The sequence below is a fragment of the Puma concolor genome, chromosome E1, assembly GCF_028749965.1.
Source record: "Puma concolor isolate L17-30 chromosome E1, mPumCon1.1.hap2, whole genome shotgun sequence".
Lineage (NCBI taxonomy): Eukaryota > Metazoa > Chordata > Mammalia > Carnivora > Felidae > Puma > Puma concolor.
The window spans coordinates 32,237,925-32,310,013 of NC_141680.1; the positions used below are offsets into that span (position 1 = coordinate 32,237,925).

At 41.5% G+C, this 72,089-nt stretch overlaps 1 protein-coding gene across 3 annotated transcripts; it reads right to left on the reverse strand.

Moving 5' to 3' along the window:
- Positions 1–23,799: 23,799 nt before the first annotated feature.
- PCTP (phosphatidylcholine transfer protein) lies at positions 23,800–51,032 on the reverse strand. Of its 3 annotated transcripts, XM_086686909.1 has the most exons (7): positions 50,752–50,890; positions 44,559–44,680; positions 33,110–33,227; positions 30,467–30,546; positions 27,135–27,306; positions 26,195–26,262; positions 23,800–25,060 (listed from the first exon to the last, which is right to left on the reverse strand). In XM_086686909.1, the coding sequence occupies exons 3-7, from the start codon at positions 33,150–33,152 to the stop codon at positions 24,995–24,997; spliced, it is 429 nt and encodes a 142-aa protein (XP_086543035.1). In that variant the 5' UTR covers positions 33,153–33,227; positions 44,559–44,680; positions 50,752–50,890; the 3' UTR covers positions 23,800–24,994. The 3 variants fall into 3 exon arrangements, with proteins under 3 accessions (XP_086543035.1, XP_086543034.1, XP_025771668.1); XM_086686908.1 differs by lacking the exon at positions 44,559–44,680 and having other exon boundaries at positions 33,110–33,224; positions 50,752–51,032; XM_025915883.2 differs by lacking the exon at positions 44,559–44,680 and having other exon boundaries at positions 50,752–51,027.
- Between the last annotated feature and the right edge of the window lie 21,057 nt (positions 51,033–72,089).

Consider the following 72,089-nt stretch of genomic DNA (forward strand, 5'->3'; position numbering starts at 1 on the left):
CATTAGTATAGTATAGTATTAGTATAGACTAATGATTTAACACCTCTGAACACCACCTTCCTTCTTTGTAACATGGGGGAAATAGTGTCTACTTCATATGTTATTGTGAGGATGAGATGAAATGGTGCTTGTAAGGTATTCCCATGGTGCCTACCCCATAGTGAGGATGCAATAAATGTTAGTAGTGATGTTTACTACTAGCATCATCTTTAAATTTTTTTTTTTCAACGTTTATTTATTTTTGGGACAGAGAGAGACAGAGCATGAACGGGGGAGGGGCAGAGAGAGAGGGAGACACAGAATCGGAAACAGGCTCCAGGCTCTGAGCCATCAGCCCAGAGCCCGACGCGGGGCTCGAACTCACGGACCGCGAGATCATGACCTGGCTGAAGTCGGACGCTTAACCGACTGCGCCACCCAGGCGCCCCAACATCATCTTTATCATATTGCTCTATTCTTCACCTTATCCACCTCAAAGTGAGCTAGAAGTACCTTGATGCAGCAGCAAGAGCACAGAAACGGGAGATCCACAGAAAACGGATCTCTTCCTTTCTACTAGCTGAATAATGATCTTTGACAAGTCACTTTGCACATCTGAATCTACGTACACACCTATAAAATACTGACAGTGACATAGCTCACAGGGCTACTGGGAAGATCTAATGTAATAAGATACAGGAAAACACTTGATTCATACTAGTGCCCTGCAAATAATGGTTGAATCAGGACTTAGGTTTAGGTCACTTACCCAGCTTGTCCCTTTTTAGCTTAGGTTTGCAACTAAAGAAGGCATTCTCCTCCATGCCACTTCCAGCAAAGAGCAGGACAGAGAGCCAAAGCATTAGCGAACTTTTGGCAGGCACTGGACAAGGAGTGTGATCACAAGACCACCGTGCAGAACTTTGACAACCAAATGTGCAAATTATGCTATTCAAGCTGGAATATCACCCAAGTGTGTTTTGGAACCACAGTGACCACATCCCAGCTGGACTGGGGAAGTGAAGCTGTCCAGCCAAGGGTTTTATTATTTTTATTTAAAAGTGTGAATCATCAGAAAACCAACCCTCTCCAGCCAGGTGCTGTATTCAGATTCCACATAACATCTACTTCTTTGGCAGTGGAGCGAGGCAAAAGTGCTTATGAAAATTGTTCTGGGGAGATTTCAGAGGTCAACATCTCAGTGGTTTAACCAAGAACCAATCGAAATATCATTGAAACTCTCTAGGACTCAGTTTCCTCACATGTAAAATAAGATAATAACAGGAAATACTGTGTAGGTTGTTGTCAGGACTAAATAATATGTGTGGAAAAGTGCTTACAAGAAAGCATGGGACACAGTTTAAGTGCTGGACGTGTGTTTGCTATAATGATAATAATTATCGGACTAAGGCATTTGGGACTTTTCAAAAGGCATCACATTCTCACCTCTGCTGTCATAAGTTTATATTCTTTTTGGAGAAAAGACTTTGTATATGACAAATGAAATGATAATACAGAGTTATCTGAATACATGACAAACTGAACAAGATCTCTATTGTCTGGGTGGCTGTGAATAATTCTATGCTGGAGAAAATATTAAAGCCGAGCCTTGCAGGAAATTTAGGAATCAAAGTCAGGGATAGGAGGACAAGGGCATTACATGAAGGGCAAATAGCTTGGTAAAAACTGTCCAGCCTTCCCTTATGTCTTCAAAGAACTCTGGCAGCTTGGCTATAACTCCTCCCACAAAAAAGGAAAGATCCACAGTTTCCAGAATTTGCTTAAATTTCTTGATTTCACCTGTGTAGGCATCAAACCTTGTTTTCATTCTCCTGACGTCCTAGCCACTAACTGTCATGGCCTAGCCACTGGTTTTAACCTGGTGTTGCCCATTAGGCAACTTATGGTTTCATAAGTTAAGTTTTTGACTCCAATTTCCCTCCTGACTATGGTTGCCTCCGGCAGACTTTTGGGGAATCATTTCTGCAGGGGGATCCATGTCTCTGGAATCCTGTTTCCAAATACTACATCCACAGGGAGCCCCTCTCATGAGCAGATTGTGGGTAAGCTGTCATAGGCCCTGTCATGTTTCAGGGACAACAGGGAGATCAAACTCACTCCTACAATAGAGGCAGTAGGGGTAATAAAAGCTTGTTAGAGTCACACTCAATGAAGGAATTTCTATAAACACAGACCATTCAGTGGGACTGCCTCCCTCACTCCTCCCCACCTCTCTACCCCTGAGTTGTGACAATGGTTGGGAAAACCAGGGCTCCGGATTTCACAGATGGGTGGATTCTTACTTATTCCCAGAGATCTTCCCTAATGACTCTCATGTAATTTCTACTATTGGTTTGCATGCTCATTCCAGCACTTAATTACAATGACTTTGCTTTCTGTTTAGGGTAATGCCATCTATTTGCCAGCTGGAAGGTATATTTCTAGGTAGTAACAGCTTCATTGTTTTTATGTTTCTAAACTCTGCACTAGGTGTATACAAGGAACACACACACACACACACACACACACACACACAAATAAGAACAGCAACAAAAGCAAAAACACTCTGAGGTGCTCTGATTTTGAAAAACAAATGAAGTCAGAGGCTGTAGGTTCTAGCTCTGGCTCCACCACCTACTAGCTAAGATATCTGGGTGTATTACACAATCTTCTAAACCTCCTCCCATAACTACAGTAGAGATTATGAGACTAGTTTTGCTAACCCTAAAGAGAATCCCAGTGCCAACAGATAACTGATATAAAATCATACCTACAGGACCTTTTCAAATGAAGGAAAAATAAGACTGAACTCAATCTCAATTTATAAAAAGTTTGTTTTTGTTTGTTTAAGGTAAAAGAAAAAGGGCTTTTATGGGAGGAGGTGGAAACATGAAAAGGCTAGCCACTGTTTTGAGTACTAAAAGAAAGAATTCTGTTATTTTCTTCACATCAGAATTCTATTTTCTTATTTGGAGAAAGAGTGGGCAAAAAAGGTAGAGTATTATGTTGTAGTTTTTCAACCCAAGCTTGGAGGAGACTAGTGATGTAGCAGTCGGAGTTGGCTGGGTTTCTGCTTGTTTTGCATCGCCTAGATGTTTCTTGGACACCACTACCTCACCAGGTATCAAAGGGAAATATGTTGGAGCAGTTGCCTGATATTAGATTGGCTGAAGTCCATTACTTTTAGCTGACCTCTTGGAAACTATACATTAAATGTGCAAGGGGAAAACGTACATTCCTTTGTTCTGAGGAAGTGTGAGCTTTGGCTCCTTCTGAGACTGACCTACCAGGGTTCTTTGTTTTTCCCTTCTCTTCAGACATCAACCTTTAGGACATTTTATTCCCTGTTAGTGATAGTAGGGTTAAAGTCCAGTGCAATGCTGATGAACGCTTTGGACAGACATAAAGATTGCAATTTGCTGGCTCACATGAGAAATTTGGAATAATGTGCTGATATCCAAAGTCTGTGAGCCTTGGGTTCACATGACTCTTTTTGTCACTTGCACTCCTCATAATTAGGATAGTGCATAAGGAGTCAAGTGGCCAGTGCAGAAAAATGAACCACAATTTAGTGAGTGCTTGCTTCCTGCCAGACCTTTCTAGGCCTTTTAGGTTAAGGGATTTGATTTTTGCAACAACTTCTGAGCCACATATTGTTACCTCCTTTTTATGGATGAGTAAACTCATGTTAAATGGTTTACTTAAAACCACATGGCTAATAAGTGGCAGGGAGTGCTTCTCAGAGGAAGTGAGGTTAATCCAAGTTCCCTAAAGGTGAGATGCATCACCTAAGGAGTAGGAACAGCATTCTATGTATCAGATTTGGCAATACATGGGTGAAAGAACTTGGACCAGGAGACAAAAGACTTAAATTCCTTAATGTGTTCTAGTATTTATTGGCTGTATAACCTTGGACAAATCACAATCTAGGTTTTAGTTCTCTACCTCATAAGATTATTGGAAAGATTAAATGATGGAATACATGTAAAGAAACTATCACAAGACCTAGAATATAAGGAAATGCTAATGAACTGTAGTTACCATCATCATCATCAAAACCATTACTCTTACCAATACTATAATTACCACTATCACTAATATCTACTTTATTTACTCTTAGTATTTTAGAAGGATGTAAGAGAGTGCTTATTAAACTACCTTGGACCAAAAACAAATTAGAAGCAATTTTTTAAAAATTAATGTTTATTTATTTTTGAGAGAAAGACAAGAGACAGAGTGCGAGAAAGAGAGGGGGACACAGAATCTGAAGCAGGCTCCAGGCCCTGAGCTATCAGCACAGAGCCTGACACAGGGCTCAAACCCATGAACCACGGGATCATGACCTGAGCCAAAGTCGGCCACTTAACTGACTGAGCCACCCAGGAGCCCCGAGAAGCAATTTTAAAGTGTTGGAATTTATTTTAAATCTGAAGAAATCGAAAAAATATAATTTGCAAATATAATAAAGTAAATGCAAGGTAATTGTTGTGCACTTCAAAATTGTCCTGATTCTAGTCTTAGCCAGAGTCTTAACTCCTGACAATGCTGAAGATTTAAAATGAAAAGCAAAAACCTTTCACCCATCTCTCCAGGCCATGATGTTTGCATTTATAAAGGTCAGCTATATATTTATTGCTCAATCGTTGGCTTCATGTGGAAGCTTTAACAAGGTCAGTCAAACCTCACAGGGTATGCCATCAAAAAGGAGGGGGCATCGGTCGATGATTTACTGTCTTATAAAGACAGGGTTTTCTTAAACCTAGGAATAGGGAGCAAAATAATAATGATCCAAGGATTCTTTTTGTGGCCAGAGGAGATGGTAGGGGGAGAAGAAAGTCCATCTTCAAAAAAAGTTGTACATTTGGTTCTTTTTTTATTTATTTATTTGATTTTCACTATTTTTTTAAATATGAAATTTATTGCCAAATTGGTTTCCATACAACACCCAGTGCTCATCCCAACAGGTGTCCTCCTCAATGCCCATCACCCACTTTCCCTTCCCTCCCACCCACCCCCCCCCCCCCCCCATCAACCCTCAGTTTATTCTCAGTTTTTAAGTCTCTTACGGTTTGGCTCCCTCCCTCTCTAACTTTTTTTTCCCTTCCCTTCCCCCATTGTCTTCTGTTAAGTTTCTCAGGATACATAAGTCAGTCTTGCCAAGCCCCATGTGAGAAAGGAATAGAAGCTAAGACACCCAGAATTCTGACAACTAGTTTCTGCCAGTAGAAATCTAGTTGTATTAGTTCTATAAACACTTCTGAGAGTGCAGGCCATTAGTGAACAATTAGCAGCTGCTGTTAAACTTGGTGGTTTCTAAGTAGCAGTCATGGTGGTGATGTTGACAATAAAAAGAAAACACCATAACACATCAGCATGATTTTATTGCCTTAGGATTACACTATCATTCAGAGCTCATTTTTGTAGACTCCATCATGGACTAATTCCTTCATCAAAGGAAAATTCTGGAAATCAAGAAGAGACTGCCACCATCAAAATCACTGTCCCCCTCATAACTATATTTCCACATGTTCTGATATACTTTGTTTTCCTGTAGATGTATATAAATTTCATAGAGTTGATAAACAAATTGAAAGCCATTTGTCATCTCTTCTCTACCCTTCTCTACCAGATGGTATAGAGATAGTATAAATTGTGCCACCAGAGATATATTGCTAAGGGAAATGTGATGACGTCACTTCTGTGGTTAAAAATCTGTGGAAGTCTCTTCTTGCTCACAAAATAAAGCAACAGCTCACTGGTTGAGTGTATAAGGCCTTTCACAATCCAACTCTAATGGAAAAGTTCATACTTATTTCCCATTATTGACACAAATACTCTAATCTCTCATGGCAACACATCTTCCCTATTCCTGCATTCTGAAGATCTCTCATGTTTCCTTTGTTCATGCCATTATTTCTTTCTAAAATTCCCTCCCCCATTTACTATCTACTTGTATAATTCCTACTTACTCTTATCCTTTCCTAAACTTCTCTGAGCAGAATTAGTTGCTCCTTCCTCAGGATCTCCAAAACCCTTTTTTTAAAACCTTTAACAAAGCATATAGCATTTTTCATTAATATGCTTTTAATTGTTTACCCATATGTCTGAGAGAATCATTCCAGGTAATAACTGTGTCCTCACTCAATGCATAAGGCTTAGCAGGTGCTTAATTAATATATGTTAAAAGAATAAATACAGGAGGAAACCTTCCTTTCTTTTTGGAACATTTGCTTATTTCCCTTTAGTCATTAATTCAAAAATACATTTTTAAAAACATCTACTATGTGTTAGTCATTGAGCAACATCCATGACAGAAATCTGCAATTTCTGCCAAAGCATCACATTGTATCTAAAGCAACAGGAACCAAGTGAGAACCACTTTAAGTAGCTTTTATGCAAACATTTTAATCTGTCATGCTCCCTTCCATGGGTGAAGGAACTGTAAACGAAGTATTTGGCTCTCTGAGAGTTATGGCACAATTCTTGGCTCACTTTGATAAATATTGATCTTGTATAAATTACTCAGGAGAGGCAGTCGATGGTTCTCTGAGCAACACACACAACCCCCACTCTCCTTTATACAAAGACATAAATCATTTATGAATAGAGCCCCACATGCTCTATGAATAAGTCCCTTGGATTCCAAGATGACTGATACTCAAGTATTTTTCTCATTTGAGTGCAGACCTAAATTTAAGCAAGCAGTCAGCCTACATGAAGTTACAATGCCCTTTTGTTCACTGTAAGGTGAGAGATGCATAATAGGCTTTCAAGGGTAAACATCGTATGTTTTAAAATAAACACCATTAAATGCAACTGCACATTTGTGCCTTTATAAAGCTGATTGTGACGGGATAGCTCTTTAGAAACATCTCATGTCTTGTTCATTCAATTTTAAGTTTCAGTCACTGGTGGAAAGCAGAGGGTTAGTGCACGTATGTGTGTGGAATTGTGGAGAATTCGTTTCTTTTGACTACAGTTGAATCAAGCCTTTGGTTTCATCTGGAAAGTTGTGAATAGCACAATAAGGGGTCTGTGTGTGGTGAGGAGTCATGAAAGTAAAGAACCAAAGGGCAGCAAACATTGGTTTTCAGAGATTCTTGTGGTAAGATTAATAATGACAGTGCTTAACCTCTAGGGACTTCATCACTGAAGGGACAGGAGGGAGGATAAAGAGATGTACTGACAAATAGCTTCTGGGCGCTGTGCAGGAGCTGGAATTTGTCATCAGAGCTCACACAAAGGGTCAAAATGCTGAAACATCTGGGGAACAACAAAGGAATGTGACTTACGTTTTTTGGCACCTTTATCTGTGTGACTTTCTCCACCTTGAATGTTTTTTGCCCTCCAATTACAGCTTTGGCACATTCTGTGCATTTTTTGTCAGTTTCTTTCACAATTAAAACTTTTTTTTAACATTTATTTATTTTTGAGAGACAGGGAGAGACAGAGCATGAGGAGGGGAGGGGCAGAGACAGAGGGAGACAACGGAACCCAAAGCAGGCTCCAGGCTCTGAGCTATCAGCACAGAGCCCGATGCATGGCTTGAACCCACAAACCATGAGATCGTGACCTGAGCTGAAGTCAGACGCTTAACCGACTGAGCCACCCAGATACCCCTCTTTCACAATTTAAATTGCATATAACCCATGACACAAGGGGTCCCATTTCTTAGGAACGGATAGACAGAAAATCTTTAACAAGGACTCAGAAGAATTACTGCAGTTTTTTACAAAGGAGAAAATGGAAAACCACCTACATAAATGCCCACAATAGGAGACTGGTTAAACACACTCTGAAACATTCCTATGAAAGGATGAAATGCAGCAGTTAACAATGCAGCCCGTAAATACAAATACAACACATACCAAGTTGTCCAAGTTGTACTGAAGTCTTAAAAAAAAAAAAAAAGGAGGATGCATAACAGTATTTACAGTATGATTCCTTTTAAACAAATAAAACCACCACAGTGCATATATACACAAATATGGTTTATGATATGTCTTGGGAATATAATTAGAATAAGGAAAGATGAGCTTTCATATCTTACATTAAACACATCTGTATTACCTGAATTCATTAAAATGCTTAAGGGTCATTGTTTGATTTTGGTAATTAAAAACAAATCTTATTTTTCTTTCAGATCCAAATTCAAATATCATCTTATCTTAGGAGTGAATTGTCCCATTTCTGCAATGCAGCAGAATTTTGTACAATCTTATAACACTTGCTGCAACGTTATGGAGACAGCACTTAATCTGATATCAGAACGCTAGAGTTCAGATCCAATTCTGCTACTTTCTAGTGGTAGTGTAACCCTGGGAAATGATGTAACTTCTCAGCCTAAATTTTCTTTTCTGCCAAATGAGAGAAATAATATTATGTCCACAGGACCCTTAGGAGTTGCACAATGAGGGGCATTAATACATTGTTCATTCATATTGTATTAATATACAGTGATAGACATCGTACGCTTATTTTGTGCATCTTATGTCAATTTCCGTAAGAAGAGGGACTACTATTAATTCACGTCATAGATATAGGATGAGAAACTACTGTGTGTCAAGCACTACTAAAACTCTTGGGATACAACAAGGGACAAGAAAGACGGTATCTCCTCCTACACGAAATTTAGTTAAGTGAAGAAATCACACAAATAATCAATCACCAAGCAGTATTGTAAGTGTTACAATAGGAGAATCAAGAAATTCTTTCTGTAGGAAGTAATATTTTCAACTGAGCTGCAGAGGATGAATAAGCTTTAGCAGTCAGAGAGGGTGGACAGGATTTGAAGAGTGTGACTAGTAGAGAAAGTAGAGAATTGAGAATATTAAACATGTCCAGAACGCTGCCACTTAAAGGGTGAGGAGAGAGAAATACATATAAGATGTGGTCTCATGCCTCCCTAACAACATGCCTCCTTGTCTTCCTTGAGTGCTGCTCAATCTCCAGAATAATCAGTGGGGGGTTCACAATATCTTAGAATTTAGAATTTAAATATCTTCCAAGAAACTAACTCAGCAGCTGCTGGAGTATAAAGGATCTGAGCCTCAAAGAACTAGCATCATCTTAGTACTTATCCAGAGACCCAGCAGGCTCCTCCAGGAGACAGGAATCCATTCAACCTCCTTCGGAGTTAGGCCACAAGATCGAAGGAATATTCTAAACTAAGTAATCTGGGAGATGGAGGGGATGGAAGGTGAAAGAGATGGGGAGGTGTATGTTTGTTTATTTGGAGTGGGAGATATGTCAGGGACTGGTTAGATATATCGACTCAATCATACCCTTGGTGCAATTAAGGGCACAGAGTCAGAGACAGGGGATGTATAAACATCCAAATCCCAAGTGCCTAAAAATCAAGAAGCTTCTGACTTTGAGAAATCTGGCATTAAGACAACACTTGAAATAAAAAATGGTATACTGTATGTAACATAATACAAAAGCAAAGAATCCTAGCATTTCAGTGTTCAAACAGGCTTCTGAAGTAACACGGCTATCTCTCTTGTTCCATGGAAATAAACTGAGACCCAGGGATGATGAATTCTAGTGTTTCATCATCCATGCAAGCACCCATGAGTGATCTCTAACAAGTACCTACGTGGTGCTCCCAGTCCTATGTGCTGGAAATTCAAAGACGGAAGAGTTGCTTTTCTCTGCTTACCATCTAGTAGTAAGCTCTTTAAGATATTTTGAGAAATGACATGATACAGTGGAAACATCAAGAGTAAAAGACACAGTATTGAACTTGTTCTCAAAGGAAGCATGGGGCTTTTGCAGGTTCGAAGGGGGAAGATACTGCAGACAGAGCAATCAGGACACACAGACAATAGCATAAACATACTAAATCAAGACAGGAATTGACAACAAAGCATATACAACATAGCAGCAATTTCAGACCACCTGGTCAGGATATGAACAGCATTTCCTTAACATCAATCCCATACCTGAAAAGGAAACTTGAAGGTGATGGATGAATTCGTATCTTTTGATACCATATTTGCTAACCCAAAGCATCCAGTAATACATTAGGGATTTCAGTTTCTAGGAATTTTATTTTTCAAAGGGTAAAACAAGAAAAGCAGCATGCATGGGGATTAATTAATTCACATTTGTTAAGGAAGGAAATAATGGTATGTACAAAGTAGACGAGTGGAGGGAGTGGTAGAAGTGGGCAGGATGCATTTTAAATATGCTAAGTGAGCATGTACACAATTTGATTTAGTTTTCACAAGAACTTGGGGTATGAATATGATTACCCCCACTTTAGGGATGAGAAAAATCAAGGCTTAGAGACATTAAATGACTTATGGGGGCACAAAGCCACTAAGTGCTGGAGTCCTACCTACTCCGTCTCCAATGCAAGTGTTATTTCTATTACGTGATAATTTCTCCCGAGAACCCTGGGGGAAGGAGGCTGCAGTATCCTGAATTACATAAAAAGGAAAACAACGTAAAGATATTTTAAAAAGGATATGTACACTCCCATGGCTGAGCACCATTAAAAAATATATAGCTTATGAAGCACAAATTTTCCTCCAACATTTTATTATGAAAATTTTAAAATATACAGAAAAGTTGAAAGGATTGTATAGTGAACACCCATCAACCCACAACCAAGATTCTACGGTTTTTGCTTTATCAAGATTGGTCTTTTTTTTTTTTTTAAGGTAAAATTCAGACTATGTAAACACTAGCAATTATAAGTATAATAACAAGTCTACAAATGAGTATAAAAATGTAAATAGTCTACCATAAGTTCTGTAAGGTCAAGAGCCATGTTTGTTCATTTATCTCTGTATAACCAATGCCCAGCTTGGCTCTCGGCACAGAGTTGCCCCTTGATAAATCTTTACTGAGTGAATGAATAACATAATCTCAGCGAGTAAAAATGGGCTTCAGCTTCAAATGGGCTTCAGCTAAAGAAGCTAGTATAGTATGCTCTCTGATAAATGAATAATAGAGGAGAAAACGTTATATAGATGGAAGAAGCCACAATTCATTGGGGATCAGTATATCAAAGGAGCATCAGTTTGGTGAAGGCAAGAATAAACTGAAGCTAGTTTTTCTGCATTTCCTGAAATTTCACTACAACAGGATGTGGAGGCTAAAACTAACATGATAAAACTCAAGAGAGGTGAGTAGGAAGTCTTTCGTTTAGGTGAAATGATCAATTACACAAGTAGAGGATGGGGCAACTGTTGCTTGACAGAGTTTATATATTTAAAATTTGCAAGGAAGGTGGAAAGGGATTTGATTATTCTGAGCCAACAGTATAAATATGTGGTTAAAAAACGATCTGCCACACAGCATGAACGGGTCAGGGGGTGGGGGAGCACGGATTACAAGATAATCCCACTGTATTCTGAGTATCCCTCTCAACATTGGGAGTTATTAAATAAAATAATGTGTCTATAGGAATAGAGGAGGTGGTTTTTTTGGTGAGAAGGGTTCAGAAAATTCTTGTAGATTAGAATCATCAAAGGAACTGCGGATGTAACATGCAGCATTAATGTCCATTGTTAACACTGCTGTATGTTATGGAGGGGGGTTGTTGCAGGAGTGGATCCTGGTAGTTCTCACCCCAAGGAGAAACTTTTTTTCTCTTCTATGTATTGTATCTATGCAGGATGATGGCTGTTGGCTGAACCTTGTAGTAATCATTTTGCAATCTATGTAAATCAAACCATCACACTGCACACCTTAAACTTGTATGGTGATATACGCCTATTGTTTCTCAAAAAACTGGGAGAAAAAGGATTTGAGATGTCTAGACCAAGGAGGGAGAAAATGGTGATACTCTTCAAGTATCTGAAGGAATGATAAAAAAGGAAGGAGAGATAATGGTTTCAGATGGCAGCTAAGCCATCTGAAAAACATATACTTATATATTTATGCATATAATATACACATAGTCATATATTTTTTAAATATGCAAAATATATACACATAAATACATGCATCAGAATTAAAACAAAAAGATTCAAACATAAGAACTATTACACTCATGACCCAGAAGTAAAGAGAAAATAGAGATAAAATTGCAGAGAAACGTGGAGATCAGAGCTCACAGGAAGAAAGCAGTTGTCAAAGATGAGGACAACAGGATTATCCACATTCAGAGATGGTCTCCCTCTGGTATTTTCCATGAAAGGAGGAGGACAGCCAGGCTGATTAGCCACCATCTACCCCACCCCCACTCCCTACACACACATACCCCAGAAATGGAGGAATCTGCCTTGAGATAAGAAAGGTGAATGTGAGGGCTTAAGACAGACAGATAGGACAGCTCCTAGGTGTTGCTGCTTCAGGAGACCATCCCTGGGGACCATGGGCCCTACCACTTCCACTGGAAACTGGGTGGAGAGAGGGTCATAGCTATAGCTCACACACTGCCTCTCAAGCAAGCAGAAAGCTGAATTTGCAATATCAACCTCATAAAATGAATAAAAACCAAATATCTAAGAAAAGTTTAGAGCAGAAATAAATAAAACGTATACCCGAAGACACAGAGTTAATGAAGCAATTATAACAGGGCTTGGGAAAGACTAGATACGTTCTTTATTATTTCTGAGAGCAAAGCTAAGGCCAGTAGATGAAAGTAGCATAAAGTCAGACTTCAGCGCAGTGTAAAATAAGTACTTTTCAAAAAATTGTGTTCATCCAACAATGAACTTCAATAGAGCACATACAGCTCTAGCCTTGACTCCAACCTATATGGCATTTTTATCAAATGCTTAGAGGCATAGAAAGATGCATTATCAAAACAGAGTAACTTAGCTTTAAAAAAAAAAAAAGGTTAGCCAACAGACTAAAATTAACTGGCCCAGATCCCAGAGAACAGGAATAAATAACCTATAATCACTGGGCCTGGCATACAGTAGCCTACAATAAGCATTTGTCAAATAAACTTAAGCACTATCAGGGCAAATATACGTCCACCTTCTTCAGACATGAATAAGTGCTCATATTTAGATACAGTGGGTGTTGACTAAACTTTCATTCTAGTATAAAAGCCAGCTAATAAATAAATACATAATATAAGTAGTCATAACTTCCATGAATAAAAATACAGTAAGGGTAAGGGGATAGAGAATAACGTGTGATTAATTTTGTTTGGTTTGTTTTGTTTTGCAGGCGAGAGACTACTTTAAGGAAGGAGACATCTGAGCAGAGACCTACATAAAGTGAGGCAGTGTGTTAGTTACAAATTAACCCAGAACCTACTGGCTTAACACAAAACCTTTACTATCTCAGTGTTTCAAAGTGCCTGCAGCGGGGCATGGTTTAGCTGGTTCCAGTGTCTCTGGCTCAGCATCTCCTACAAGGCTGCAACCAAGACATCCTCTGGAAATGCAGTCACAGGAAAGCCCAACAGGGAAGGATCTGCCTCCAGTCTCACTCAGAAGGTTGTTGGCAGGATTCTGTTCCTCCCAGGCTGTTGGACTAAGTGTCTCAGTTCTGAGTGGCTGTTGGCTGAGAGCCTGTTTTCAGTTCTTTGTCATACCAGCATCTCTATAGGGCAGCTCACAAATGGCAACTTGCTTCATCAGAACAAGTAGGCAAGAGCCAGAGAGAATAAGCAAGAATGAAGTCAGTCTTTTATAACCTAATCTCTATGGGTCACAGTCTTATAACCTAATTCCTATGTGACATCCCATCACTGTTGCTACTCTTTAAAGAAAGTCTTCTATTCTATTCTATTCTATTCTATTCTATTCTATTCTATTCTATTCTATTCTAATTTTTTAGAAGCAAGTCTTTAGGTCCAGGTCACATACGGTATGTGTGGTGGGGGCAGGGGGGGAGGGGCAGTGAGGATTACACAAGGGTGTGAATATCAGGAGGTAGGGATCATTGGCAGCCATATCAGAAAGCTTCCCCATTGGCAGAGCACTATATACAGATCTGGGGGAATAGCATTCTAGATGTTGGGAACAGCAATGCAAAGACCAAGGCAAGTTTGAGGTACAGAGAGAAGTTTGAAGTACAGACACATAAGAAAAGGAGGTGGAGTTTGAAAAGTAGGCAGGGGCCAGATCCTAGGTCACATGGAACTGTTCAGGTCTTCTTAGTTCGGTTTTGATTATGAGCTATGAAGAAAATTCCTTGGAGGGATTGAACAAAAGAAGTTAAACCAAACTTTCTTTTATGTAATTATAGTGATAGTAAATGGTACATTCTATTCATTTATTTCTTTGAGTTTATTCTTAATGACCTTTCTAGGGGGGAGCTGGCAACTCCATGTCAATTGTTCTCTATATTAAAAAATTATTTTATTTTATTCATTCCTACCACCCTGAATGTGACAAGCTAGTGATCTATAAGATGATTCAGAATCATAGATTTTTTTTAGCAACTGAGCTCCACTATGTTGCATTTGGGAAAGGAGGGCTCGTTAATTTGTGGTTATTATTTATTATTATTCACTGCAATCAACAGAGCTTGTCCCACCCACATCAGCCTCAAGCAAAAGTCAGGGAAAACAAGGAGCTGATGAGCAGCCATACAGTGAGCATGCTCGTGGTTGTGTCTGTGGAGCCCCTGGGGAAGTTCACCCCCTAGCCCATGGATATTCAGGGAATGGAGGGTCTACTTCCTCTCAGAGAATAAACACACATAAATTGCTGATTCCTTCTCCCTAGTTATCTGGGTCACTTAATCCCAGCACAGGTCTGCCAGCTGAGCTCTTCCCTGGCCAAGCTGCTCTGCTTTGAAATTCTTCCCCAGGCTACCTCGCCCAATGATGTCAGCCGGGGTGAGCGCCTGCCAGCCCTCCCCTCTCACAAGATGATGTGCAAGGGGAAATGCACACTGTCTGTGCTCAGGAAACATCTGGTTGATCCGCCAGTCCTCAAGCGGGTCTCTGGCCGTTTTATAAGTTAGTGGAACAGAATAGGATGGGAAGACATGAGCTTCAGTGATTACCCAACCTTGACAGCAAGTTACACACTGAAATGAGATGTGAGGAAGAGGCCTCCCTGGCAGGCCCTCTCCAGGGACCCAGCACCGTCGCCACACAGTCACATTTCCTAGCTTGTAATGGAAAACAAACACTGTTTACAAGAGCTTAAAGTAGCTCAAATGGGAACATGAGCCAAGCAGTAGAATGGAGGGTGAACTTCTACATGGAAGCTTTCAGCAGTCCAGTAATTATTCAGTACCAGGCCTGAAATACAGGCTCCTGATGAGAACCATTATTCACTTTCCCTTGGAAAATGAAACACCACACTCATGACCACTTAAAAACAGATCCAGTCCCTCATAAGCTGTTTGACGTAAAACAAAAGTTGCTGTATGTCCTTCACTGAGCTCTAAGTGCCGTTTTTGTCCTGCTTGGTATCCACTGGCTTCTTCTCAGTTTCTGAACCGCTAGAGAGAAACTGGGTAAAATAGATAGAAGAAAATGGATTTGGTGTGCTGCCCCCACCCAACCTCCATACCTGTCCCTGGGGGAATACAGGTTTCCTGAATGTTCAGGATTCTGGCCTGCAAATGAAAAGTTCCTTCTCTTCTTCTGCTTTGCCGCCTGCCTCTCTCCCCTCCCCCAGTTAAACCAATAATACCTTTCCAGTGTGTGGACTTCCAGATAGTTGGCAGAAGTCCTTCAAGGGTGTTGGATCAAAATGGGTAGCAAAGAAGAATTTAAAATTTTTTTTTAAGTAATTAAACAAAAAAATTAAAAACACACACACACAAAATAACTGAAAAATAAAACAATTCTAGCTTTAAAAAATTTCCAAAAATTCATTTGTTCTCAAAGTCCACTCTTTGGTAAGAAGTAAGCGGAGCACAGGATTAGCTGTAAATCTGGGGGGAGTCCATCTCTCTGGCATAGCAGTCAAACTGAGATCATAGGGCTTCAGGGTTGTTGCTACCCCATGGATTCACTCATTCCTTCAGCAGATATTTTTTGTGTTCTATGTATTGAGAATATAGTTGGGAACAAGACGAGGTACCATGCTCTCTCGGAGTCTTTGTAGGTGAACAAGGATGAAATAATTTAATGTACTCAAAGTGCTAAGCCTCTGCTTGACGTTTCATAAGTGGTCAATAAATGTTGGCTGTTATTAGCTATTACCCCCAATTGCCCATAGCTATCTGTCTCTCACTCTCCAGCCTCTGCTATGCCTCAGGCTATTCTTTTAGTCTGTGAAGAAAATCCTCCCCAAATTTTGCCAAATTTCTGTCCAAATTCAATACTTATCATAAAAAAGTACGTCACATGATTATGTAGGCTGAAATGTCCCAAAAAGATTTGGGAAACTAATTTTAAGTAAACATATAAAACATAATCATTGTAGGAAAGCTCATTTATAAACTTCTATCTTACTTAAATCTACTTAATTTACTTATTCTTAACCATTACATTCAGATTATTTGTGAAAATTTCATGAGATATTAAACAGTTAATCATTTAAGTTATCTTTCTTGCTGAAAAATTCTGTAACAGAAGTTGATATGAATTTAACATGAGCTTATTTGACTTTTAGTAAACTGAGGTCAAATAAAAGTACTACATTTAATACTGATGACTCTAAAATTCCGGTTTTAATTAAACCAATAAATTTAAACTAGCTTTTATTTACTGAGGACTATCCTAGATCATGTGAACTTGCAAAATATTTGGGCTAGTTTCTATATTTCTCAGACGATATTTATATAATACGTATTTGTCTTTAAGCCAATTAAATAGAACTCTTTTCAAATTAATTTTGGCAGGTTAAAAACAGAACTACCCTACAATCCAGCAATTCTACTACTAGGTATTTACCCAAAGGGATACATGCACCCCAATGTTTACAGCAGCATTATCTACAATAGCCAAATAGTGGAAACAGCCCAAGTGTCCACTGACTGATAAATAAACAAAGAAGATGTGATACACACACACAAACACACACACACACACACACACACACACACTCACACACATACACACAATGGAATATTACTCACCCATTAAAAAAGAATGAAGTCTTGCCATTTGCAATGCCATGGATGAGGCCACAGAGTATTATGCTAAGTGAGGTTAGTCAGAGAAAGACATACATTATGATTTCACTCTTATGTGGAATTTAAGAAACAAAACAAATGAGCAGAAGGCAGAAAATGAGAGAGAGGCAAACAAGAAGCAGACTCAACTATAGAGAATAAACTGATGGTTACCAGAGGGGAGGTGGGTAGAAGGCTGGGTTAAACAGGTGATGGGGATTAAGGCATGCACTTGTGTCCAGCACTGCATGATGTATGGAAGTGTTAAATCACTATATTGTACACCTGAAACTAATATTACACTGTATGTTAACTAACTGGAATTTAAATTAAAACTTTAAAAAAAAACTAATTTAGGCAATACCAGTCAGAAGTACAAACCCCCTCCCCATGTACCTATAACATAAATACACAACTGTACATAAATATACAAACAGCTCAAACAGATCTTACAGCTTTCATTTTAAAATTGTAGCCATGAGACAGGTATGATAATGTAAAAGTTTATAAAAGGACACTAGTTTATCAAAGGGCAGTTGGATCGAAATTGTGTTTTTGGAAGATGGAATAAGTTCCCCCTGCTCAGATAGCTTTTTATTAATGTTTGTGGAAGAGACTTTTTAAGACTTTTCACAGAACTAGTTTTCAAAATAGCCTTTTTTTTTTCCTCCCCTGATAAGAAGTCCCTTGGTTCCTTTTCCCTTGGAAAAGACTATGTAAAATACGTATATCTCAACAGGCACAGAAAAAATGCAAGTTCCATCAAAAATGACTCTTGTTCCCCAAGTCCAGATCTTTTACAAAATCTGCAAGCCTTTCTAATGATTAGAAGAGATTTGGGGACTGGAAAAATGGATAAGTGGACTCTGAACTGTTTCCAGAACCACATTTCTGGGCTTATATTCGATTTGTAAGATAAGCATAATTGCCTTTAATTTCTCAAAGAACTGAGCTGCAACCAGAATGATATGGAGACTGTCCCACCCATCCAACTACATTATCCTCAATTTGTTTCTTTACATTAGGGAGACCTTCAACTAAGATGGAAATCAGGAGATTCCTATGTTTAGATTCAGAGCCATGTGTCTTTGGAATGCTTTAGTAAATCCTTAGACAAGGGTGCAAGATGTTTTTCTTCTTTCTGGGTCCATAGTATCATTAAGCTTAGGGGTAAGGCCTAAAACAAATTTCTTTTCAGGCTCTAAATATCAGCTTCCACTTTGGCCAACGACTGACCACAGAACTACTTTAAAAAGAAGAAAAGTGAGGGGCGCCTGGGTGGTGCAGTCGGTTGGGCGTCCGACTTCAGCCAGGTCACGATCTTGCGGTCCGTGAGTTCGAGCCCCGCGTCGGGCTCTGGGCTGATGGCTCAGAGCCTGGAGCCTGTTTCCGATTCTGTGTCTCCCTCTCTCTCTGCCCCTCCCCCGTTCATGCTCTGTCTCTCTCTGTCCCAAAAATAAATAAACGTTGAAAAAAAAATTAAAAAAAAAAAAAAAAGAAGAAAAGTGAGAAAAAAAATCCTTTTGCATACCTTGTCAAATTTCAGTCTTGGACAAGCAATAAATTTTCCCATCATGAAGGAACAACCCCATAGGGACCACAGGCACAGATACTATGCTCCAAGACCCACAGCCACCCCCAGAGATAACCTAAAGAAAGACCATTCTCCTAAGAATTGGCAACAGTGGGTAGGATCCCAGCCACAAATGGAGAGCATCCCACATTTCTGTACAGCTATATTATCAGGGTCCCCAACCTGTTGCCAAGCCATATTCTCAGGACCCAAAATGAGACAAACAAGGAGACAATAGCTGTCCCTGGAGGGAAGGGTTTGACAACCAATGAGTATACAAAAGCGCGTTCACCAGTCACAATGCAAAGACCTCACTCTTAACAAATGTTTTTTGCCTGCCAATCTGAATTTAGAAGGGTAGGGACAACATGAAACTTTGCCTTTTTCTCTCAGCCAGGCCCCACAGACAGAGATGGAAACGGCAAAGCTTATTTTGGTTAAGAATTCTTACCTTTCACAGGCTTCTGCCAGTTTCCTCAGGATCCCATCCGCAGGCCCTGGAGTGTGTGGCGTGTCCCAGAGGGTCACACTCTGGCCACCTGAAACTTTAGAGGAGGAAAAACAGTTTTCCCCGTACCCCTATGGTGAGTGCTTGGCTCTAGGGCACCTCCTGAATGGATGAGCTTTATGTAGAAGTTCTCCACTGCGGCCACAGTAATTCAAGATTACCTTTGGTAAGGCTAACCTGCTTGCTCAGGCTTAAAACATTTCATCCACCTGAGGCCACACACTGGCCCCGCTCCGCCCCCACCCGGTTCGGTTTCTAAGACGGACCAAGTCCGCCTCCCCCGGTCCGCCCCCACCCGGCCCAGTTTCTAAGTGGGACCCGATCTGCCCTCACCCGGTTCAGTTTCTAAGCGGGACCAAGTCCGCCTCCGCCCCGTCTGCCCCCAGCCAGTCAGGTTTCTAAGCAGGACCCAGCCCGGTTTCTAAGTGGGACCCGATTTGCCCCCACCCGGTCCGCTTTCTAAGCGGGACCGAGTCCTCCTCCGCCCGGTCCGCCCCCACCCGGTCCCGTTTCTAAGCAGGACCCAGTTTCTGAGCGGGATCCAGTCCACGGGCACCCGGTCCGGTTTCGAAGCAGGCCCCTCTACGCCGCCCCCCCCCCCCCCCCCCCGCGGTCCGGTTTCCAAGCAGGACCCAGTCCGCGCACACCCGGTCCCGTTTCTAAGTGGGACCCAGTTCAGCCCCAGAGCCTTCCGGTTTCTAAGACGGAAGTAGGCCCCTCCGACCTGGTCCGCGTGCTAAGCGTGGCCCAGTCTCCTCACAGCCAGCCACCCAGGGTTCTATGTTGGACCCAGCCGGCCCCTAGTCTGTTTTAGTTTCTAAGTCATACCCATGCCCACCCTGTTCCTCGTCCAGTTTCTAAATTGGGACCAATCTGACTCAGCCGGTGTCCGGACTCAGTCCGGAGAGAGAAATGCTCGAGTCAAATCTGAAACACCTCCCTTGAGAGCTGCAGAGCTAGCATCCAACAGGGACGTACAGCCTCCAGAGGCAGCGGGAAAGCAGAGGCTCAGAGGGTTCAGCAGGTAGGTGCTGGTGGCTCCTTGCCCCTGGGGGCTCCTGGGGGTCTCCTTTTGTTTCCTCTTCTGACCAGAGTTGGTAAAAGATCGACTGAGGCATGGTAGAACTTTTAAGAGTGTATGTGAACAAAACTCGATTCAAATCGGGCAGCATCCAGTCTAACAGATTGAAAGGAGCTCCGAGGAGCTGTACAAAATAAAAGGAAGAAGGGAGTGAGAACGCGAGAATTATGCTTGCTAGACGACAGAGCAGCGCGGTTATTGCAAGGTCACTTTCCTTTAGGGGATGGCACGGGTTTGTCAGGCAGATTACCTAACTAGGATTGATCAGGTGATTCCTGATTGACGGGTCTAAGACTCCATTTGTGGGTGAGCCATAACTGTAATTAAGTTAAATCTTCATTGGGGGAGTGGGGCTTGGTGTAAGCAATTCGATTTTGGACCTGTTGTCTTAACCGCAGTTTGCCACGAAGTCCTAAAATACTACATGTTTTCCTTCCATGTGCTGGTGATCCCATTGTCATCATCATAAACTGTGCACCTATTTCAGTCCTCTCCAGACTGCTGTGTCCCCAGTGGAAGAATCTGTTCCACCTTTATGAACTCCTCTGCCTAGCATCCAACCTGGCTTATCGTGTTAATGCCACTTAGTTGTTCCGTTTTTCTGTCTTATGAAGTGGAGTACATATAATGTGTATCCACACAGACACATACAAAAACATACAAGTAGATTAGCAATATAAATAATTTTTCTGAAGCCCTCCTGTCTTGTTAGCTCTAAACTCTGAGAACCTACACAAACAGTGTTTGTCTTCTCACGAGGAAGAGGAGTGTAGAAAAAGAAACTTTGGAGAAAGCAGACCTGCTTACCTTTTTTATGCCTTTCTGTTTGCTCTCCCACCTCCGGATCCTGACAGTTCTGCTCGTGTGGGCTGTGTGATGCACCCATTGGAGGGTGTGGGGTACACCAGCATGGACCATGAGGTTCTCTGCCTCTCTTTTTCTGGTTAGACTTCAGAGGCTGATGCTCCACTTCGGAAACTAGATTTGGGTGTGAGCCACTGTGCCTTCTACCTGACAGTGGAGAGGATTCCAAGTGACAAGGCTTAAAGCACCTTGGAGAGTACCCCGTTGACAGTGTTGGACGGACTGTTCCATGTAGTGAAGAAGGAACCATGGAGGGGGGAGGGAATGAGCAGCTGTTAAGAATGATTAAACTTGGGGTGCCTGCGTGGCTCGGTCGGTTGAGCATCCAACTTCGGCTCAGGTCGTGATCTCCCGAATCATGAGTTTGAGCCCCACAACGGGCTTTCTGCTGTCAGCAAAGAGCCCACTTCCGATTCTGTGTCTCCTTCTCTCTCTGTCCTTGCCCTGCTCACGCACTCTCTCTCTCTCTCTCTCTCTCTCTCTCTCTCTCAAAAATAAGTAAACGTTTAAAAAAAAAAAGAATTATTAAACTCATCAGGTCACTGCTGATTTTAGGTCAGCCTAAAATACTTCAAAGCTTATTGGTGTTCTGGGTATAGAGTCCAAAATCCTTGCCATGGCTGTCACGATCACCCACGATGTAACTGCCTGCTTCTTCAGCCACACGTGAGATGCCTCTCCTTCCTTCCCATTGCCCCAGCCATACTGGCCTTGGTATTTCCTCAGATGTGATTGGCTCTCCTACCAGAGCAGCTTTATGTAAATGGTTCCTTCCTCGCAGATCAGTTTTCTTCTCCAGCCTACAGGCAGCCCACTACAGCATGTTCTTCTCTGACCCCTCAAACTCGGTTAGTGCCCCCAGTTTTACAACCTCTGGCACTTTCTCAAAACTCTTTTCCTTTACTTGCCCTTTCTCAGAACTCATCAGTCTTTCAGCAGCTTGTCCACGGTGTCTTCTTCACTAGACCACGAGCTCCGTGAGGGTAGACACCAAGCCTGTCTCATCCATCCCAGGATCTGCCATGTCGGTCCCCTTGCCAGGTGGACACCAGACTCAAGAAATAGCTGTTCAGTGAATGCATGTCTCAAAGCTTTTAAGTTTTAAGGATAATTCTCCGAGCCAACTGCGTGATGATACTGGAAACATAAGAACTGAACGGGCTCTTCCTGCTCTGTGTCTCCCAAATCCAGCTGGGAAGCAGGAGGTTTGAAGGACAAGCATTATAGATGGGGACTCTGGGTGAAGAACCTCAGCCAGGGAGCCAGGCCAGGACTGTCATTGTGAAATAGGAACATGTTCATGGGAGGTGACCCTTTGCTGGAACCCATCAATTCCAATGGGTCCAGTGGTCGATAGCTTTGGATTGTTATGCAATGTGACTAATTCACCTGTGGAAAAAATTTAGCTCCAACAGTAGTGCTATTTTTTGTTTTTCATTAAAATCCTGATATCCTGACTAATCCCAACTGGACTGTGTCCAGACTGTACCATTTCTGTAACATTAGAAAATAACCTGTAACCACACCAGCAAAGCCACCCCTTAAAGGACCAATGGGAACCGGAGGAGTCTAGAGCCCCCTCACCACACGCACACACACAAAAAATGACTAGGGAAATAATTTGGCCTGAATTGTTGTTTAATGTAATCGAATTAGATCTCCATATCCGAATAGGCTTGGCCTTCTGAGTGTGTGTCATTTAGTCTCTCTAAATCAGTCACTCACTTGAGTGCCTACTATCTAGAACCCTAGGGGCCGGTAATCAAAGTGAAGTAACTGTTTCTATCCAGAGATCTTATTGTCCATTTGGAGAGACAGAATGGAAAAGAGTAAGTGAACCAAAGTGCTAGAGGAATGACAATATATAACTTTCAGATTCCAAGCAATGCATCCAGCGTTCATAGAGAGGCATACCCTGAGGAATCGGGAGCAACCTCAAGAGCACCAGTCCTACATTTTCTGCACCTCTGGCATTTACTATTGGCTCATGGGTTCTCAGTTTTTCACAGGACCTCGTTTCAATGCCGTGTAGGACTGTCTTCTCCAAATTAGCACACATAAATGCCAAAGAGCCAAAACTCTACTAATTATCCCAAACTTTGTGACTGTTTTTTGGTACTACTTTACCTATAAACTCCATATTCGTGTTCTCAGAGTTCTTAACAAATTATTAAACACTGTTTAAAGATGGTTTGCATGACACCATTTCATGTCGATTCTCTGCTCAAAGACTATAATCGTTGTGCCTGTGTTTCAGTGACTCTATACTTAAAATTTCAACTTGGCCCTCTGTTACAAGAGACTTTTAGATTTCACTTATCTAAAATTAAATTCCAGTTATATTACTGATAATAATTTTTTTTATGGTAAACTTATGAAGCATTCACTTATTTGTATAAGCCTATCCGTATGTCCAAAATGACTGGGGAACAGACAGGCATATGGTTGAGAGAGTCATAAGATGGTGTGGGATCTACTGGAAAGAAATGCTGTCTTTTTTTGGCTCACCAAGAGCCTGAGAAGATGTAGGCCTACCCTTTGCTGTCAGCAGCAATCATGCCACCAGACAAAGCCCAACGTCAAAGATAACCTGAAGACAAATGTAGCCAAATTCTAATGTCAGTCTTATCAACCCTAACCTGAGTCCATCCTACACCTGGCCTTGCATGTAAGTGCACCTAAAATTCTTTTTTATGCTCAAGTTCATTACTCAGGTTGGATGTGTCTTGCAAACAAACGAGGCCCAACTGGTTCATTCTCACAAAAGGAGCAAGGTACGAAGAAAACTACAAACAGGACAAATTTATGTCACGTTGTATTTATTGGTATTCAATCTGTTTTCTTCCCAGAGAGAAAACATATAGTCTGAGGTATCACATTTTAATAAATCCTTTGCTTCTGGCTTTACATCCTAAATGTCTATGACCCCTAATCAGGGTTCAGTGCCATCACACACAGTGGTTACAATTTTTCCCTGAGATCATTAAGGCTATGCCTTGAGCCACAGAATATCTTGCTCTACCAAAATTCAGGAGAAAACAGGAAACTGGACGTCTTTTAGCGGTAGAAGAGGCAGACATCTTAGGTAGAATTCCTGAGAAAAAAGTTGTAGAGTCATCCAATCCACTAATTAATATTTCCCTGGTTGTGAACTCTTATCCCTTCAGAATCTCCAAACATTCTAGAAGGGAAATTCATTTTATTGCCTATAAAGACACTTTGTCACAGCTGTGCGCACAGTATTTTGACTTTTGCAAACTGCCAGAGAGCCATCATGATGCCTCAGTTTCTGATAAAATGCAGAGCTAGTGAGGTATGGTCAGCCTCTCTCCAGTGGCTTGTGGGAAGGAGAATCCCAGACATAGATGATAAGAAAACATGGCTATCACATTAAGTGTGTAATCAGGCCTGCCATGTGTTTCAACATGGTTTGAAATCAAAACAGCTCAGGATCTTCTACAAGTACAAATGGTGGAAAGACTTACTGGATCATCACCTCAGACCCCAGCCAAATCAACACACCAAAGCATCAGGCAAATGGACATCAGCACGTGTCTTCCAGTCTGATGCACCAAGAGTCCAGTCTGAAGGGGATGGCATCCCAGCAGCCCCTCCTGGGTTGCAAGAAGTCACATTCTGGGAAGGAGCCAGCTTGCCAGGATTGGTTGCCCTTGCATTTGTTGTTCCTCCACCCACCCATCCCCCTAAGATGGCACAATGGAATGATTGTGTCCCCTATTGAGGACTTCCCTTTTTAAAAATAAACAAGCAAAAGTTTCCCTAATCTGACCCACATTCATTAGTGGAAGAAGGCAGCCAGTCCCGGGGTGGGGAGAGTGGGAAAGGAAGCCAGGCATCAGGCAAACACACTTGGGGACGATGTGTGGGACAGTGTGCAGGCCTCCGAAGATAGAATAGTGAAAGAAAAGCTGAGCATCAGTGGGCTTGTGGCACTTGCAGAGACATCGTTCCATGGACACACCATTCGTTCCCTTTCTTAGGTTTTCTTGAGGTAATTCTGACAGGCTTTTGCCATGTCCTTCAAGAAGTTAGGGACGCCATTCTGCAAAGGAAAGAACACTTGTCACTTCTGTGTCTTCACAGACATTACTCCTGATTCTTTGGGATGTGGCAAAGGTAAACAAAGATGCCTTGAGAATAATAAATATGACAGTAGGTCCCCTGTCCAATTTCAACAGAACGTCACTACAGATAATGACAGAAGACCCAAGGCACAGGCGAGACTAGACAACAGGGGACACTGTTGTATGCCTTGGCTTTCACTAGTAAAAAGCTAAGATGTTTCTGACACACCATTTTTTGGAGAGAAAAAACATAGGAAATGGGATTGGGTTGGGTTGTGGGATTCTTCCACAGAAATCAGAGAAAGGACTTCTTTTACAGAATTAGAAAATGGTGAGGCTGTGGGGGCAAAGGGTTAGGCTATTTTATTATTTAGTCAGTGCCGAACTTCGTACAAGATTTTCCCCAGACACTGCTTTATTTACTACTACTCTACAGGGTCGGTAGTATCCATCTCCATTTTTAAAAGGGAAGAAATTGATGGCTTCCCTAGATTACACAGACAGAAGCAGGACCAGGATTCAAAATCACATGTATTTGACTCAAAGCCTGTGCGCTTTTCACTCTCCAGGGAATGTGCTGAGCCCTCCCACCAGGAAGTAGGGTCTCCAAAGCAGGCTGAATGATTCTCATCAAGCCAGGTCCCTAGGCAGTCTGCAGTGATCCAGTACCACAGCAGTTCCCTCTCCTTACAGGGAAACAAAACACAACACAACATCAGTAACAAAACTGGGGGCTTCCAGGCTTGGACACATCTGGTTGTCTCTGGAGCCAGGTTAGCCTTCCAGACTCCTCCATAAGGAGGGCAGGGTCTAAAGGCCCCATTTTCTCTATAATGAGCAGGCTATTGTCAGGAGGATCCAGACAGTGATCCCAGCAGGGTGTTGCCGGCAGGGAGGGTCTGACATTCCAGCTAAGGATTCTTTGTCTTTTGTCCCAGCCTCCACATCCTGGGTGTTGGCAACCTCAGTCCTAACTGTAGTCACTCAACCAAGCTGCTTCATAAAAGAGCCTCATTAGGCCTGAGATAGGATGTCTCTTCAGCCTGACAGCCCCTTGGACTAAGTCAACATTTGTCAAAGACACTTCCCCCTCCTGCCTCCTGGGATCTCACCTTGGCGACCCAGTTAATGAGCCAGGACGGAATCTGGCCACCAGGGTTATCGAAGTAATACATGAAAACTAGAGGAGAAAGAAAAGACAATTCAGGAGGAGGAAAAATGTTACAAAGACAAAAACAAACCCTGCCAACCTTCCCCTTTTAGATTCAGAAAGAAGGGAGGGAGCACAGGATTCAGGAGGACTTCTCTTCCCTGTCTCCCAGAATATTTATATGTAAACATTTTTAAATCACAGTCACAGGCACATTTTGCTGCTACTCATTAAACACCTGGCAATGTTCTATACACCTGGATATAGTATCTCATTTAATTACTTCTCTCTTTATTACCTTCATGGTACAATTGGGTCGGTAAGAACAAACCCGAGCTTATAAATGATAACATGGAGGCTCAGAGAAGTTAGGTGGTATGTCCAAGGTGACATCTGAAAAGCGTCAGAACTAAGCTTCAGATTTTGCCTCACATGCAAGGCCACACTTGTTCCAGTACTGTAGGCGGCTGCGTATGCCTACTTTGCTCACAGCTTTTCTCCACGTGGGCTGGAACTCCAGAGAGGCAAGTCCTGAGTCTCTGGGTTTCTGCTGGGCAGGAGCTGCGTCCTCAGAGACAGTGCTGCCAGCCTTCTTGCCCACGCTCAGGCCCAATGTATGTATCCCGAGGACCAATCTAAAGTGAGAGTTTCTAAACCTTCTGGCTCTAATTTCATCCGGACAGTGCAAGAGTCAGTAAAGAATGGGCTGAGTCAGATCTAAATGTCCCCCACGCACTCAAGTTTCTGGGGGAGAATGGAGTCTCTCTCCAGGTGTTGTCTTCTACACGTGCCCATCCTCTGAACTCGGGGAATAAGCACCATGAATTTTACGTGCCTCACAATCAGCATGGCCTTGATACAGGTGGCCCTGGTCAGTGCACCAACATGCACCCCGGCCTTACCTTTGCTTCCCTTCTTGCCATCACTCTCGATTGCGAGGCTCTGCTTGTACTGATTTACCCGGATCACACCAGGCCTCTCGGCAAACTGCGGCACAGAAGTGCTCTGGGCCAGGACCACATGGATCTTCCGCCCTTCCACGTCCAGCTCTTGCCGCTGCCGGATGTAGATGTACTGTAGTGCCAGTCAAGGCATGATATCAATGCCAGCCTTACAGATGGGCAGAAGGAAACCCCACAAGCCAGAGGCAAAGGGAGAGGACTCTGTTCCTCTCACCTGGCATTTGTTCCCTTATACTGTTACTTCACTTCTTGCCCTGTCTCTCTACCTGCACTGTAAGATGGTGTCCCATACTGTCTGATGTTCTCATCTGACAGCATGCCTTACCTACCTGTGAACGAGTCCTTGATGCTTTTAATTATATAGAGAAACCCCTCCTCCTTTCTCTAAGAAGGCACTGTGAGGTATCAGAGGTTTGATCACTCATCAGTGGTGTGATTCTGCATTAGTTACTCCCTGTTTCTGAGGCTAAGTTTCCCTCTGTAGGGAAAGGGGGTTACACTGCTCAGCAGGCATGCTTGGTGGGGGCACTGGAGAAACCAGGGCAGAACAGGCACCCCATAAACTTTGTCCTTCCCTCCTCCAAAGCTCTAGTTGCTGACTTCTATGCACAGAGGATGGCCAAGCAATGTTACTTACACCTGCTGGTCATAGGAAGAAACCTAAGCACCTGAATGTTTAGTAGGTAGATGTCCTCTCTGGGTCAACATTGATTCACCAAAAATAACAAAGCCATTTCATCTCAATAAACACTTGTAGAACACTCACTATGTCTATGGCACTATTCTAGAGAAGATAATTTAATCCTAAGAAGCAGTGAGAGTTACCATTTATTCAGACATTACTATGTGCTTTACATGTAGCACCAGTTTTGATCCTGAAATGGTCCCTGTGAGTTCGGTGTAAGTATCCCCATCCTACTGATGATAAAACTGAGGCTCAGAAAAGTAAAGAAACTTGCCAAAGACCCATAGCTCAACTGGAACCTGAATGCAAGCCCAGATCTGGCCCCCAAACGTAGTTAGACTTTCATAGCTAGACAGGCCTCAATAGAATTTTAGGTTTTGCACTAGAAGGAATTCAAAGACTAAACAATTAAAAAAAAAAAATCACCCTAAGTGTAACACAATTATACTTACTATAACAGCAACAACCATAGCCCCATGCCACCTCAGAGTCTCTGCGGCACCCACAGTGGTCCCAGCCCTCACTCAGCCTGCAGGATGGGATGTTGCCCCCGCTCTCTGTGGACTGACGAGTAAAGTTCTTAAATGTCTTGGGGGAGAAATGAATTTGCTTTGGCTCTGGCTTTCCTCCCCCAGGCCTCTTTCCTCACAGCCAAGATTGTCCTACTCTCTCCCAAAACTTGCTCAGCTCATGTGACAGATATCACCTGACACTCCATTGAGGAAAAATCAGCTGATCTATTAAGACTTGGCAAAGGTCTTCAAAGGGTTGGGAGGTTGCTGGGCCTTCCATAGAGCCTATGAAGAGAGAACCACCAGGTCACTGAGGTCCAGAGAAGCGAAGGGACTTTTCCAAAATCACACAACAAATCAGGGAATAAGCTCACATTCAGTCTGGGATCTCTGGCTCAAAATGAATGTTCTTTTCCACTGCGCTATTCTCTGTTCTCAAAAATTTAACCCTTAGTGGAGAGACATATGTGCATATGAGAAACTCACTGTGGGACTGTGGGGCCTGGAAAGCCAATTAAATAGAACTTCAAGTAGCCCCAAGTGTCCACTCCTAAGACCTACCCAGCAGTGTCACAGTGAGGTCAGAGAGATGGACTCATGCCCTGGTCAAGGTCACCATCTCTGGAAAGAGCTGCACCTGGGACCAGAACCTGCCTCTGCCACCCACTAGTTGTGTAAACCACAGCAAAGTTCTGACTTCTCTTTGCATCAGTTCCCTTGACTACAACATGAGGATGATGGAACTCACTTTGCACAGTTGTTGGTAGGATCAGAGGTAACCACATAAAACCTAAGAAGTAATCCACGATCTGTTGAAATATGTACCATGTGTGTACCAACTACCTAGCAGTATGCGGGCAAGACATAAACCCTTAAGGGGCGCCTGGGTGGCTCAGTCGGCTAAGCGTCCGACCTCAGCTCAGGTCACGATCTCGCAGTTCGTGGGTTCGAGCCCCGCGTCGGGCTCTGTGCTGACAGCTCAGAGCCTGGAGCCTGTTTCGGATTCTGTGTCTCTCTCTCTGACCCTCCCCCATTCATGCTCTATCTCTCTCTGTCTCAAAAATAAACAAACATTAAAAAAAAAAAAAAAAAAAAAAGAAATAAACCCCTAAGGATTTTATAATCTGGTTGGAGCCAAGGTAAACACATACACTTAGACGCAAACACACACACACACACACACACACACACACACACACACACAATTTCTATAAAACACACCCGCATGCTCCTTCTCTTTCTTGTGAATAATTATTTAAGAACATACAAACTTGTATAATGTCAGAGCTAGAAATTCAGTGGCTCTCCAAACTTTTTTTAATCCGCAAGACCCTTTGCTGAAAGGATCTTCTATGGAAATTCAGTGTGTAAAACACTTGACTGCTGTGATTGAAGAGGACAGTGAAGGAGTGGAAACCTCACCCCTCAGTCATCCTGCCCCCACCCTGCCTGTCCTTGAAATTCCATCCCCCATAGGAGGCTTGTCCTGAGAGGGCCTCCTAGAACCTTGTACTGTTAGCTAAAACTCCCCACGTTCCATTCAACTGCTTTAATGATAAATGAGGAAACTGGGGAAGAAACATATCCCCAGTACCCAGAGCCAGCAGTCAAGGAGGGATCGCTGTGGGGTCACTCAAACTGGAGAGGAGATGGGGAGGGCTGGAAAAGTGAGGGTGTGAGTTGCAGTCCCCACTCTGTATGTATGCCTCTGTCACTTTACCTCCCTGGGTGCTCACTTCCACCTCTAGATTGAGGGAATTTGTAAACACTAGAAGAACTTCTCTCCAGGTCCCCATTTCTGGAGCCAACAAATTCAAGCCTTAGAAAACTTTTCAGGAAAGTCTAAGCTGCCCTCCAGTGACCACAATCATAGACGCTCCACATGGTCAGGCCCAGAAATCACACTCTGAGGTCTCCAAAAGCCACACAAGAAGCAACAGCTTCAGCAGATGTTTCTGCAAGAATCAAAGGACAACGCTGTCCACATTGCCATGGGCATGACACCACTGGGCAATAGCCAAGGGGCACAGAAACACTTAGGAAGTCAAGTAGTGATGTGCCTTGAGAAAGGATACGTCTCGGTTGGACATGGGAAAAGGGTACTTCACTTCCCAGTAGACCACGGTTTCTCCATTGCATTCCTTTTCATAGAGTTCTAAGGAGAACAAAAGAAGTTAATGTATCTGGAAGCTTTCTGGGCTTCATTTAACAAGAAGCCTAGGTATGATGATCTCTGAGGGTAATGATAAACCACTAACTCATAAGGCACAGAATTCTAGGAGAAATAAGATTCATTAATGCTAAAAGCTTGTTGCCCAAGAGCAGAGTCTAGTAGACATTAAAACACAGTAAAAATAAAATAACAAAACGTGTCCATTGTATAGCACATGCAAGATTCTCAAATACAATGCAATGGAACAAAATCAGGCACCCAAAAATAAACGTTCAGGTTTTAAAATCAGGGCAACCAGCAGATGTCACTAGAGTACCAGTAGTTTTGCTTTTGATTTCTCTCTAGATTTCTTGACCTATTACAGCTAGCCCTGAACTGAGTCACCCAGTCTAGTGCGTTCAACTGGGAAATGAAGGTTCTAGCCAGGGCAGTGTCCTTCCTAAACAGCTAGGAAGTGGCATAGCTGTGGCTAACCCTAAGTGTCTTGCTTCTCTCCCCTGTTTCTTTACACACTACCATGACTGCAATGACCAGATTCCCTTAATATTTCATCGTTCTATAGTGTGCAAATAGCAGCTAACTTGGCTGGAGAGAGCAAAAGAATTCAATGGCATGTACACCCTCTGACCTCAAGCTGTGCAGTATGCCTTCATACTAAGCATTTATTTAAAGAAGGAGGCAAGCCAAGGCTGCTGAAGTAACCATGACAGACCCTTAAGGAGATGCTGATGGGGGAAAAGTATTCTTTAATTCAGCTTTGGTAGGAAAATCTATTAGAAGACCATGGATTAAAGAGCTTGCCCATTGGTGCCACAAGAGACTAAAGACAGCCCTTGAGAGGAAGGGAAGAAGTAGACATCTGTGACCTTTGCATACTCAGCATCACCTCCCCCTTCTTGAACCAGTGATCTCCATTCTCCTTCACCCTTCCCCTCCTTGACTATGCGGTTTAAGCAGGGCTGACTCAGCATTAATTTCAGGGCTGGGAAAATGAGCAAGATGTGGCCACAGTGATTCATTCAGGGATGGTGCATCTGGCCAGGGTCTTACCTTGTGGTTTAGTAAAGGCCCTCAGGTAGCTCACAGAATATCTAGAAGGACCAGAGCTGGGCTTAGAACCTCAGGATTGTTCCAGAGAAGCCAAACTACTGCTGCTACCGGACTAGACACCATAGTGTGAATGGCTGATGCCAAGTACCAAACATCAGAGGCTCTGCAACTGTTTCTCCCAGTGTCAGACACCTTAGCCCTGACCATCACCAGAAAATTGATTTTGCATGCTGCAGTTCTCTCTCACATTGAAGCTGCATGTGTGTCTTACTGGCAACATCTATATTACACCCCTGAGGAGACTGGGACAGAGAACATCTGGCTTCTCCCTTGAATGGACAAGTATCACAGTTCTTCCTAGATAGAAAGGGTACTGGAAAACACTAGGAGACCACAACCATGACAAACATCCACAGGAGGCCATGAGAGCAAATTCTGGGGCTCTGGCTGCCGTGAGCAGGAAAGTGGAATGCTCCTTCCTGTTCCTGTGGGGTTATTATTTATATGGTTAGACTATAAGCCTGGATCTTCTGGTGGCCATCTTTGCCATGACATAAGAATCTGCCTAAGAATTAGGTCAACTCAGAAGAAAACTGAGTCGAGATGGAGAAGTTATTTAAGCATTAGATGCAGCTGTCCTAGAAGTCAGATACCCCTGGACTTTTCAATGCCATGAAACCAATAAACTCTTTTCCATTTCTTACACTGGCATTTGTTAACTTTTTGTTGCTTGCAGCCAAAAGTCCTGACTATAGCAAAGGTCTTTCAGAGTTTACATGCACCTTGGCTAGTTCTGCAGTTCTCTTCCACTGTGACTGATTTGGCAGAGGCCACTCCCACCTTTAAGTGACAGGAGGAACCCCTATTTAATGCCTTTCACAGGTGGCATTCTCCTTCAGGGCATCACCCTTCCCCTCCTCCTTGACTTTCAGGGCAAAATCTAAGAACTGGAGCCTTGGAGCTCTGGACCTTCCTCCTGCCTTAGCTCTACATTCTGCTACCCCAATAACATAATAAAACCAAACTGCTCACAGTTTTTGAACATACCATGCTGTTTCATGCCTTCCTCCCTTTATTCATGCTGTTCCCTGGGCCTCAGATGGCCTCAAGTCCCCCATCCCCTCACCTTCTCACCCTCTCACCTATATGCATTCTTCTTGTTGATAAAACTTTGATTCAACTTCCAAAACAAAGCTTGGACACCACCTCCTCCAAGAAGCTGCCTATGACTACCAAGATATGTGAGATGATGTTGAACTTACAGTGAGAACAAAGGAGGCCCCAGAGCAAACTGGAGAGTAGCAGCTAAGGGAATGCAAGGAATCACAAAGGAATCACAAAGGAATCACGTTTCAGCCCAACACTTAAGACTTTCATGCCAAAATTAAAAATAAAACATAGTAGAAATTGAACCTGTTGCTTTCTACTAGCTGGAATAAGTAACAATAGATTCTACTTTCTAGATTTTTTTTTCTTCATAATAGATGCTATTCACCTTTAACATATTGGTCCCACTGTTTTCTGTAGTCTAAGTCCATGTAGACATCTGCGAGTAAAGCCGGAGGGCAGTCGTCCAGAACACCAAAGACTTTATACTCATAAAGTCCCGTCTGCTGTAAAAACAGAACAGGCAAAACAATCTATTGATTTCCAAATAGACAGCCGGATGACACAGCATATGAAAAGCAGATGTTCATACAACACCAATTATTGAGTACCTCCTCTGTGGTCTTGGTAATACAATAATGAAAAAGCAGATGAGGCCCCTGCTCTAGTGGATCATACATTTATTGTAGACATTGGTGGTGGTGGTGGCGGTGGCTATAAATGCTATCTAGGTAATTTGAATAGTATATAAGGAAAGTTATGTCATCAGTGGTGCCTGTTTTGGGGGCAAGGGGTGTCCTACGTAATCAAGTAATCAGGAAAGACCTCTATGAGGGATAACCTTTATCAGAACATCTTATTCTAAATATTAGATGGAACCAGCCATGGGAAGATAAGGAAAACCCATTCCTGGTATAGGGAAGACCTTCACATTTATGAACCTTCATGCTCAAAAAACAGGAAGTCATAAGATCCAGAGAACTGTGGATTGGGAAGGTGGTAGGAGCTGAGGTCAGAGAGACAGTGGTGTCCAGACTCCACAGGGCTTTGTAAACCAGGGTGATGGGATAGATTTTGTTCTAATTACTAAGGAAAACCAATGAGTGACTTTAAACAGAGGAACACTAAATAAAAAGATGATCCTTGATGCTTGGTAGAAAATAGATCATAAGGGAGCAAGGAGATGGTTTGAAGACCAGTGCAATGGTCCAGATAAGAGATGATGGTGATTTAAACAAGGAGGTGACAACAGTGATTGAGAGAAGTCAGTGATTTAGAGTTATATTTAGAAGTAATGTTAGCAAGAAGTGCTGACAGATTGCCTGTGGAGAAGAGAAAGTAAAGAATTACTTAGAACCTCTGCTTGAACAACTAGGTAAATGAGAGATCCATGCTCTAAGATAGAGAACACTTGGGAAGAGGTGATATGTGAGCTATGGGGATATCAAGAATTCTACTTTTGAGTCTAAGATGCTTATTAAACATCCAAGTGGGAGTGTCATATAGGCAGCTAATGCTCAGGGGACAGGTTACTATTTTAGATATCCATGGGGCATAATGAAACCTAACACATTGTTTTTATCAATGCCAAGAAAGAATTTGTCAACAACTTCCTTTTTATGTAAAGAACTTGTGTATAAAACATCAGCTTCAAATCACATTAGTCCTCTTTATTAAAAAAAAAGATAGAGACCATTTCTAGATTCCAAAGGATGAGAGTCCCTCTCCCCCCCTCCCCCCACCTGTGGCCTTTTTTTTCCTTCATGCGAGACCATATCCTCCTCGGTGAGGGTTCTGGGGCTAGAGTTGGCCATGTTATGCATTTCACTTTCCCTACAATGGCAACTAACAATTCCTGACCCTCCCCTTGCCTAAAGGCTTTACTGTTAAGATTAAACCAAAGGCTTTTAGATTAACTTCCATGCAAAAGCAAACAAATAAAACAAAAATGATGCTTTTAGAATGACACGTTCTTCCATGTGCTAAAGCAATGTTATTGGCTCAATGTTATTGACTAATCGAACATGTGAATTCAAGAGGTAAACATGGTGAAGCTTTGTAGAGATCTTGAGGCTACAAGGGCTTCCTGGCTCAGGGGGCATAACCCAGGGCAAAACATATCCTAGTTTAAGAATCTCATCTATCTGTTAAATTAACTGGTAAGAAATGGAAGATGCAATTGAAATGGAATTCATAAAGTTCTTCCAGCTCTAAAAGTATGTGACTTTATACCAAAGGTTTCCAACCAGCAAATGACAAACTAGCAGATCTAAACACCTCACATGCTGTGAGCACAGCACGCGAGGTATTTAGATCTGCTAGTTTGTATACCCCAAAAGAAAGACAAACATCAGGAGAAACACCTCCTCCTCCCTCCTGTGCCCTCCCCTCACACAGATGGGAAGACAGTGAGGGTTTATACATACTCATACATTTATTAATCATCTCTGGAAGAGAGACAGTTCCCTGTTCAGGAGTGCTGGGGCCCCATTTTCTGTACATACTGAGCAAAAGGGATAATTATGCATTGAGATAATGATCTCAGCTTACATGAGTTAACTTTGGTTATCTGGATACTTTAAGACAAACTGTTTCCTTACACTGGTTCCCTTCCCCTTCTGAATTTAGTTACTGTCCTTAGTGACCTCAGTCCTATACATATCACAGAAAAGAAAAACAGAAAGCCCTCTTAGAAAGAGAAAAATAAAACGATGTGATTTACGTGAATACAGAAGAACGAACTATTGTTACAACTTCCTTTAAACACTCCCTTCGTGGCAGAACTGAGACATGCCAGGACTCCAGAGGAACAAAATGCTTGGTAACACTTCCCTTGTCTATCAATAAAATGTTCTTTTCAAGTAACAAACAGCCCACCAAAATTCTTGGATCAATGCACCTTTTCACCTATTATTTCTTTCTGACAAGGATCTCTGCAAACATACACATGATTTTACTTTCCTTTAAAAAATAAAGTGAATTTTTTATAACTGTATAAATAATATTCATTATAGGAAAATTGGAAAATGCAAAAAACTGAATAAGGAAAATATAAATGACATGTAACCCCATAATCCACAAAGATCTATTGGTAATATTTGACATATTTCTTTTAAGTACATAAATACTTCTATATGTTACAATATCGGAATAATATGGTTTAAACAACTTGTATTCTCTATGGAGAGATCAGACCTAATTTAGTTATTCTCATCCAGTCCTTCATTTCTAATATTTTTACAAATATAAATATTGCTGGAATAATTATTATTTCAGATGGACCAACTTGGTCCATAATTCTAATTTTTTTCATTAGGAAAGCTTCCTTAGAGATAGATTTTAGTAAAGGTTCTATATGCTTTTTTTTTATAAGTTTAAGGTTCTTCATGCTTTTTATAAGGCTTTAAGAATTTATACCAATGTATAGTCTTGCCAATAGCACAGGAACATCTCATCAGGATTGGGTACCATTGTTTGTGCAAATAGTTTGATAGGAAAGGGAATAAAGCTTGGCTTGATTTGGGCAAAGTTTTTATTACTGATGTGTAAGATCTCCTTAAAATTAGAAATATAAACTTTCTGCATTATGTGTAAGATTCAGTAGATGATTCAATAAATGATTCCAAATAAGTTTACTCAAGAGATTCTTGGCTTTCCTGAAGCTCCTCCAGAAAATCATTTGTAAGAATGTCTCCATTTATTTATCACGCTGTAAAACTTGGTGTATATTTTTCTAATTCTCCATGTATGAATAAAATTGAAAAAAAATTATTCGGTGGTAGGGAATCAGTAAATACCTTGTGTAGAATACAGTGACCAGAAGAAACAGAAGATTTACCGTAGCACAGAGTGCCTTCTTTCTTGCTAAGAGAACCTCTGTGGCAATGTACACAACTAATGACTTTGCCGGTCTCCTACACTGGTTTGACTATGGCTATTTGGAGCTACAGCAGCTATTTTGTAATGAAGAGGTACCAAACATGAGGAGGAAGACTAAAAAGACTCCTTGTTTTACTGGCATCATTGATCAGCTAAACCAGTGCCATCAACTACTGACCCCTGCTCTACTTGTTAAATGAGAAAAATAAACCCCTCTTTGAGTCACTGTTTGTACAGTTTCCTGTTACTTGCAGCTAAAAGCAATCTTAATTGATAAAAATGATCCTTTCCAACAATGAATTTTACAGGAGTCCTGTGATTTGGGGGAACAGTGAAGGTTAAGAAACTCCCCTCTCCTTTGTGTTCCAGAAAAGAGCTTGTTGCAAAGAACCATCATTCCCCATAGGACTTAGATAAGACTCCCAGATGCTGCCCTTGTTTACCTGTGACAAGGCCAGACACAGACGCTCTGAATTCCCTTGCATTGCCTCATAAATGATTAGCTGAACTGCTTGTCCCCACTGATCCAATCAGAACAAAATGCTTGTGAACCAGACTGGTTAAGTTTCTCTCATTCTTCCCCTAAATGTTGGCCCACCCTCAGGCTGAGCCAGCATACAGCCCCTCCTGAGAACAGATTAGCCTCAGGGCAAAATATTCTCTGATCTACTATCCAGGCATGCCACCTTTTATCTCACTTCCTCACACTGGTTTCTCACCTTGTTTACTCATCTCTATAAAAGAAAAACTCTTTTTGCCTCATTCTTGAGACATTCACAGATCTTATGGTCAAAGCGTTCTCCCTATTACAATAATCTCTCTCCCCACTTTGCAATAATCCTTTTGGATAAAAGTCTCTCCTTGTGAGTCCAGGTTTGTTTTTACTTGGCATTATTACTCTAAAGTAGAAAAGCAGATGGCCAGAATAGTGCTAATAAGACTTAGATGCATTTACAAGGAAAAACTATTATGTATAAATCCATTAAAACGGTACAGAAGTACATAAGCATTGCTACAATGCATTGTCAAGGAAGAGAGGGAAGAGATCATGGCCAGTGTTAATCAACATTAAGTATATTTAATTTTGCACATCTGAAACTCCACACACTGTTATAGAAAGTGCCACCTACTTCCACTAGGTCAGAAAAAAGTATAATTACAAAAAATTAACATAAATTTTATTATAAAATTACAAACTTGCTAGGACCTGCTGTATCCTTGGCCCTGGGAAGAAATCGGGCATACACATATTCTTGGCTTTTGAGCTTAGAACATACTTCCCCCTGGTGATGTCAGTAGTCATGCAATAGCCATGCATTCTGTATTTGAAGTTTTCTGGTCACTTTGACCTGCTATAAATTATTTTACTAATACTAGTAATTGTTCAGTTTTCAGTTTTATATTCATTACCTCATGTAATCTTTAACAGAGCTCTGTGATAGAGATGGGGATGTTAGTGTTATCTCCATCTTTATGTGAAGAAATTATCTCAGACAGGCTAAATTACTTGCTTGAGTCCCACAGCTAGTACTTGGGACAGCCAGAAAGAAGGTGACATGGGCCCTTCTACTTCCTTCAGTGTCTCCTGTTTAGCCCTACTGTCTGCACATTTCCTTCAAACCATTGCTCCAAACCACAATCTAATGATTAAGATAAAGAAGACCCATCACATAGCATCTTAGAGCCAGAAGGGGCCTTAGACCTTTACGTAAAAGAGATCAGTGACTTGCCAAGGGTCCCACTGATGAAGCTGTTGGTTGCAAAGCCTGGACGGGAACCTGTTCCTTCTGGTCCCCAAGCCAGTGCTCTTGCTCCTTCCCTGGACCACCCAGAATGGACTGCCCACTGAGATGCTCCCCTGAGGCCTTAAGCCTGGTGTGTTTGTCTAACAGGCCTCCAAGCAGCCAGAGGAATATTTTTTAGATGCCTCTTCTGTAGAGATTCAGATCCAGAGCAGGAGAAAGGCAGGAATGGGAAAGGATGAATAATAGAACTTTCAACGGACTAGTGCTTTGCTATCTTTACGTGTATTATTCCAGAGTCATCTCAAAAACCAGAAAATACCCCATGGTGGTTACCGCATGGGCTCAGAGTCACAACCCAGTAGGGTCAAAGCTCTTCTACCCACTAGCCTTGCTTTCCTCAGCTGCAAAGTGGGTCTAATGAATTTGTACTTAAGGGGATGATTATGAGGATTGTGAGCTAATCCATCTAAAATTCTTACCATTGTGCCTCACACATAAGTACTTAGCAGATATTAGATGTCATTGTCATTCATAAGGTGGGTACAATGATCCCCTTTTCCATATTAAATAATTGAGGATTCAGAACTGTAACATAATGCACATTTTTTAGAGAAACTAACATCTATGGAGTATGAAGCCAGGCACTGTGCTTGGTGATTAATACATAAAATAATCCCGTGAGGTAAGCATATTATTATCTCCACTTTATAAATGAAGAAATGGTGGAGGTGTGGGGACAGGGTTTGGCGATTTGCTACTGATCTCACTAATCAGTAATTTTTAAAATACTCTGTTATTCTGGGGCACTTGTCTAAACATCAGATTGTTATATTTCTTAGTGCTGATTCAAATGCATAAAAGAACTGGACATTTTATTTTCAACTGCACTTATAAGGTTAACATATTTTGAGAAACACTACTGCCAACAGCACACTTATTTGTCCTGAGCAGGGTAAATTCTGTAAGAGCTCATGTGTTTACATATGAGAAATGCCAAAATGTCACAATGTTTGCATTTGACATTTGCAGCTCCCTCAGAGGACTAATCTGTTAGACCTCCTTTACCTCTCCCCCACCTGATCCAGAAAGGTGTCACCCCATCTCTGTAAATTATGATGTTCAAAAAAAAAAAAAAAAAAAAAAGGGGCGCCTGGGTGGCGCAGTCGGTTAAGCGTCCTACTTCAGCCAGGTCACGATCTCGCGGTCCGTGGGTTCGAGCCCCGCGTCAGGCTCTGGGCTGATGGCTCAGAGCCTGGAGCCTGTTTCCAATTCTGTGTCTCCCTCTCTGTCTGCCCCTCCCCCGTTCATGCTCTGTCTCTCTCTGTCCCAAAAATAAATAAACGTTGAAAAAAAAAAATTTAAAAAAAAAAAAAATTATGATGTTCATCTGCATTGACCTCACTGACTGTGAACAGTCTTGATAAATCACATTTGTCTAATCCTGAAAATGCACCTCTGAGTGTGTGCTGAATTTTCTTAACCTCTCAAAGAAGAGCTCATTCCCATCCCTCAGGAGGGGACAAGATCTCAACTTTGACTGTGGAAGCTGACCAACTCCAGCCACTCTGTGGCAAGTAAACAGGCTCTGAAGTTACGAAAAGTAAGCATTTTTCACCAAAGAGCATCAATTCTAATGACAGGAATCAAGCTACAGCTGCCACTTGGAAGGGTGTATCAAGATAAAAAAAAAAGGCAGTTGTGGGGCGCCTGGGTGGCTCAGTCAGTTAAGCGTCTGACTTCGGCTCAGGTCATGATCTCACAGTTTGTGCGTTCAAGCCCCGCATTGGGCTCTGCGCTGACAGCTCAGAGCCTGGATCCTGCTTCAGATTCTGTGTCTCCTACTTTCTCTGCTCCTCCCCCACTCATGCTCTGTCTCTCTCTCCCCTTGAAAAACAAATAAAAACATTTAAAAAAAAAAAAAGGCAGTTGCGTAAATCTGGTTTAATATTTTAGATCTCTCTACGAAAACATGGCAGGTTTAATCCCTAAGGATTGCACATCACTAGGTAAGATAATAATGATGGCTAACATTCACTGAGTGCTTACTGAATACCGGACACTGGACTGATATCGGATTATCTCACTTAATCCACACAATGGTAATATGAAGTGTGGCTCATTGGGAAACCCATTTTTCAGACAAGGAAACTGAGGCTAAAGGAGTTCGGAGAAATTTCTGGAAAAGGCAAGTCTACAGAGACAGGAAGCAGATTGGTGGCTGTCTGGACTGGGAATGATAACAACCACAAGAAGTGTCTTTTGGGGATATCACAAATGTTCTAAAATTAGACTGTGATGAAGGCTGCATAACTCCATAAATTTACAAAAATTCATTGAACTGTACACTTAAACTGAGTAAATTTTATGGTATACAAATGATACCTCATTAGAGCTGTAAAAAAAAAAAAAAAAAGTCTGTGAAACTCACCTAAAGTCACTCAAATAATGACCATAGAACCTGGCCTTGCAGCCAGTGATCGGACAGCTGAGGTCATGGTCTGTGATACTGCCTCTGGATTGTCACTGACCTCTCCAAACATACCATTGGATAAATAAGAAAGCTGTTGAAGTGCATATAGTTATAGCGAGGATGACCGTATTATTTATCATTCCAACCAGCATACTTTTGAGAGTGAAAGGGATGTGGTAAAAATATCACCAGGACAACAGGTATAAACCAGGCCTCTGGGGAGTATATTGGGTAGGACGTATACACTTAGCTATGGCTCACAACAAAAACCATTTAATTTACTGTGTGTTTCAAAATGTATCTTCTCATTGGATCCCCATACAAATTTGGCAGAACAGGAATTATTTTCACTTTACAGATGAGGAAACTGAGAACCCAGCTAGAGTCTCAGGCTCATAAATCCTAAAATGACAGAGCAATCAGGCGTCAGAAACATATTTTAGCCAGGTGATGCCAAATCTGTCCTGTTGGTTATTTTTGAACCGTCCACAAGCTAAGGATTGTTTCTGCATTTCTAGGTGGTTATATAAGCACCTACATAATATCTTCCATTTTGCCTCTTGGCCCACAAAGCCTCCAATATTTACTCACTGGCCCTTTAGAGGAAAAGTCTGGTGATCCCTGCTCGAGACCATTGCTACCACCACTTCCAAAACATACAACTCCGGAAAACTCTGAACTGCCAATGAGTCGTACTGCAATTACACATGTCAGAGAGGAAACTTTGTGTCGTAGTCATATTTAGGTTTTATTTTGAATCACATGGGTGTTTACTGTGCAGGCTCAGACCACCCTTCAAAGTAAATCTGCCCATCTTGAGCACGCCATGCGGGACAAATACAAATACAAAAAAAAAAAAAAAACTTAAATATACCCTATTTTTTTTTAATTAACTTATTTTTAATTTACATCCAAGTTAGTTAGCAAAATATATCCTATTTAAATTCAGAAAAGAAAAAGAAAATCTTGACCTATAGAGGAACATAGACGCAGGTTACACCAGACATCTTGTCAGAAACCATCCATGTAAAACGAGAGTGGAATAAAATATATAGTGTATTAAAAGAGAAAATCCACCAACCTAGAATGCTATATCCAGTGAAACTGTCCTTCAAAAGTGAAGGAGAGGGGCTCCTGAGTGGCTCAGTCAGTTAAGCGACATACTCTTGGTTTCAGCTCAGGTCATGATCTCTTGGTTCGTGAGATTGAGCCCCATGTTGGGCTCTGTGCTGACAATGCTCTGATTCTCTCTCTCCCTCTGTCTCTGCCCCTCCCCTGCTCACCCTTGTTCTCTCTCAAAATAAATAAGTGAAGGAGAAATAAAAAGTTTTTCAAACAAATAAAAACTGCAGGAATTCAGCAGCAGCAGACCTACTCTGGAAGAAATGTTAAAAGATGTTCCAAGAGAGAAAAAAAAAAAAACGATAAAGGTCAGAAACTGAGATCTATATAACATATAAAGTGTTTGTTTTATTGTCTTAAAGCTTCTTGAAGGTATGAACTTTTGTCTTATTCATCAGGTATCACCGGGATTTAGCATATGCCAGGCACACAATAGGTCCTAAAGACTGCTTGAACGAGCACATGAACAAATATTTTGGAGTTTTCATTCACCCAAAGGTAGCTATGGAGAAGTATCTATCCTAAACTAAATGGCAAAATAAGGTGGTTAAGTCTATCTCTAAGTTTTTCTGGGTCTTTTTTTTTTTTTTAATTTTTTAGTGTTTATTTACTTTTGACAGAGAGGGAGAGAGAGAGAGCTGGGAAGGGACAGAGAGAGAGACAAGATCCGAAGCAGGCTGTGCAGTGAGAGCGGAGAGCCCAATGTGGGGCTCAAACTCACAAACTGTGAGATGATAACCTGAGCCAAAGCCAGACACTTAACCGATTGAGCCACCCAGGCACCCCATCTAAGCTTTTCTGGGTCGTAAAAACACATTAAAGGGGCACCTCTTGATTTTACCTCAGGTCATTATCCCAGGGTCATGAGATCAAGCCCAGCATGGGTCTCTGCACTGAGTATGCAGCCTGCTTAGGATTCTGTCTCTGTCTCCCGCTATGCCTCTCTCCCTGGCTCATTCATATTTTCTCTCTCTCTCTCTCTCTCTCTCTCTCTCTCTCTCTCTCTCTCTCTCTCTCCCTCTCTCCCCCACTAAAACACGAAACACATTAAAAGTCCCAGACTAAAATTCAAAGGTTCGTATTTGCATGGATGCTCCCTTTCTTACATGAATACATTCATTTACATAATTTCCCTGATGGATAAAATAGCCTCACAAAAGTATGTCCAGGGACTGTGAGCTTGTGAAGTAACAGACTATTCCCACTGAAGGGCCCCCTAGAATTCTCCTTCCACCCATAGGTGGTGACTCTGATGTCAACAGCAGGTTGGAAGACCCAGCAAGAACCATATTGCACTTGACACTGCTCCAATTCAGCCCCTGCTTCAATTGGTATGGTATTGTGTCCAAGGATCCAGAATGTCCAAATCTTTGCTGACAAGTCACTTCTGCTCTCAGAGTCCCGAAGGCCCAATGAAAATCAGAGTTTTGCTTTATTAATAGTCACCTCCTGTGATCCCCATGGAGGAATTTGGTGAAAGACAGGGTGAGGGTATGAAGCCTGGCTTATAGCAAGACAGGAGTGGGAGGTCCTACTCAGCCCTCTCCTCTCAGTCCCCTTAACTTAAACCTTGGGACCAGCATTCTCACACAGTCTCACACCACATGCTCATCAGGAGAGAGAGGTGAGGAGGGGAAGACCTGAGGCTCTGATATATCCATCCACCTGCTTGCTCAGAAATATGGAAAAAGGGAAAGAGAGAGAGACAGAGAGAGAGAGAGAGAGAGCATGAGCAAGAGAGCACAAGAGCTGGCCTCAGTCTGTGGCAGGTAGAAGAATGCCACACATGGGTGCTCCTCATTCAGACATGGTGGCCCTGCCCACTAGTAAAATGTGGCTCCATAAGTGTCCCAGGTCCAATAATCATTAGGTCACTCATGCCGGTAGCTACTCCTCCCTTAGCAGAGAGGTAAAAGGGTGAGAGAAGGGGGCAGAACAGTCCTGTAATCTGGAAGTGAAGACACTCCTGACGATTATGATCTCATCTGTGGGGTGCTAGTGGAAACTTCTCAGCCATTGAAGTAAACCTGTTCTTGTGGGAGTTTTAAATCTGTGCTTCTCACCTAAAGGCCAAACTTTCCCTTAGCCCAGCCTGGCTAAACACCATTTTCCTAGGAATGCCAGGCTTTTTGTATTTTAGTAGGTACACAGCATAGAAAAGAACAGTCCCTGGAAAAGAGCCGTCAGCTCCTGAGCAAACTTCTTGATTAGAAGGCCCATTAAAGGACAAAGGCACACTGCAGGCAGTCCCTTCTCACAGCGCCAGACATTCAGATTTAAAAACGTTAAGAAGTCAAGCCATTAACCCCATCAGCTCAGACCACTACTTACTTGGTCTAAATTGAGGGTGCAAAGCTCTGCCTGCTGATTTCACACTCTCTGTAGGCATGTCACAGTGTCAACTGGCATGGTGATGTGGCCCAGAGCTCCAAGGAGACCTGACTGCAGATCACTGGGAACGCTTTTGTAAGTGACCTGTGGCCCTTCTCTACCAGGGAGACTTCTTGGCACAGCTCAGAAGTCAACATTCACTCCCCCAGGTGGCCACTAACTTAAAAATCAGGAGAGTGAGTCTTCAAATGGTGTTGCTTTTGTCTTAAGATATTCTTTCTCCCTCTTACCTTTCAGTTTCCACTGCTTCTCTAGGACTCTCCACCCCCCAGCACCATTCTAGATGGTTCCCATACATTGGTGGTACTCAGGGTATAGTCCCTGGACTGGTAGCTTCAGCATCACTTGGCAACTGGTTAGAAATAAAACACAAAAAGAAGAAAAAAAAGAAATACCATTGTGCCATATACCATTTCATTTGATGACTGTTGAGAGGTCAGTAATTCTGAAAGGTAAATATTATCCTTGTTTTGAAAATGAGGAAGCTGGGATTTCAAAATGAAAAGATAACTGAATAACATCACCCAGCTAGTAAGTGGGGCCTGGCCCCTGGCTACTCTCCAACCATAGATTCACCCCAGTCCTGTATCCTTTTGGCTCTTCCTGGAAAACAAGGCAAGCTTAGCCTGACTCAGGAACTTAGCACTCAGTGTTCCCCCTACTACAGTGATTTAAAACCCAGCAAGTTCATTTGAATCTCCTGGGAAGTTTTAACATTGAAAAGAAAAACAACAACAAACCAGCTTATTATGAAGCATTTCAAACATACACAAAAGTAGAGACAACAGAATGATCAACCCCTGTAACGAAAGGGGAGTTTTTCAAAGGACTTCCTAGGCCACACCCCAGATCAATTAATTCCAGGATTCTAGAGTAGGGCTTGGTCATGTCTTAATAGCTCCCAGGGTGATCCTAATGTGCTTGCGCTTTGAAAAACACTCTCTGGTACATTTCTCCTCCAGATATTTGCATGATGCAATCTCTCGCTTCATTTCTGTCCCCACTCAAATGTTACCTCGGCAGAAGGGTTCTCCAGATTCCCTCATCTAAAACACATCACATCATCCCTGGCCACCACTGTGATACCATCTCTCTACCCCTTTACCCCACTTTACTGTCTTCATAGCATTTTTCACCTAATGTATCATTACATGATACGGGTTTATTCTCATCAGTGAATGTCATTCATTGTTCAAGAACTCATTCATTGGAACAGTGGCACATCTTCCCATTCATTGTTTATCCCCAGTGCCTGTGAGGGCAATAGCACATGGGAGGCACTTTGATGAATCTTCTCTGAATGAAAAAAAAATGAATGACAGTGGGCAGAATGGAGATTTTAACCTAGGATTGTCTGCCGCTAAAACCCATGTTCTTCCCATGATACCATGTGGCAGTTCGGGGCTAGTTTTGCTTATCCTCCAGAAAGAGAAAGTAATTCTTGCCTTGAAGCAAGCTGTATATTTGGTGCTAAGCTTATCAAAGTAGGCTGGTTCATGTCTAGTTACTAGTAATTAGGTCCTGTGTGGCTCACTTAACAACTGGGTATTATTTCCATCTGTAAAATAGGAAAATAGGCCTGTCCCTACCTATCTTCCAGATTTGTTTACAGGGATAAAGGCAACTTACACGTGACAGCATTTTGTAAATTAAATCACTATGTAATGGTAAGTTATTGACATTACAACCTGGGGAGGAAAAAAGAGAAGAGAGGAAGGAAACAAAAGGCAAAGGAAGTAGAAAAAAGAAGTGAATGAAAAAGATGATGGCATTGAACAGAATGGTTTCAAAGAAACTTTCAAAGTCAAAAACCTGTGATTTAATAGAAAAAGAGAAAATGAAAAAGTATCAAAATACTGTATATCAAAAGTGACCATCTATGGGGCGCCTGGGTGGCTCAGTCAATTAAGCTTCCAACTTCGACTCAGGGCATGATCTCGCGGTTCGTGAGGTCAAGCCCCGCGTCGGGCTCTGTGCTGACAGCTACTCAGAGCCTGGAGCCTGTCTTCAGATTCTGTGTCTCCCTCTCTCTCTGTCCCTCCCCTGCTTGTGCACTCTCGCTCTCTCTCTCTCTCTCTCTCTCAAAAATAAATAAAAAACATAAACAGAAAAAGCTACAACCTTTTTTTAAATTTAATATAATTTAGTTTTTACACCAGATAACTAAAATGCCCCTACACTTCAGTCTTTTCAAAACATGCAATAATAGATCATCGTCACAGTTCATGGTGGATTAACATAAATGTCTATACATGATCCAGATACATAGTAGGTTGTTCCCAAGGGAACAGTCAACCTGGTGGAATGGATAAAAGCCACTGCAAAATCTGTTTACACTGAGAAGGGTGGCTGCCCGATTCTTCCTATCATAAAAATTCCTAGTGTTACCTGCTTTTCCCTACCCCACCCCATGAGGCCACTAATATGCTTTATATGCAAGTCATGTTGGACTGGCTTTATCATGATGGAGATATTCATCTATTAAATATGCTTTTTAGCCAAATCATGGTAAATACTTTGATAGAGGAGGTCCCCTTTGCATGGGTACTATGTGTAACCTTACTGCTGCAAAATTCGAGCAATCCAAGAAGACTTACCAGATTACCTATCTCAGTATCCCTTATATGGGTCTTAAAGATGCCAAGAAAAATTAGACTAACAAGAAAATGGGGAAAGAGAGGGGAGAATCAGAGCACTCATCTCAATAGAGTGGAAATCTTTAGATGGTTATTAAGAAACAGGATGAATGAAGCAAATGTTGATGGGGTTGAGGCAAAAGTAGCACTACCTAAAGGTAGATGGACCAGTCGTACCCCCTGTTGGCCCTTCAACATTAAAGGGCTCCAAACAAGTCCACTCTGTTTACCCCAGTTGTTGGAATTTAAAAAGCCAGAAAGCAAAGACTGAAATACCTAACCTCACCTGGATTCACCTGCAGCAATAGTCAAGTAGATTAATCAAGATGAAGACTAACAGAAGGACCAAGGTCTTCTGGTCTGAGCCCCCAGTTGGGGACCTGAGGACCCAAGGCCATATACACTCATGTGTGTAAAATGGTTTGGGTTGGTGGAAGAAAAGACACATAATGGTAACATGCAGGGTGGATTAAACACCACTGGCCCACAAGACAGAAAAGGGCTTTGGGGCAGATAGGTGCAGGTCTATGCAGAATGTGGGACAAGTGAATTCACTTTTGATAAGGTATGGTATTCGGATGGAAAGATTTACTAACTGGAAATTAGAGGGAATTCTCTTCCGGGAAGAAGGCAAAACATGGAGTCAAACTGGAAAGAAAATGAGGCTTTAGCAAAGTGGGCCAGGCAGCAAATAATGCTGGAAAATGCTAGAACCCAGGAAGGGTTCTAGGAAAGGGCTTATACCCTAACTCAGTAGGGCCTCCTGACATTTGTTAATACAGATGGAGAACAAAGTGGCCATGGAGCAATGGCCCTCTGTCCTAGCTGCTGAGGCTCAGGGCACACCTACTGGAATCCCATGCCCTTTAAACTTAAAGAAGTTACCTGGGAACACCTGTAATTTACATCAGTGTACCATGACTGCCCTTTTCCCTCAACAGGTTGAAATAAGACATACGGTATTGTTAGTAGGGATAGGAACTATTCTGAATACCACTCATGTCCTCCCCACAGGAGGGAGGCAGGCCCTGCGATGTAACAATACACAATGGAAACAAGACACAATAGAAAGCCAGGCACTGTCTCAGCTTACAAGCACAAAAGCAAGAAAGCACTGGCTCACTGGAGTAAAGGGTAGAGTGCTCTGGGCTGGCTGGAGGACAAGGGGTGTGCAGATGAGTCATGGGAGATAAAGCTGGAAATGTAAGTTGGGACCAAACTAGTTCACTCATCTCAATAGAGTGGAAATCTTTAGATGGTATTAACAAACAGGAAGTATGAGGGGCGTCTGAGTGGCTCAGTCTGTTGATCGTCGGCTCAGGTCATGATTACACAATCCTGAATTCGAGCCCCTAGTCAAGCTCTGTGCTAACAGCCCAGAGCCTAGAGCCTGTTTAGGATTCTGTGTCTCCTTCTCTCTCTGCCCCTCCCCACTCAGTCTCTCTCTTTCTCTCTCTCTCTCTCTCTCTCTCTCTCTCTCTCTCTCTGTCTCAAAAATAAACAAACATTGGGGCACCTGCGTGGCTCAGTCAGTTAAGTGGATGACTTTGACTCAGGTCATGATCTTGCAGTCAGTGAGTTCAAGTCCCGTGTCAGGCTCTGTACTGACAGCTCAGAGCCTAGAGCCTGGAGCCTGTTTCAGATTCTGTGTCTCCCTCTCTCTCTCTCTGACCTTCCCCCATTCATGCTCCGTCTCTCTCTGTCTCAAAAATGAATAAATGTAAAAAAAAAAAAAAATTAAAAAAAATAATAATAATAAAATAAATAAACATTAAAAAATAAAAAGAAACAGGATAAAATAAAAAGCCTTAATGCAATTCAATACAGTCAACAACTTGACAGGATAACTTATAATTTTTGACTTTACAAACGCACAAGAGCAATATGCATTCAGTAGAAACAGTACTTTGAATTTTGAATTGTTATCTTTCCCTGGGCTAGTGATACGTGATATAGTACCTTCTGATGCTGGGCAGGGGCAGTGAACCACTACACTTACAACTATTCTGCACCCCATACAATCATCCTGTTTTCACTTTCAGTACACTCTTCAAAAAATTACATGATATTCAACACTTTAGTATAAAATAGGCCTTGTGTTAGATGATTTTGCCCAACAATAGGCTAATGACAGCATTCTGAGCACAGTTAAGATCAGCTAGGCTAACTGTGATGCTCAGTAGGTGAGGTGTATTAAATGCATTTTCAGCTTATGATATTTTCAGCTTATGATGGGTTTATCAGGATGTAAACCCATCATAAGTTGAGAAAGATCTGTACAGTCTACCCAGAAGCATTTGACTTCTCTCAGAGAGGCAATGCAGGAGCCTGCTCATGGCACAGGTCTGGAAGTAGACAGGTGAGTTCTGATCCCAGTTCAGACCTTGAGCAATCACCTTAACCTTTGCACACATTCATTTCCATATAGGTAAAAAGGTGATAATTACAGTGCCTTACATTAAGACTGACATGAGGATTCAGTAAGTCAATACCTGTGAAGCACTTAAACAGTGCGTGGAACATAAGACAGCATGCAGTCTGTGAGCTATTATAATAGTATTAATTCTGGAATCAACAGTGCCACTGAAAGGGGAGTGGTAAGACCACAGCCTCTCCTTCAGGTGCCTGATCAGGCTGTAATGTGTAGGATGGAAGGGATCAGAGAGGAAGGAGGAAGGCCAGAAGTCTTCTGCAACTCTAGGTGAAAGGTACCATCCAAAGTGCCAACCACAAAGGAATGAAAAGGGAAAGGAAGGGGGCCAGATATCAGGCTTGTCTGAGCAGCTGAATTGACAAAACTTGGCAAATGCCTGGATATGGCTGGTAAGGAAAATGGAATGGTCAGAAGAATAAAAGATTTTGTCTGAAAACATGTCCACTTTGGCACCAAGGCACCTAATGAAATTACACTCAGAAATTAATTCCACCTGCGCTGGACTGTGAGCTTCTTGTTCATTTTGTCACACCCCGTGGCCCTGCTACACACACGTTCAGAGTGCCTCCCTACTCTATACTACTCTGGTTCTCTGCCAGTAAACCTTGATTTCACTTCACTTGCCTAAAAGTGATTTATTATCCCATGTGCCTTCAGCTACTATCACTCACTGTAACTGATGAAAGGTCTCAGGTACAACGCAATCGTTCCACCTGGAAAAGCTACCTGATTCCAAAGGCCTCCGGGAGTGCCTGGAGAATTGCTTAATAACCAACTCTATTCCTCCTACCCTTTAAGTTAATCTTCTCCCTAAAGCTTCAGACTAAATTCTTAAGTGCCCCTTACAAGAAAGGGGCAGCTGCGAAATGAAATGACTAAAATGACTGAGATGATATTAGCTCCCTTCTCAGCCACACTGCTCTGCACACACACTATCACCCTGCACATCCAGTCAGTTTCTGAAAAGTCTGGTCTCCTTTCCACCTGTATGCAAACCCTAAGGTTCCCTCCACCCCACCAACATACACACATCAGTAGCACCCACCCGGGAGGAGGATCCACGTCCCTTGCAGCCAAGTGCATGGGGCTCAGACTCTGCAGTCCTGCATTTTAACCCTATCATTAGCTTCCAACAAACCACTACCGCCCTGGGCCTCAGACTTAGGCTGAATTCGGATGACCTCCCAACTGCAGGGGCAAAGTCAGTTGCCAGCACTGCCCCTGCGCTCGCTCCTCCCTGCTCCGCGTGACCAACTCCGGCCCTGACTTCCTAGGCCGCTGCCCCGCGCTTCCCCTGGGGAGGTTGGCCCTGACAAGCGACTGCCTGGGATCCTCCAGCTGGCCGGCCGCTACCTGGTCCAGCAGCCCGTAGATGCTGAAGCCCAGGGTCTCCACCAGCAGCTCCCAGTTGGCCCCTGCCGGCGCACGCTGCTGGATCTCCGCGCAGGCCTCCCGGAACTGCTCCTCGGAGAAGCCGCCGGCCGCACCACACTCCATCTTTTGGCAGCCCCAGCTTCTCCGCCTCCCGGGCGAAGCCGCGGACCCGCCGGGTGTGCGCTCTGGGGCGGGCCGAGAGGGTGGTCCAGCGTGATTGGCAGGGACCAGAGGCGCGATAGGGCGCTGGAGGAATTTATGGGGAGGGAGGAGCCTAGGGGGCGTGGCCACGGAGGGGCGGGCTTAGGGAGGTGGGCGGGGCTGGGCCTGAGATCTTGAAGATGGAAGAGAAGTAAAGCCAGAGAAGCACTGGACTTGATCTCGGGCAAGATGCAGGGGCTAGGGGAGTGAGGAGGCTTGTAGACGGAAGGGAAAAGGAAGAAACTAACGCCATCTCAGAAACCGCTCCTTAGCCCATCTCATCCTCCTCCCCACCCCGTACCTCCTAAAACCTGCTTGGGTGTCCCTCCTTTACCTTCTCTGAAGAAGGCAGGGAAAGTCTCTGAGGGGACTGGTACACTTGGGAGGTGAGAGGGACAGAGCAGAAATGCTTGAAAATCTCCGGGATCAGATGCTAGAACTGAATACTGTTCCAATGTCATTTCTATTCCTTCTGTTATGCATTTAAAAACATTATGCCAAGGGGAGCCTGGGTGGCGCAGTCGGTTAAGCGTCCGACTTCAGCCAGGTCACGATCTCGCGGTCCGGGAGTTCGAGCCCCACGTCAGGCTCTGGGCTGATGGCTCAGAGCCTGGAGCCTGTTTTCCATTCTGTGTCTCCCTCTCTCTCTGCCCCTCCCCCGTTCATGCTCTGTCTCTCTCTGTCCCAAAAATAAATAAGCGTTGAAAAAAAAAAATTAAAAAAAAAAAAAAAACATTATGCCAAGAAAGGGTGCATGGGATTCACCAGGAGGCCAAAGGGGTCCATGGCACAAAAAGGATTAAATAGCCTAATCCACAATGGGTCTACCAGGTAATTTGCCACCCTGGAGGGTGAAAGATAATCTAAAAGGCATCATGGTGTCCACCGAGGATTTCTGCTGCTTGCATAATTCAGATCTTCGTGCAACTCAAAGATCTTTTTGCTCCCTCAGCTCCTTTGGGTGTTAGTATATGTCCTACCGGCACCCTGTAATTGGCTTTGAGTAAGTAGTTGAAACAATGTCACACCACAATGTCAATACGCTCTGAAAATCCATGTTTCCCAATCTGTAAAATGGGGTAAGAATTGTGTAACCAGTGAGAACTGAGGAGGTGACTACATAAAATAAACACAGAACATGTTTGCACATTGCCTGTCAAAGTAAATACATGTTCAATAAAAATGTCCATGTATTTTGCATTCCTATATTGAAATGTTTCTCCTTCTAAACTTAAAGCCTTGAAATTAAGGCAAACTCTATGTTCATGCAAATTTCCAAGAAGAGAAATAAGATCAGCTCTGGCAGCACAGATAAGCTACTGTTTTGTTCAGTTATGAGCTGGTTCAGTTTTGTTCTATGAGGATGGTTCTAGACAAAATGCACAAGAGATTAGAGACCTATTTTCCTACTGTTTTTGTAATGCCTCTTAAATTCTCTCTTCTTTATACAAACTGTATTATATATAGTATATATATGGTTTTTTTAATGCTTATTTATTTTTGAGAGAGCACGAGCAGGGGAGGGGCAGAGGGAGAGGGAGACAGAATCTGAAGCAGGCTCCAGGCTCTGAGCTGTCAGCACGGAGTCTGAAGCAGGGCTCGAACTCAGGAACCGCGAGATCATGCCCTGAGCCAAAGTCAGAGGCTTAACCGGCAGTCACCTAGGCGCCCCAAAACTGTATTATATTTAAACTGAAATTCAACTGCTTGAAAAAAGAAATTTCATCAAAACCCATTACCTAGGAAGTATTTTCAAACATCTTCAAGGAATCCCATTATAAAGGCGTGCTTTGATGAAGCTGCAATGCTTCAATGTTTCAATGCTATGTTAAATGCTACGTAAATGTTATGTAAATGGCATTTTGTGAAATAGGAGATATAAGGCCAGAAATTCAAATTGCACGTACTGCATATGTTTAAAAGTGTGTTTATCTACTAAACTCGGAAGGTAAGCACACATACATTTGGCTATGTTGAGGTTTATGCACATGTTTACTTTATTACAGTTTATGAAGGAAAGAAGCAAATAGCTTTTATTTTGTGCAGCCTCAGAGAAACCTAGAAAAGGCTTGGAGAAAGGTCTAAAAGGGCCTGTTCTCCTTCAGGACTTGCCTATTTTAATAGGCCATCCTGTTTCCTTTGTGAAAACACTCTCTAGAGAACTTCCAACAACATGACAGCTGAAGCTCCTGGCCTCAAACATGGGAATTCTGGGCAAAATATACCAAAATAGTCTTAAATATAGAGTTTAGCTGAAAATAAAGGAAGAGTATGCACCAGATTTCAGAAAGGGAAGATAGAATGAAAGCCAGAGACGCAAGCACAAGGGGTATCTTTAGAAGGGTTTGACTACCCCCTCCCCCCGCCAACACTCCCCCAGGCCGAATTTCTCGGTGGAGGAACTTCCCTCCTTTAGAGTAATCCTCCTGGCCTCACTCATTCACACACTCCTTCTCAGGAGATGTGTGATTTAAATGGCTGATGAGTTTGAGAACAGGAACTATTAGATACGCCCAGATCAACCCCTTCTGGCTCCTCCTACTTGTAGAAAATACACATTTTTATCTGCCCTAGTTTATGTAGTAAACTCCAGAGCGTGGGCTGTGGGACTGGAATTGAGACTTTTTACTGCTGCCTGTGCCTGGAGGGCAAGTTTGGTTTCAGGCAGTGTTGTAATTCTTTGGTTGCCTCTGCTTCATTGTAATAAAGGGGAAATGCTAATTTCCATTGTCAGACTTCAGCGTGTATCTAAATGGATTTGGAGCTCAGAGCTCATGGATTCAGAGCACTGGTGAGGAAGAGAGGAATAATATATTTGGAGCTTCCTGAAATCCAAACAGACTGACGCCCCAGGGGCTGGGGCTGGGGTTCTAATACTCACACAAGGACTGAAGACTTGGTATTGGGCCATAGTTGGTGGGAGGTTGGACAGGGGACACCCTCATAAAGCCTGGATCCCTCCAGCTCTGCCCCTTCCATTCCAAGTAAACCAGAAAAATCTCCAGGCTGTAGACCATGGGGCCCTCAAGGAAGCTCATGCTTTTCCTGAAGCCTTAAGTAGAAAGAAATAAAAAGACAGCTGGGAGAAACCAAACTCCGAGTGTAGGCCAGAGATGTGACCTAAATTTATGTCATCTGCCCTGTATGGGAGCCACAAAGAGAGAAATTAGCACCAGATCTGATTCAGGACCACTGAAACCCCTGAGATCCTGCCAGAATTAGAGACAGGGACACTTTCACAAGAAGGACACATGGTATTACCCAGGAGAATTACCGAGGTGTGGGACAACACCCACAGAAGATACATGTACAATAAATGAGTTACGAAGATCTGAGGAAACAACTCTCCATGTGAGAGAGTTAGCAGATGTGCAAACAGGATTACCAGAACCAAAAAACTACAGATAACAACAGGCCAATATGAGTAATTTTCAATATGCATTTATGACAACTAAATAAAAGAAGGTCTAGAAATGGAACACTAAGAAAAAAAATAAATCTGAAAGAGAAGCTTCTGCAAATGAAAAATACAATAGTCACTAAAATTAGAACAGGTAAAATTGTTCAAGAGAAATAAAGGGATAGATAAAAAGGCGGCTATGAGGCAATTCTCCAGAAAGCAACACAGAGATAGAAAGAAATGGAAAAGGTGAAGATTAAGTAAGAGACATGAAGAATACACTGAAAAGTTAAAACATTTCTGACTGGAGTTCCAAAAGAAGAGAAGGGAGAGGTTAGAGATGGGATGGACAGGTGGGGAAGAAATAGACAAATGGACAAATAAAACAAAGTGGAACTCAAATCCCAAAGAGCAAAAACCTAAAACAGGGAGGGTGAGTTCAGAGTTTTATTTATAGGAGGTAAACAAGAGATATTGATTAGTTTTAGTCTATTGCGCATGTTAAAATTTAATGGAATGAATTCTCAAAACACAAACCAATAAAGTAGGCAAAAGGTTTAAACCAACAGCTCACCAAAGAAGATATATCAGTGGCAAATAAGAACATGAAAAAAATATTCATCATCATTTGTCAGTAGGGTAATTTAATTTAAAATAAGAGCATGGGACTCTTGATTTTGGGGTCATGAGCTCGAGACCCACCCTGGGTGTAGAGATTACCTAAATAAATGAAAACTTTAAAATAAAATAAAATCACAGTGAGGTACCACTATACACTTATCAGAATGGCTAAAACTAAAAAGATTGATCAAAGCAAGTGCTGGCAAGGATGTGGAAGCAATAGAACACTCATACCCTGCTGGCAGAATGGAAATGATACAAGCATTTTGGAAAACTGACAATTTCTTTAATACACCTACCATAGAATCCAGGCATTCCACTTCCTAGGTATATACCCGAAAGAAAAAAAATAGCACTGTCCGTATATAGACTTGTACACATATGTTCACAGCAGCTTGATTTGTGGTAGCCCAAAACTGAAAAACAAAAAACAAAAAACCCACAAATGTCCTTCAAGAGGTGAATTGATTTTATCACAACACATTGTGATATACCCATCAATGAATTACTCAGCAATAAAATGTTAAATGATTAAAATGTGTATATATGAGTGTGTGTGCTTATGCATTTGTAATATTGTGTATATATTTATATAATGGAATGCACGCAATTTAGCATAAATAATTTTAGAGTAAGGTATCACGATACCTGTGATTTACATTCAAAGAGTTCAATAAAATAATTGTGCAATATTTATGATGTGATAAACTGGGTAATTGTAAGAAAGAGAAGCAAAAGCGACAAAATATAAACAACTGATGAATTTAGGGGAAAGATAAACATTTTTTTTTGTTGTTCTATTCCTTCAGCTTTTCTGCACATTTAAAATTATTCAAAATAGTAACTTTGAGAAAACCCAGCTATATATGTGTTTACAGGAGAAATAACTAAAATATAATGACACAGAAAATGACAGGTATGAAAGGTATGGAAAACATACACAAGAAAACCCTAAACAAAAAGGAGTTTGTATGGCTCTAAAAATATCAAACAAAATAGAATTTAAGGCAAGGAAAAAAAAATAGGATTTCGTGGGATAATGATAAAGGACAGAACTCTTCAGGAATTCTGAATGCTTAAATTTATATTTATATAATTCACAACATAATCTCAAATATGTAAAGCAAAAAAATGTCATCAGTACAAGGAGAAATCAGCAAATTCACAATCACAGTGGAACATTTTAAGGCTCTTTTCTAGGAAATTGATTGGTAAAGCAGACAAAAAATTGGCAAAGAGATGGAACACTAGCATATAATTCATATGCTTGATCTAAAGGACATTTATAGAACCCCATACCCAATAGCCAGAATACCCGTATAATTTGCAAACTCTCATTAAACATTCATTAAAATTGATGATCCTGTAAGCCACAGAAGATATTTTCAACAAACACTAAAGAATATATATCATTCTCTGATGACAATGCAAAAACAAAAGAAAAAAAGAAAGAAAAAATAGCCAATCCCTGCCCTCACATATTTGAAAAATAAAAAAACAAAACAAATACATACTTATTCTAGGAGCCTAGCCAGCAGTTAATCCCCCACATCAAATTCCTTTCTGCCTAAAACACCTAGAGAAGAGTTGTTTTCTGTAATTATTCCTGGGTGACATCTTACTCATAGATTAGGATATTTAATTTTTTTAAGAAGAGCATTTCCATTGTTACGGAACCAGGCTGGAACACTGGTGGAAAAACCAAGCGGCACTCGGAGATCTTGGTGGATCGATTTATTTAACACCAGCAGGCTCAGAGGAGACCGTTTCTCCAAAGATCCGAGCTCTGAATGAAGGGGGTGAAGGGTAATTTATAGTTGTCAGCTTCCACATCTGTGGTGGGTTTTTGCACGCGGGGCAAACAGGGCAAGAAGAACCCAGAAGAGGGGTCTCCAAGCTAGAGACCAGAGCTTGTTTTAGTCCCCTCGGCCATCTTATGGTGTAAAACTTTATTTTCCCAACACTATCAATTCAAACTATAAATCCAATGAAATTTAAGCAAAAATCCATTAAGAGTGTTCAAAGAACTTAACACACCTATTCTAAACTTCTCAAGAAAGGTATCTGTTAGGATGTCCCTGGAACCACAGTGGAGGGGACGGCCATCTTGTCAGCGCAACCCAACGGAAAGCCCCAAGCGGTGCGCCAGAACGAACTGAAGGTCAACCAATCACCGAGCGACAGGACGACCTGGCGCGAAAAAGGGCCCACCCGGACCTAAACCCTGAACCGCTGCAGCTTAAAAACCCTACCCCACCACACCCTGGCGTGACTTCCTTGACTCTCACTCCCTGAGTCACGAACCTCGCCCGGTACCTTAGTTCCCAATAAAGCGTTTGACTGCTAAAATTTTTTTAGCCTCTAACTCCTATCTTTACCGTGCCCAGCGGCTGACCCTAACAGTATCAAGCAGTTTGAAAAAGTAGGAAAGTACCTTTCTGAGGTGGGGGGGGGAGAAAACTTGCCTTATCAGATATTAGGATCAATAATAAAGAAAATACTGTTATACTGACTCAGGTCTAGGAAAAATAAATAATTGAACAGCTTTCCTTCTAGAAACAAATCCATGTGAGAGGGAATGGATAATTTAAAAATATAGTATTGGAAGCATTACATAGTGACAGATGGTAGCTACACTTGTGAGCAGAGCATTATGAAAAGACTTGTCAAACCACTATGTTGTACCCTTGAAACTAATGTAATGTTGTTTGTCAACTATACTACAATAGTGAAATATGGTAAAGAAAAAATGGTATTGGAACAGGGGACTATCCTTATACAAAAATGAATTTCCATTATCATGTCACATAAAAATGTAAACTCCAGATGTATAAAGACTTAACTGCATAAGGCAAAATGTTGAAATTTGCAGAAGACAATATAAAAGTAAATAAACCTTTATGACCCAAGAGTTAAGAAAAGGTTTCTTAAAGACATAAAACAGCAGAAACCATAAAATAACATTTCAATTAGAAAGCAAAAACCCCTGTTCAATTATACACTATAGATAAATCAAAACCCAACACACAGATTGGTAGAAGGCATTTGGTACATTGACAACAAAAAAATCAATATTGGTGATATGCATGGAACTCCTATATATCAATAAGAAAAACCCAGATAATGCAGCTGAAAATATGAACAGAGAAAAAAACCCAAATGGCATATAAACACATGAAAAGTTAACTTCCATAGTAAGTGGGGGAGATGCAAAATAAATCACACCATTTCATAGCTATTAGATTGTCAAGAACTTAAAAATTAGAAGTTGGTAGGGTATCTGGGTGGCTCAGTCGATTGAGTGACCAACTTCGGCTCAGGTCATGATCTCACAGTTTGTGAGTTCCAGCTCCACATAGGGCGAGCTGCTGTCAGCACAGAGTCTGCTTGGATCCTCTGTCCCAATCTCTCTCTGCCCATCCCCTGCTCATGCACTCTCTTTCTCTCAAAAATTAACATTAAAAATTTTCTTTTAATTAGAAGTTGGTAAATATACAAGGAAATGAAAACTGTCATAAAATGTTCTAGGTAAAATATAAATGATAGTTTGAAAAACAACCTGGAAAGACCTATTAAAATTGACTATCCATATGCTACTTGGCTCAGCAGTCCATTTTGATGGGTATACCTGAGGGAACCACTAATAAATATGTAAATAGGCACAGTGTTCCAGTAGCAAAAAATTGGAAACAACACAAAATATTCTCCAAACACAGAATAAATAAAGTGTGGTATATCCATTATATAGCTTTTGAAACAAACAAACAAAAATCTACTTGGGGGCACCTGGGTGACTCAGCAGGTTAAGGGTCCGACTCTTGATTTCAGCTCAGATCATGATCTCATGGTTCATAGGATTGAGCCCCACATTGGGCTCTGCACTGACAGCATGGAGCCTGCTTGGGATTCTCTCTCCACCCCCCTTCTCTGCCCCTCCCCTGCTGGCTTGCACCTGCATGTGCATGCGCTCTCTCTCTCTCTCTCTCTCTCTCTCTCTCAGTAAATAAACATTTAATAAAAAGAATCTACTTGTCTGTGGTAGACAAATCTTGAAAACACTCTTGAATGAAGAAGACAAGTTGCAGAAGGATGTACAGAATAAGATATTTTATATTTATAGCATTTAGTAGTGTTTAGTCTGTAAACATCAAAATGTAACTGGGAAGGATTCATGTTAACATCAAGAGTAGCTGTTCCTCAAGAGTAGCCATTCCATTTTATTTCTTTAAAAAATTATGATGCAAATAAGTCACGATATTAGTGTATATGCTGGGTAGTGGGTTCATGAATGTTATATTCTCTGCACTTTCCTATATATTTGAAATTTGTGTAATGTAAACAAATTAAAGAAATAATTCTAGAGGCACCTGGGTGGCTCATTCAGTTAAGTGTCTGACTTCAGCTTAGGTCATGATCTCACGGTTTGTGAGTTCGAGCCCCACATCAGTCTCTGTGCTGACAGCTCAGAGCATGGAGATTGCTTCGGATTCTGTGGCTCCCTTTCTCTCTGACCCTCCCCCACTCTCTCTCAAAAATAAGATATTTAAAAAATAATAAAAAAGAAATAATTCCAATAAATATATAATACTATAGTTCCCATTAAAAATAGCAGAAGGAAAAGAAAAACACTATTCTGGAATACCATGTAAAATGAGCGAATGAATAATGAATGTTCACAAATGCCTAACTTTGCACAGAGAACAACTATAGATTACCTGTTGTGATTGATCAGTGTTGTTTTATGTGTGTTTTTTTAATTGGGGGACTAAAAGTATACCTGTCCTTAGTTACTAGTAAGCAACTGAGGAAAGAATGAACTATATGGCATCATGGTTAAAACACCTGGGTAAAGATCAGATTCCCACAGTGATATTTTTCACAGCATAGAACTAATTTGGTTTGTGGATTCCCAAGATAGAGTCATGGTCACAAAAGCTAGCGTTGGAGTCAAAAGATCAGGGCTCTAGTCACTTTAAGAATTGGGGAGATCATTTTAATTTTTTAAACCTACTTACTCAACAGTAATATAAAAATAATACCTATCTCAAGGATTTGCTGAGAGGATTATACAAATAATACAAATGAAAGCACTCTGTAATGTGAAAGTGAACCCTTATGGAATGTATTCTCTCAATAGTTATTGCTCAATTCTATAGCTGAGTTGAATTTAATCCATCTCAATGGCTGTCCAAATCAGTTTACTTCTATTTGACTTGTACTGTTGAACGTTTGCTCTTATTAAAATGCTTAAGAGTTTTGCCTTGCTAGGGCAGTGGAGAAAATAAAGAGGGTGATGACGCTGTTACTGGGCTCCAAAGCTTATAAAATAATAACCTGTAAGTCAGTTAATAATAGCCTAAGCCTGCTGGGTACTCATTATGAGCCAGAAACTATGCTAAGTGTTTTCATTTAATCCTTCCAATACTACTCTGAAATCAGTTCCATTATAATCTCCAGGTTTTAAATGAAGAAACTAATGTTTAGAGAAATGAAGGAAATTTCCCATGGTCACATGGGTAAGTCGAAGGCAGAGCTGAGGCTTGGAGTCAGTCCTATTGGGTTCTAGAGCCTACTTTCTCATACCTCATCTTCTATTACCAATATAGGATCGAAAGACACAAAACAATGAATGTAGCTGCTAACTCAATTATATCCATGAAGGTCTTCACTCCTAAAAGACTTTTTATGAACCATTCTAGCCATAAAACTGTAACATTTAGTACTGGAAAAGGATTTAGATATTGCCTTTAATTTGTTTTCGCTTATGTATTCATGTACTCGGTTGTTTGATATATACTTATCATTGGTAAATATTTATCAAACAAGTGAGTACATTAATAGATAAAAGGATAAGTTAAAGACAATATCTGAATCCTCCTTAAGTGTGTTCTTTTATGTTTTTATGGCCGTAACAGCAATTGGAGGGTACAAAGTCGTGAGATGCCATCCTCATGAACACATGAACAATTAGTTTGAGAAATTATTTTATGTATGTGATATATATCTATATCTATCTACATCTGTATCTATATTCCAGCACTTTAATTTTATGGTACCAGTACCATAATGTCTTGATGACCACAACTTTGTAATAAAACTTTGAAGTCTGTAATTGTGATGCCTCCAGGTTTGTTTTTCTTTTTCAAGATTGCTTTGGTTATTCAGGGTCTTTTGTGGCACCATTTTTATTTTATGAGAGAGAATTAGAATAAGAGAATTAAGGCACACAGAGATAATACTTTGGATAACAACTTGGTGATTCAGTTAGTCAAACCATATTGTCACAGATCCATACAGACTGAAGGTCCCTGGTCTATATACTCTGCTAAAAAAATAAGACATACAAACCCGATGTTAGGGAAGATGAGTTTATAATTTTACCTAATGGGACATATACTTTATGTCAACTTTCTTAAAATTGACTGTTCAGAAAACCAGGTGTTTAAATCCTGGAAGGGGTCAGAGAATAAGTTGCCAACCATCTTCCTTCCAGTAAAGGGATTCCAGAGATGAGCTGGAAGTATTGTATTTCCAAGTCCCTTCCGCTGCCCTGACTAATCACTGCAGGGGACCTGAGGTCAACACTAGGGCATTTCAGACAAAAGTTTAGGGTTTCGCTTGGGCTGTGGCCCCCAGATTACACTCTGATACTCATCAGCATGAACACCGCTGCCCTTTTCTTCTGTACACCTGGGATCCTCTCACAGAGGGCAGCTCTCAAGTCTGGATCAGAAGCCTACCTGTCTTCTCTGGGAACGTAGACCAAGTCCTTGGTGAATTCTGCCTACTTAACCTAGGCCAGTTCTACGTGGGCGAAGGCCTCATTCGGGTGGCCTCTCCTTGCCACCATCTCCCTATGGTCGTGTGTCCATCAAATTTGTTTGGAAGTTTGAAAACCTTACACTGATACTACTTTCCCTCCTTCAAACCCCTCATACAATTGCTCAATAGTTTTTGCTATTTGTACTTTCCACATAGCTTGAGTTTGTTCACTTCTTTCTATACACACTGCCCACTCCGGCCAAGGCTATCATCACTGTTCCCCTGACTGCCCAGTGTCCTTCCCACCAGTCGGTAAGACATCCACTCCCCCTACAGAGAGACAGGGAGTGCTATATTAAAATGTGGTGTCCACTGCTCCTGTCACTCCTCTCCTGACATCCGTCCACCGGCTTCACATTGCATAAAACAACATTAAGAGTTCTCACCCCCCCTTACAGCGTCCCATGCCTCCCTCTGACTAGACCTTCCTGTGCCCCCATCCCCATCTTCCCCATTGTCCCCTCACTGTGCTCCAGCCTCCGTCCCTCAGTGTCTGCTGTCACACCAAGTGTCCCCTGAGCTTTTCTCTGTCTCAGCTGCTCTCCCCACACTCCCCACTCATTCTCATCTGTCAGGAATTAGCCCGAATCTTTTTTCTATAGAGTCTTCTCTCCCAGCCTCTTTTATGTGCTATCTCAGCCTTTGCCTTTTTTTCCTGTACAAATTTGATTTCCACTTGTGCTGGAACCTGCAGGAGGAAAACAATAAAAAGTAAGCAAATAAATGCTAATTGCTTTCTAGCACGATCTTGATCTGTAATTAGTTGAGCATCTGTCTCCTTCATCAGAGCATAAGTTCAACATCTAGACCTGTCCATCCCCCTCCCCACTGTGTCCCTAGTTATTAGCACACATCTGGTATATAAATATCTGTTGAGTGAATTAGTAGAATTCTGTTGATCTTCATATATATATATGTATATATAATAAATAATACATAATATATAATAAGTCTATAAATCTATATGCATTTATATACATACATAAATTGTATGTATATACATATATTTTGTTGATCATATATATACATGTGTAATATATGCATACATATATATGAATGTATATTACAAACTGACCACCTTACTAAATTCTTTCATTAGTTCCATTCATTTTTTTAAAGTTTATTTATTTTGAGAAAGAGAGTGGGAGGGGAGGGGCAGTAAGAGAAAGGAGAGAAAGAGAATCCCAAGCTGTCAGCACAGAGCCCTATATGGGGCTTGAACTCACAAACTGTGAGATCACAACCTGAGCCAAAGTCAGCCACATAACCAACTGAGCCACCCAGGCTCCATTCATTTTTAAATTGTTCTCAGTTTTCTATATAGACAATCATATTGCCAGGGGAGGCAAAAAGGTTAAATTCACCTAGCTTTTTCAATAGCTATACAATTATTTTCCTTCCCCATGTTATTAAATGGACTGAAACAGTGGTTTTCAAAATGTCTGAGGAGAGACTTCTGGCTCCATCATTGGACGGAGGGCAAACTAGCAGGTGTAGCTCCAGCCCCCCCTTCCCTGCTCCACAAACAAGAGCACTAAGGTTTTGTTGGTTTTCCTCACTGGAGCTCTGAAAGGAAGTTTGTGAAAGGAAAATTTAAATTACATCTTCACTATTCTTGAGTTCTTAATTTTGATTAATCCTCAAAGTCCTATAAACATTGAAGATTGGCATTTAGCTTTAGGGAGAATAGCTTGACTTGTGTTCCTCTCTAAGATACATATTTGTTTTCCTTTAAAAGTCTCCATTCTAACAGAAAGTTTAATGTGCCTTTTATGTCCAGGAGTTTTGCCTGGTTATACCAAGGCACGTGTTTAATTTATTTTCAATGAACCATTTTAAAACTTCAGACTCAAATATTTATTTAGCTCACAAATTTCTTCTTCTGTTGCTTTTATTTTTGCTTGTGTTCTCATGGTTCCAGCTCCTGTTATGGAATTCCTGCTTTGCACTAACTACACCTTTCAGACTCCTTATTTCCTATCTTTTTCTCTCATTATTTTCAATTAATTATTATTACCTGTGAGCCTTGAGAAAACGCTCTGGTTTACCTTCAGCTTCACTAATTGGGCTTTTCTCAGTGTAATAGAGGACATTCCTTCCTTCACTGGGAGTTGAACATGGTAAATCTATTTCTAATTTTCACCCAGTTTTTCCAGACCTCGGATTTTTCCTTGTTCATGGTGCCAATTCTCATTTTTGAGATGAAATATCTTCTTGAATTTTACTGAGAAAAAGACTTTAAGTCTTTTAAAAATGTTCACTCTTTGCATATGATAAATATATGTTTATAAGATTTAGTGGGAAAGCATATTCAGTACAGGAAATGGAAACAAGAAGTAGAAATCTTTGACTATACAGTATATGGAGACCTTGGGCACTGATGTATCATTTTTAGCCCCTAATATTGTTCATGAAGTATTATCAATTTTTGCTTTAGTTTCTGACGTATCTTCATGGAGAATATGGGGCATAAGAGAAAATATTTTTTAAAACACAGCAATAAGAAAAGCTGAAATCAAACTGAATGTGTACTTTATAAATATTTATAAAGGCATTATGGGACATCCTTGCAATGGAATACTATGTAACCATTACATGGTCCATTTTATTGACATTGAAAGATGTTTGCTGTAAGCAGTACTAAAAGCAAGTTTGTAAAAATTATATACAGCATAATCCTATTTTTGTAAGACAAATAACATACATCTTATGTAGAGAAAATAGAGTAAAGATAAAACACAATCTTGACAGTTCCATTGAAGATGAAGTTGACATTTGATTTTTATTTCCTACTTGTTTTTATCCCCATTTAATTTTTACATTATGTATAAGTTTTCCTGGTGTTGTTAAAAAGGAAAAAAGAAGACACCATGATTCTTTAAAGTGGCAATTTTTGTGTAAGGACTTTCAGTCACACGCTGAGGGAAATTGTGATCCTTTTGTTTGAAATGGTTAAATTTGCTGATGCAATACAGACCTTCAGCCAGTAGAGGGCGGAGAGGTGAAAGAGCTAGTGTGTAGCTGGTTTGAATGGTTTCATAACCTGAAAGTTATTTTGATTTTCTTTTCACTCATGTATCCAAGAAAATTTCAAAAAGATCATAGACACATAATTGCAGTTTGGCTATCACTTATGTTACAAAATGTTCGGCATTTACGTTATCTGGAGAGTCAAACGTGTACTCCCAGTGGGTAAAGGACATTAAAAATAATTGAGTGTCTATCTTATGCCAGGCATTGACACATACTTTATATATTGTAATCTTCTACGTAAAATGTATTTTGATAAATTCATCAGACATTGCAGACAGATTAAAACATCCTAGAGAAGGTTTTAATTTTTTTAAGCCCACAGAGTTTAGAGTTATTGACAAAATCTCACAGCTACAGACCACTGTATAGTTTATTAAATGCTTGCAGATTTATTATTTTATTTTATGCAACATCCTGTGAAATAGACCCGTTTGTTCAAGATGAAGAAACAAACAAGTTAAGTGGTCTATGGAATGTGGTGGCAAAGTTGGAATTTCTCCCAGCTGGCTCTGTGAGTCTGGGCGTACTGATTCCACCGTGCTGTTTCTCCAATAATCTAGAAATCTTCAGACATAAATAACACCTTGGTCTCACTGAAGAACCAAATGATATGAGCAGTAGTAAATACCAATATGAATCAAAAAAATTTTTAGTCCTTTTTTTTTATATAGGATTTGACATTATAATTCCCATCTCTGATTCTTGGATTAATTAATCTAGCTTTGGTGGTTTCTAAATACCAGTTTGGGGACATGCAGTTCAAAATGTGAAAAGGAAAATCAGTGTGGTGAGATTATATCCTGGATTTTTTGGTTTTGAGCAATAGTACCCTTTCTTTTAAGAACCAATCATAGTTATGGATGATGGTGGTCTTCTTATTTTCTTTCTTTATTTTTTTTTCCAGTACTTGTTTAGCAAAACAAGTTTGAAATCCTAGGTCAGTCTCTCCCTACCCACTAGATTTGTTTACTCACCTGAGTCCCCAAGGAAGCACCACTGTTGATCAGCAATGAGCAATCCTAGACTGTCAGGCTACAGCAGGTTGCCAAGCTTCTTAATAAAGTCATCAGGTAAACTAATAGAGCAGTGCACTCTCACGGCAAGTTTTCCAAAATTCTCAAATAGGAACATGTTAGTGGCTAATGAGCACCACATATTTTCTCAACAGCTGTCTTTTTACGAACAAATTCTGGTAATCTGCCTAGGAAGTTTTTAAAAGAAAGTTGTAAGAAAAAAAAAAAAGTAAGGAATAGAATAGAGCTATTTTCAATTTGCATGAAAAAAATTGTCCCTTGGGGGCAAAACAAAACAAAACAAAACCCTGTTCATCCCTCTAAACCATGTGCTACTGTGGACATAGAAACACAGAGCTCACTATTTTTAAAAAAATCCCTCTCCTCTTTCAGATGAGACATCCTCAAACCCTATTGAAAGGAAATTATTTTTTTGAAAGGAAATTGTTAATTTAAGCTTAAAGAGAGGATCATGAAGTGTATAAAAAGATGGAAAATAAAGATTAGCTGTGATGCACTAAGAAAGCAACACAATGATTCAGATTGACTTTTTGAGATAGTCAGAACCTGCAAAGACTTAATCCGTTCAGGCTTCACTGTTTTCAAGTTTAAAATGAAAGAGCTTGGGGGTGCCTGGGTGATTCAGTCTGTTAAGCGTCCGACTTCAGCTCAGGTCATGATCTCGCGGTCTGTGAGCCCGAGCCCCGTGTCGGGCTCTGTGCTGACAGCTCAGAGCCTGGAGCCTGTTTGGGATTCTGTGTCTCCCTCGCTCTCTGCCCCTCCCCCACTCATTCTCTCTCTCTTTCTCTCTCTCAAAAATAAATGAAACCTTTTTTTCTTTTTTTTAATGAAAGAGGTAGGTTAGATGATTTGCAAGCCCCCTTGCAGCCTAAAAGATAAGTGTCTGGGACCTTCTGACTCGTTTGTATAGAATTTTACAATTTGTAAGTGTTTTTGCAGCTTCCATGTTCAGAGCACGAAACAGTTAACGGAAAGCCCTGGACAGCTGCAGCTGGAAGGGAGTTGATGGTGGCAGAGTCCACATTTCCCTGCAACAGGGGTCCTCGTCAGCTGAATTCAATCTGGAAACTAATTCTTTCTGCTAAAAGGAGGGAGCAAGATACATAAACCAGCCCACCACAGTGCTGGGAGAACACACAGGCCACAGCGATGGCCTGCCCAGAATATAAAAGAAAGTCATAAAAAAGGGAGAGAGAGAGAGAGAGAGAGAGAGAGAGAGAGAGGGAGCCCTTCTTGAAGATAATAAATAACTGGAGAGGTATTTCGTAGGGTATATTGGGGGAAAAAATCATCCTTCAGAGTGGATGAGTCTCTCTTCTAACACTGTGAATTCTGAGCAGTTGCAGATGCAAAACCTGCTTAATTTCCTATCACTGACATTAAAGGTCAGCATACCAGGAAGCAGCCATCCCAGAACAAAGCAGAAAAGAACCAGAACCAAATGAGGGAAGCCGAAGCGCAGAGACGCTACCCGATTTGTCCACAGTCACAACATTTTAAGCAACAGAGCCGACCAAGATAAGCTAAAGTCTAGGTCTTCTGATATCTAACATTCAAAGTTATGCTACAAAGGGAATACATATTCTATGTCTACTATGCATCAGGTGCTATGCTTTGGCACAGGGGTCACAAGAATGCATTTTTTACAGCCCCTGCACTTGAACTCTCAGACTCTCAGAGGAGATAAACAATCAAACAGCTTACTTGCCACATAATTTGGTGAGGACTATACGTAAGTAGAGCAGTGTTCCTTTTTTTTTTTAAATTTTTTAACATTTATTCATTTTTGAGAGACTGTGAGTGGACAAGGGGCAGAGAGAGAGAGAGAGAGAGAGAGAGAGAGAGAGAGAAGACACAGACTCCGAAGCAGTTCCAGGCTCTGAGTTGTCAGCATAGAGCCTGACATGAGGCTGCGAGATCATGATCTGAGCCAAAGTTGGATGCTTCACTGACTGAGCCACCCAGGTGCCCCAAGTAGAGCAATGTTCTTAATCAGGTATAGTTTTGCCCCTAGGGGACACTTGGGCAAGGTCCAAAGACATTTTTGGTTCTCAGCTTGGGGGCTGCTAGTGGCATCTAGTGGGTAGAGGCCAGGGATGCTGCAAAACATCGTACAATGAGCAGGTCAGCCCCTCCACAAAAAAGTATCATCCAGCCCCAAATGTCAAACATGCCCAGCTTGAGAAACCCGGCTACGAGCAGGTGGGGACATGGCAGAAGGGCACTGATGCCTGCCTGATCTGAAGATGGGGAAGGGCTCATCCGTCTAGGGGATGCTGGAGATAGTTGGGAAAGAGGAATACACATCATCTTGAGTCTCCACAAGTAGGAACCAACAGGTCATAAGGAACATGAAAAAGTGTGTTTAGTTGTAACTCCTAATTTGATCCAAGCCGGAGCTGAGGCTGGGGAGGAAGGGGCTGGTTCGTGGGAGGTGGGAGGCTTTGTATATCCTATTGAGGTTCCACACCTTCAATGAAGAGACATCACTGCTGGGTTTTATCCAGGGGAGTGGTCTGGTTAGGCTCAAACCCTCGATGGCTTGCTATATTAATGTCAAGCAGAGGCTCTCAAACCCCATTTGGGACACGTATAAAAAAATGCAGATTCCTGACCTTTTGAGACACACGCGTTCTTGCACACACACATGAAACCAAAAACCCTGATTCTGTAATGCAGTGCATAGAGCCCAGAAACCCGTATTTTTGACAAAGACCCTGTGCAGTTCCGATGCTAGGAGTCCAAATCCTTGCTGGCATACAGAATACATTTGACGGTGGTAAGATTGCAATCCCACCACAAAGAAAATAAGAAGGAATTTTAGATACTCTTCTGACCCATACACATGAGAATCTAAAGTGGGAACACAAGGAATCCATTGAGTCAAGGCAAGTCGCACAGCCAGTGGCACAGCTGCTCCTTCTGGACCCTGTGGCCTGGGAGGGGAGTGGCACTAAGGAAATGCATGCTCTGTGGGACATCCTCTTGGCTGCTTCTGGAGAGCCCAGTTGCTTCTGCAAAACACGTCAGAATTCTCTGTCCCAGAGCCTTGTTGGCATAGCAGTACCTGCTTCCTGTTCCCAGATACTCACCCTTGGGCTTTCCTATCTGTCCGTGCTAACACTGGCTGCTCCTGTGCCCCGTCACAGAAAACTGTGTACTGAAGTCTCTGACTTCTGTCATGTCAGTCACCGCAGGGTAAGGCTCCACAAGTAGGAATTCCAACCCCTGCTGCTCGACTTCCAAATTCAGTTTACTGCTTATCGTGTTATTGATCTCGTTGGACACCCCACACTCCCTACTGCGCTGACTTTGGATCAGCAAGAGTGGAAATTAGTGTGTGATCGCTGAAAACCTAGAATTTCTGATTGGAACTGAAGGAACCCTTTTTGCTGCAGCCAGCTTCTGAACCAGATGCCTGTGACTCTGTTCGCAGGGAAATAGATGAATATCCACAGCAAAAGGTCAATGGCTTTGCTGACAGATGCTGAACCAGAGAATTCTTTTTTTTAAAGAGGCTTCCTACAGCTGTTCTGGTAGCTTGGGTGGTACTGGTAGCTATTTCCCCAAGCTGTCTTGTCTAAGTTCTCGGAGTTTATGAGCCCAAGTAGGATTTATAAAAATAGACTAAAAGGAAAGAATAGTAAAGGATCCACAGACGGGACCCTGAGATCTGACAGATGGGACTCTGAAAGAGAGGAAGAAAGAATCAAATACAAGTTTCATGACTTTCAGCTCATGGCTGTTTTCATCACACAACCAGAGTGGAGAGTCGGAGATGTTAATTTTGTTGTGGAAGCCATCCAAAACCTTACCCTGTGACCCTGGGAAAAAAGATCAAGCCCTGCCAGAGCTATAAAGAAAATTTTCCAAACTCAGTTTGACTCAGAAAATAAATTGCAAGAAATAAGGGAAGAGAGGTTCTCCTGAGACTAATGAGCCCATCAGGTTGATGGCAGACTGACCGACCAAGTGCAAGTGGCCAGTTGGAGCTGACAGTGGACTTGGTGCCCCTTGGTACAGCAACGGAAGAAACATCGTGTTCTCGTTCTGCGGCCATGCACTGTCTTGGGATCATTCATTTTACCAAGCTTTACAACCGCTTGTACAAAGACAATGATGCCTGTTTCCTGTATCGTTTATTTAAGTAAACAAAAAGGAGACAGCAAGGTACCATCTCCTCCCCAAAGCCAGACTTTAAAATTTTTATGTAAAGAAAGAAAGCAAGAGATCTGTACTCTGCATTGTTCCAGAAGATAAGTTCATAAGATAAATAGTTCTATTTTGAACTCAGTCCAGCTGGGCAAATGGTCCCTTTCCCACTACCCACCCACGTTGTGGAGATCAGATTGTAAATGGATAAAAATGTTTTCAAACAGTTTCTTGAGATAGTCCCACTCTCAATCAGGGAGCCACTGCAGAGTTTCTACGGGAAGGTGATGCTGTGTTTATTCTGGCAAAACAATCACTTCAAAACCCGAGTTTCTTTTGGACTAAGTATAAACCCCTTGCAAGCAACAGAAAGTGTGCACATCATCTGAACACAGAAACAAGGTTGCATAGGGATTAAGAGGTGAACTTTGGAGTCCAACAGGCATTGACTCTAATCCTAGACTCCAGCATTTTCCGAATGGTGACTTCCCTAGGCAAGTCTCTTAACTTCTTCATTTGTACAATGGAACTATTTCTGACATCTACCTCCTGGGTTATTTGTGAGTGTTAACCGATATTTCATTTCATTGTTTCATAAATCTATAAAAGGTGTATAGCATAAAGTAAATGCTCAATAAATATTAATGTTTATTATTGAGTGAAGCCTGTGGCTGGATCCACATGCTACCAACCATCCAAAGAATGCTGAAAAAATGCCAGTAGTCACTGAATAATTAATGTACTTAGCACTAAATATCTGGTCACTCTGAAATAATCTATTTGAATAACGTTCTGAGTTTTCAAGTTTATATCTGATTTAAATGTACAGTCATTCTTTTATTTATCTGTTGATTTACTTGGCAAAGACTTTCTGAGCACACACAATTGCTGACACTATCCTTGAGGATACGCGGGACTTTCCAGTCGACGGGACCTTGGTAAACTCTAATACGAAGACTTGCTTGTGTTGCATGAGGCCCAAACTTGACATTTCTTTATTTTTTTTTTATTTAATGCTTATTTTTGAGAGAGAGAGAGAGAGAGACAGAGCGTGAGCAGAGGAAGGGCAGAGAGAGAGGGGGAGACAGAATCTGAAGCAGGCTCCAGGCTCTGAGCTGTCAGCACAGAGCCCGACATGGGGCTCGAACTCACAAACTGTGAGATCATGACGTGAGCTGAAGTCAGACGCTTAACCCACTGAGCCACCCAGGCGCCCCCAAACTTGACATTTATGAAGAAATCCACAGTGGACTTGGACTGCTTTTTTTTTTTTTTTTTTTTTTTTTTTTTTTTTTTTTTTTTAGCATTAGCTCAGAGGGAACATAAAATTAGTTCTTGGTAAGACGAATGCTGTTCTCCACTTGGGTTATGAGGCGATTGGAACCTCCTACATGCTCTTCTGTGTAAGTAGTACCTTGCGTGGTAGTGATCGATAGAGGAGAAAAACACTTTCATTCCCGGAAAACATCTATGGGGCACTTTTCTCATGGTGCATGCTTGTACAAAAGGAATTGCTGTTTATGTTCTTGTTTTCACAGAACTTAAAACTGAACTTTAAAATTGGCTCAGTGTATTGTTTGCATACAGTCATTTCAACCAAAGGCTCGAATTGGAATTCTTAAAATATTTACGTTCTTGTTCTATGAAAAAAGTTAGCCGTGTCAAATCATGTGTGCATATTGTATATGTGTCAGCAGCTGTGTGTATCTGTGTGGAATGAAGTAAGTTATAAATTCATTCATAATTTTAGGGGCATATTGACCAGGGAGCTCTTAACCTCATTATTTGGCAATTCAGGAAATGGTTCACCAATTAGTTGGTGGGCAGTAATGTCACTCTCTCCAGCGTCTGTCTGCCTCTCCACCGGAGAAATAGTCAGCTATGCTAACAGAACAAGTGTGTATCCTTCACCGTATACCTGCTCCTTGCCCTGGCCTTCTGTTTCTGATGACAGTATCGATTAGCTATTAATTACTTAGGCCTTAAAACCTTACAAATCCCTCTCCTTTGACAACCTCCCATGTGAAAAATTCACTGTCGAGCTCTGCTGATTC

Excerpts from the sequence above, each read along its gene's own strand:
- PCTP (XM_025915883.2), bottom strand. The coding sequence starts at position 50,895 with ATGGAGTGTGGTGCGGCCGGCGGCTTCTCCGAGGAGCAGTTCCGGGAG. Across the intron at positions 30,547-33,109 it reads GTGGGACCAATATGTTAAAG|AACTCTATGAAAAGGAATGC; the intron begins GTGAATAGCATC and ends TGTTCTCCTTAG. Across the intron at positions 26,263-27,134 it reads TGGCAAGAAGGGAAGCAAAG|TTTTCATGTATTACTTCGAT; the intron begins GTAAGGCCGGGG and ends TTTCTCCTCTAG.